General features: G+C 44.9%; 2 protein-coding genes across 2 annotated transcripts; both read right to left on the bottom strand.

Annotated features, from left to right (window-relative positions):
• Window positions 1-13,458: 13,458 nt before the first annotated feature.
• LOC112556065 (spore coat protein SP96-like) lies at window positions 13,459-14,373 on the bottom strand. The gene has a single exon (XM_025224679.1). It carries the CDS (start codon window positions 14,371-14,373, stop codon window positions 13,459-13,461), a length of 915 nt encoding a protein of 304 aa, XP_025080464.1.
• A 9-nt stretch (window positions 14,374-14,382) lies between these two features.
• LOC112557372 (homeobox protein Hox-A2-like) lies at window positions 14,383-43,268 on the bottom strand. Its single transcript, XM_025227176.1, has 3 exons — window positions 42,522-43,268; window positions 41,428-42,150; window positions 14,383-14,839 (listed from the first exon to the last, which is right to left on the bottom strand). The coding sequence occupies exons 2-3, from the start codon at window positions 41,765-41,767 to the stop codon at window positions 14,415-14,417; spliced, it is 765 nt and encodes a 254-aa protein (XP_025082961.1). The 5' UTR covers window positions 41,768-42,150; window positions 42,522-43,268; the 3' UTR covers window positions 14,383-14,414.
• Window positions 43,269-72,089: the final 28,821 nt, after the last annotated feature.

Raw genomic sequence — 72,089 nt, 5'->3', positions numbered from 1 at the left:
TGCTGTGTGGCTGTGAATGGTTTGTTCTGGTGGGAGCTGGACTGTGAAGGTGGTTCATGTTTCGACCCCACTCCTGACGTCCATTATAAATGTATTATCGGCCATAACTTGCTCTCAGCTGACAGTTGGCGGAGCGAAGAATGTCCACGTTTTAACCGTGTGACCTCAGATCCCCCCTCCCTCTGTATCAAATAACCTATCATTCTGCTCGTATCAGGTCGCTTCGTCGACATACATGTGGGATCAGCTATCATCATCTCTCTGCGGCACCACCCAGGGTAAAACTGCGGAAAGTGTTCTGGGTATCATGTTGCACCCTCGTGCCCCACCCTCCGGTCTTACTGTTAGCGAGGTGTACAACACGTAAGGCTTGAAACCATTTACTCAAACTGTTTTGCCTACATGATGACTGTTATTGGAACTTTTCGTCTTGTCAGCAACACAGGACACAATACAGGGGAGGATAACACGTGTTAAGGTGAGCAACTTGCCATTGACAGAAATTTTTCTGGTTTCAAGCGCCTGTGGGTGTGCGCCATAATGGAAAACAATAAACTCGTGAAGTACTCTCCCTGTTGAATTTAAACATGAGATGATGGTGATGTTGATGATGATGATGATGATGAGTAGGAGGAAGAGGAGGCGGAGGAGGAGGAGGAAGAAAAAGACGACAGCAACGACGACGACGATGATGATACTTTAATAACATCCTCAAAAGACACTCAAAGCTGGATGTCTTTATCTAAATATAAAAATCCACCCCACCTCCACACACACGCACTTATTTATGCTGACACTGTTGTGCCATGGGCAGGCCACACCTACGAGAGTTTATGAGGTTTGGTGCCGCTTGCTATTGTGACAAGTGCAATAACTCCTTGCCGTTGTCGCCCCTTGTCCCGCAAGTAGAACTGCAGGGGAGAGGGGGTAAAACATTAACCCAGGGGTTAGGACTCCGTAATCTGTGGTAGGAGCCTCCGCCTTCCCTTGTAGGAGTAAGCTTGGCAGATCTCGGGTATGGGTACCCGTCTTGTATGTGACAGAGAAACGCACTGCCGCAGCTCCTCCAACTGATGATTTTGTTTGGTGGCAAAGTGTGTAAAGTGTGAGGTACTCGTGTGTGTGGGACTGTGTCAGGAATACTGTTTTCAAACTGTATATTGAGAAAATAACAGATACAATTATAAAAATAGTTTAGATGGGTAGCTTTCGTTCAGAGGTGTGTTTTTTTTTAAACTACTGAGCGATGTCAATAGACCTTGTCCAGTTTGGCTGTTGCACGACTTGACTAATAAATATTTAGTGCCTTCTGAATGTTTCCTTAGCAGCATTCAGCTTTCGGTTCAGTTGTCAACCCAGCTGCTCGTCCAGTCCACGAAGACTACCTGCACCCGAGCAACTATTTCAGTATTTTCATCGTGAGTAACCGTGTTAGGAACGGTGACACCTGCAGTGTCCACACAATGGCTGATAGTAACTGTTGTTCATGTTGTTCAGTGTTTACAGCTGAGGTTCTGATTAATTTCTTTTAGTAACAAAGATTAATCCGATCCTGAACTGTTCATCAACTCAAGTGCACCTTGGCTAGTGTGAACTTCGACCTCTCCGCGATGTAATTAACAGTAATGCTACAGGAATTATTGACGGTAATTATCCATGTTTATACAGCATCTGCATGAAAGATTTGTGATGTTTACATTGATGGAATTAGCGATGTAGTCTGCAGGCTACAATTATTATGCCATGTTAATTAATTAAGAGCTGTGTTTGCAGTGTTCGAGAAAGGAAATCCTTATTTTCTACAGATGCATTTTCTTGTTGGTCCTGTTCGACTTCCACAATATAAGTTTAACATTTATTTAACATTTGACTTATTTCACTACTCATTTGTTTTTTCAACACATTTTTTTGTTTTGATATAGTATACACTGGTACAGTGTCTTCATTAAAAACAAAAAAATCTCTTCCCTAATTACAAGAACATAAAAGTCACTCATCGTTTGGCATCTTCGTGTGGTAGTTTCAGCTTTTCCCGAGGAAAACGGTTTAGTCTTGGCCCAGAACTACAAACCTGTGGAAAAACTGTTTTTGTTCATCGGTTTTTTCATGACCTTTTCTCTTACATTGCTCAACATGTATATTTACACAAATTATTGGCATGAGTAACTATTGTCAAAGAAAGTTTAACATGCCAGCCACTCACTTTCTCTCTCAAACACACTCTCCTCCCCATGAACATTATAGGAACTATTATTTATTGATATTGTTCATTGACAGAAAAATGTTAACCACGGCAAGAATTCATAATTTCATTTTGAACTTGTAATTTACATATAAATTAATAAATAGTTGTGTGATCCATGTCACGATCTTGTTCAGAAAGAATTCTGCTTTCTTTCAGTTCATGCAGAAAGTTCTCTAATGTCACCACTGCTGTTGTCGCTGTTGTTGGTATTACTCAGTTGATGTCTCACCACTTCTAGACTTATTTCTGCATCACTCGTGTTCTATCTACAGATTATTAAATGTCCATCGTGTAACTAGGATCTTTATTCAGAGCAGTCAGGTCTTCTTTTATTTTCTTCATACAAAGATTGTTTTCTTTGCTGTCCTATTTGAAATCGTAATTCTGGCAACTTTCTCTGTGTATATACATGTTTTAAGCATTATATAGCTAAATTTTTCCGCAATAAACCCAACCTGAATATTTTTGCTCTTGATGAACATTCATAGCTTTATCACAAACAATGGATGTCAGCGCTACACCGATGTATATAATTTTTGCCTATCATTAATAATTTCTAATTACACTTGCTTATTTACTTTAAACAGTTTTATGACTGCCAGAAGTCTGACATAAAAACAGCACAATACTGCTGAGCCTAGAAAACTACTGTAACTACAATCAGTAAATGGCACCCAGGTACCTTAGTGGCATCTGTCAAGGGAAAAAAAAAACCCTATGGCATTGCGGCCCCCTTAAGCAAATTCAATGAGGCATGACGAGATGATGTGAAGTCTTCAAGATGGAAATGATCAGAAGGAATTACTCCGCCTTCGCTGTACCCAGGACCAATCCTGTTTATAGCTCTTGGCCACAAAGGTCTCCTTGAGGGATCTGATGGTAACCTCAAAATATAAACACACATTTAAATATGGAAAATTTACCTTGAATTAATGCACCTTGAAGTAGACATCATTCATAACACTAATTTATAATTAATTTATGTGCGTTAACTCGTGAAGCTTTTGCTATGGAAATATTCAATGATTTATTGTGTTGTTAATTGTATCACTTAGCAGAAACATCTCCATCACATGTTAACATATTGTAATGCAAAGTCAATAATTTTTATGCTTTTGTATTGAATTTAATTAATATATTTTTACTTTACCAGATTTAAATAAATATCATATCTTCATAAAATATCTTCAAATGTAACTTTCTGTGGCGGAGGTTGGCAAACCACCAGACTTCATCCTTTGTATAATTATGACAGTGTTAAATACCTCTTTGTAGGCTGTGAGCGGTGGTTAATAACAAGGTGAGATAAAGTGTAAATAATAAAATGATACATAGTAATAATACATGGTCTGTGTGATACCATGTGTGAGGTACATAGTGCCAGATCATATGAAAGTGTGCGACACTCAAGCACAAGACAAATTAGTCACGTGTGTGATGCTAATGACTGCATCAACCAATGCAACTCTTCATCGGCTCAGCAGTTACAGAAACGTCCAATCAGATGACAATGTGACGTCAGACCACACCACCAAAACGCTCGCGACTGCTATTTCTTTTGCATCATTTATTTCCTTCAAAACTTTTCATCAAAGCCACCCGGGGTTAATTTCGTCGACTTTATGTCTGCATACCGGATGGCGTTGCTATTGTCCCCCATTGTTGAGGTTTTCTCCTTAATTAAATCTGAAGAACAGCGGTCTTTAGTCCTGATGGACAAAGGGACCTGCTTCCGGTACATCTGTCTCAGCGCCTTGCCGGCCATCGTCTCCTCCACCCCGTACCCACCCGCCCACCCTTTCCTTCTTCACTTTTCTCGTGCGGTGTGCGCGCGGGCTTGCTGGGTATGATGATTAGGAATATCTCGCTCCCTCCTCCCGTTTATTTCTCCCACCCCTCGTCTCTCCCCAACACACACTATTCTTCTTCCATCTTTTCACCACCACTTCCAGTAAAAAAGATGGCGTGTAAAACATTGACCCTTGCATGTTTGATTAGTGGTCGGGATTTAATTGGATGCGGCTTCAAGTGAGCAAATGTCACAATGACCCATCTTCCCTCCCCTTCCCACAGTCCCCCCTTCAATTCCCACAATCCCCAGGAGGAAGGCAGCAAAGTGTCAGTGCTCACATCTACACAATAGTGCCATTGCGTAACAGTCGTCAGTGGAGTGGTCCACCGGCACCGCCGACCGCAGGGGAGACAATTGTCATTACTCACAGCTATAAAGTCCATTCGTCATGTTGGTCCCAGGAAATGAAGCATCGCCAACGAGCCGGCTTCATAAAGGGCTTCCCGCGGAATATCCATGATTTATTTTTAGGCGGAGCAGATGTCCAGGCGAGAAGTAATTGGAAAAATTTAAATTACATCAAATCACCGAGCTTTTTCGCTCGTATATTTCTTCCTCGGCTTCTTAATTTGTCTGAGAGCTCTGTCGCAGGGGGGCGGGGTGAGGGGGTCGGACAAAGTCAACATCTTCACGGTGTAGCTCGTTCGTTTGATTTCCTGACCCAGTGCTGCCACCTCGACCATCAGCCGCCTCGCTGCTTCCATCAGCCGCGCGATTTCAATTTGTGTTTATTGCTGTGTGCGGCGTGAGGAGTGTGTGTGTGTGTGAGTGTGTGTGTGAGTGTGTACGTGTGTGTGTGTGTGTATGTATGTGTGTGTGTGTGCAGGGAAGAGGGCTGTGACAGAGAGACAAATGAAACAGCTCATATTAAATATACTGTGTGGAAATAAAGTACGAAGTTTTTGACAATAATTAGTTAAAAATACAAACAAAGTCAAGCAAACAACAACAACAACAACAACAACAACAACAACAACAATAATAATAAAGTACAAATCTCTTGCCTTGTCCCTTGTGTTAGTGATCAAAAAAATGCTAGCTGTGATGTGTAAGTTGATTACTATCTATCACACATTAAGCCAGGAAGATGCCAGCAAATGAAAACAAATCGTCCAACACTGTCTTCGTGACAAGTACACGTGACTGAGTTTTTTTGGCATCTAGACAGGTACCATGGTACACATTGCTTGATGTCGCGATAGGACATCATGAATCAGAGTTAAATAAAAAATTCAATGAAAATGATTGCTGCAGTCCCGACAGTCTACATATAATAATAATAATAACAATAATAATAATAATAATAACAACAACAATAACAATAACAATAACAATTATATGTAATTACATTAGATTATACGCGAATAATTAGTAAGTTGTTTTTCGTCTCATTTCTTCTTACACACCGTGTCCTCTCAAGAAATCAGTCGTTCTCAGCACAGGAGGAGGGAGGGGAGGTAGTGGGGATGGTCTGTACGGTCGGTTGTCTGCTGTGGACATGTTGCAGTGAACAAGTGTCATCAGGTGTCCATGAGAGATATGCGGGTGTTCACAGCTGTAATTACTGGAGTATTTTACAGATATTCCTGCTATCTGAAAGTCTGTAAAAGCTTCTCTGTGCCTGCTGAGTGAAAGTCTGTCAAGTCTGACATTTTGACGACCACATCTTTGCGCGCATGCGCGTGAGGGACCAACGAGCAGACGACAGCAGCCAATGGCCGACAATAGTCATGTCTACTGTCTGGCAGCGAGGTAGACACTCCGGCACTGAAGATAATGTCATTGTGGTGTATGGGACTTGATATTCTACTGACATATCATGCAGTGGGTGTCAGACAACAGATGATATTATGAGTTGTGGTGGACGTGGTATTTCCGTGACACCTCATGTGTCGGCTGTCAGAAGTCGGATACTACAGAGAGCAGTTTTACATATCACATTTTATTGGCTGAGCATGTTAGGGCCATAATAAACCTCAGAACATATTAGTATCAGCCCAATTAGTCACTACAGTTTCAATGAAGAAGCTTATTTTCTTTTCTAGAAGAATCCCTTCTCAGACAAAAATTGACATTGCTATTCTTTGTAAAATATTGATACTCTGCTAAAGTGTATTTATTTTACTAACTTTATTATGCGATGATTATAATACAACAGATATTCTTATTCTCAGCTAAAGTTATTACTTTTATATAGATTCTTCTATTATCTGTGTCTATGCGAGAAATTACGACTGGATGCTATTGTCGGCTCGTGACATTGCTGTTGGATGCTAAAGGAATGATAATCTGTGCTAAAAACATTCCTTTCCCGTTGACCAGTTGTTATTTGGCTGATGCCTTGACCACACTGCTCTACATCAGAAGGACAATTGTGTCATGAGGTCATAACCTCTCCTTAGACTGACCTTGATAGTGACCTCACTTGACCCCGGCTACAACCACCCGGTGAAGACGTCAAACCGTCAGATGTGAATCAGGATTCGTTGCCAGTTAATAAATACTTTGTGGATTGATTCAGTATTTAGAAAGGTAGAATTTCTGTTTTCTGCAACATTACTAGGTGTAGAGGCCGGTGTTATCCTCGCCCTTTAACCTGTCTGACTCCTGATACAATGTGGCTGACAGAGACCGGCCAGCTGTCAGGAGGGACTCCACCAATCCAGGGTACATGGTTTTAACAATTGTAAACCTTGTAGACACTCTTCAGGGAGAGGTCGTCAAGTGATGAACTGTTTTAGGTGGAAAGTTAATCGATGGACTTCTAAGAATTCTTTCAGACACAATCTTTTTTTTTATCAAATTAAAATGTGGACAAAGGCACTGAGACGATTTGCAGTTTATTCATAAACCATCAAGACCTAACACGATAAACAATAACGAACATCACGTGCAGTAATTGTTGGCACAGACTAACATACACACTAACATACACACAGACGTACGTACGTGTAATATTCTATCTCACACTACGTGTGCAGCAAGCAAACACTTCCACACACACCATCGCCAACACTCGCCACAACTGCTCCAAGCACGGACAAGGGAGACAACATTCAGTGGGAGGAGAATATTCACAGAACACCAACGTGGGAATCAACGGACAAAGAAAACACGTGCTCCATCCTTCCTGTGCACTGAGCATGCGTGTGTATAGACTTCCGCTTCCTTTATTCCGATACAACATAAGAAATGCATGGAGATTCTGCTGCTCAAAACATGAAAGTGAGAATATGAACAGTTCACAAACACAAGTAACTACAACAGCACAGTGTGAGTTTGCAAATGATATCTTGTCCAAATAATACACACACTCCGACACTCCGACTGTACCTGCTGGATAGTTTGAGATTCATAAAGCCACACTAGGAGAAAAATGAACTTGAATAGTAAAAGTGAAATCCGACTACAGTGTATATAGTTTGGCTGTAGAATGCTGCACACAGACACACAGACACACAGACACACAGACAATCAAAGCTGTTTTGCCTCTAATAACCACGTGACCGACAACCTCACAGACCACTCTCCAGTTTTCCCATGTATCTTCCCAGTATCAAGTCTGTTCATAGTGTGCTCACAGTGTTCACATTGTGTTGATATTGGTGACCAGCAGCTCTGCCCTCCATTACAAGGGTGGCCAGCGATTTAGGCAAAACAAAGAAAAAAAAGCAACTTTCACGAGACCAACAGCTTGGTGATAATATGAATAATAATCAAGTCATTGGACATTCACACACTTTAGCCAAGAAATGATACAACTTTCTTTATGTACATCCTTAGCTACAACAATTGCAAATTATTTTAAATTCCTGTTTAAATAATTGTTCTTGTACAGTTCACAGTTCATTATTGCCAGAGAAGTCAGACATGTTCATTGAAATAGAATTATAAACAAACATTTCTTGCTCCAGTTCACTTACTGAAGTAATAAGTAACAACCGCTGAAAATAATTGTGAGGGAGACTTGCTTCAACAAAGGCTTGGCTTTAGTCAAATGTTTTAGAATGGAGAATATCAGAGCACAAACAACAATGACAAGTTGCAAGATAATGTTTTCTATTGCAGTGATCTCTCCAATGCTGCAAACATTTGTCAAACATTTTGTGGAAAGCCGATCAAATAAACTCACATTGCAGTCCTGCAGAAATTTTAAGAGAAAGAAAGAAGTCCTTCAGCATGCCAGAAAAATAAATCATGCTTTTAAAAAAAAACCAGAAACATTAAATAAAATCAGAGAAAATACCAAAATTGTTCACAAACGAAATAAAAAAAGTAGATTGAATGTGAACAAAGACAAGAAATGTGTGGTACATAGACAGTAGATAACTGCTAGCAATGTACACACAATAATGTCTGAAGTAAAAATATGAAATCACTTGTTATCACTATAACAGACACAAACACACATCTGTAATAAATTCTGAAAGTTCGGACACTGTGATGACACCTGTTACCTGTGTCCACACCTTCCTACACTACACCTGGCCAGACAGCGGGCCCTGTGCTCACCTGTACCCGGGGGTTTCTGTACCTTGGGTTCTTTTTGCCGTGAGAGGATTCATTTATTTACAGTTTGGGTAAAGTTTAGTAACATGTTTTGGTTGCTGACAATGTTTTCTCTTCATCATAAAATAAATTAACAAATTATTCTTAGAAATATGTCACTAACATTTTTTCTTTATTTATTTATTTGCTTTGTACTGCTGTTCTAACTCAACTAAATATTGGTTTTAAAACTGGATTTTTATTCTGTCATTGTCGTATTCGATTTCTTTCTGCATTGTCGGAATTTTTTCTAGAAAGTTCGCAATTGTCACTACGCTTTTATGTTCACATCAAAACGATTATAATTTAAAAAAAATGAAATATCGACACAAAAGTAGGAGGGTAAGTGGGGAAAAGTGCGGGGAAGGGGGGAAGAAAAAAAAAAAAAAAAGAGAGGAAGACAAAAAGACAGAGATCCGATAGTCTAGATGTGATCATGAGGAGAAATGTAAGAAGATGTTTTGTTGGCGAGACTGACTTCTCCTCGTCTCTCCGTCGCCAGGGTTAGGGTTTGTGCAAAAAGAAATATAAATATATTTATGCACAGTCGTTGTGGTTGGTGTTGTTTACACAAACAGATGTTCTTATTTTCTTTCTTTTTTTTTTATTTTGAGAGGTAGAGGATTAAGTTTTGGGCGCAACAATGACTTGTATAAGCTCTCTCCTGTCAGGACAATTGCTTTCAAAATCTTTCTCTTATTTCTTTCTGTGAATTAATGTCGCGAATGTTCTAGACTTTCCACAAGGAATATTTAGCTGAACGGAATCATTGTACGAGTGACCATGAAATGGAAAAAAAAAGAAAAAAAGAAAAAGAAAGAAAGAAGAAAAAAACAGATAAAAAGGAAATAATGTCAGGTCTAGAGTAACTCTATACATCACCGGGAGGATGTAAGGGGAACTTCGTATAATCTCTAGTAAATATTTCTGAATGTAAACCATGTTACGGCGTGATAAACACATTTTGTTTGTAACTAAAGTTTGCTATTCCTTCGTCAAATAAATTAGGTAGTTGTTTCCTTTTATTTTACATTAATTTCATAGAAATCTATGCAAAGGAATTTTGTAAATTAAAATTAATATTGGTTTTGAAACTCGACAGCAATTTTCTTCGTTTGAAAAACAGAAAAACTACAAAAAAATTTTACTTGATGTATTAGGTGTGCAGATACAATATATATATAAATATATAAAATTAATAAAAAGCCTCAGCCTGACATGAGATACCTTTGGCAAATAAAAATTCGGATTGTCTTCCTCCCTCTCACCTTCCCTTCCTCTCCCTGTCTCACCCACACACCACCTCCCCTTGTGTCTTCTCGTCCCTCGTCTTCTCTTCCACCTGACATTTTTTTTTTTTTTTATTATTTCGGGTTTTTAAAGAATGAACAAAGAGATTTTTAGCAGATGAATAAATCTCTAACTATAACTAATCTTAGTGCATCATGAAGAAATGGAAGTGCGGTGAAATTGTGGTGACCATCACAGGACCGACAACGACTACATCACGTGGTACATCGCCTGTTGTTGGATGTACAAGAACAAGGCAAGCCAGGGAGGGAGTCAATAGAAGGCAGAAGGTAGGAGGGAAGAAGGGGAAGAAAAGAGAAAGAGAAGAAAGAAACCCAGGCGACGAGTGTGATGGTGGGTGAAAAAAAAATTGAAGGGGGAAGGGACGGAATCCCCCCAAAAATTTAAAAAAACCCAAAACAAACAAGCAAGCAAACAAACAAACCCACAAAGGAATTCTCAACATGCTCATCGACTTTAAAAAAATTGATTTCATCATAGCTTGAAAATAAATTCTTTTTCTTCGAATAAACGGACTATGTGTATAATATTTAGAATCAATTCACTATTTGCATGATTCTGATCGAAAATTCAAACCTATGCGCATGTGTGTGTGTGTTTTGTGTGTGTGTTGTTGTTGTTTGTGTGTGCGGACATCGATGTTCAGTAAGTAAATCTCTCCCCTTCCCACCCACAAAAGAAACTCAAACTTACCTGCGTTCACCTTTGTACAACATGTGTAACATTTCTGTAAAACATTTGCCGAGGCCGGGGTAGAGGAGGAAAGTTTTGGCGAGCAACTTGGTATTTACGGGTGTGATAACCGTGTACACAGTGTTAGCTAGTGTGTACACATGTCGGCTTTGTGTGTTACTATTGAAACTGAGTGACAGAACTTTTAAATCTTGTTTTGTAAACTGAGATACAGGTACACAGAGCTGTCGTCTGTCGGACTACTCCGGACCACAGATATTCACAGATAAAAGGTTCTACAGGTGAAAGCTTTACTCAGGTGAGTCTACAGGTGTGAGTAACCTGAGACAAGGACACATCAAACAGTTTTTTATTGTGTCTTGCACGGCAAACAGAGAGAAGAACTTTTGTTATTAATTGTCGTCTGCACAACAACCTCTCCCACAGGTTGCCACGAAGACAACTTGTTCCTTAGTCTTTGACTTTGTCAGGAATTACAAGATAAAATATTTACAGTGGAGAAATATCGGCGATACATGAGTGATAAGATTGCATTCTAAATGTAAATCACAAGAATTGTGGGAGGTTTGTTTCCATCATGAGGAACACATCCACCCGAATATCTGATTCTCAAAATGTTGAATAGAGAACCTGATCTTTGTTTTCTCTGGCGCCAATATACTATTCTTTGTGGGAAGGGCGGAGAAAACAAATAATATAAGTATTAAAATAATTACTCTAAACAGTTTCTAGCCTGTGATTTTCTACTTCCACAGCTCTGATAAAGTATAAAATCCAAGTTTCCTTTTTGCGATTGGTCAAGGTTATCACTCCATAGTATCGAAAACGAAAGTTGAACATCCAGGTAAAATTTAAGTCTCCGAATAAAATCAACATCTGTTACGAAAGTGAAATAGTTAAATAAATAACTAAATAAATAAATGTAAACGAGGAATGAATTCATTTGCTGCATGACTGACAAGAAGCGATCTGATGTAAGATGGTTTTACCTCTCGTCATTCTAAGACAAATGTCCAAACGCCAGTCGCCACCCGGAGTTGTGATCGTTCTGCCATCACCGAGAGATATCCGAGGTATTATACAGCTATAAACAACAACAATGTCAGATAACCTGGAATAGATTATTTGCTTTCGGGGGAAACGATTTGCTTCCTCCACAAACACACACCGTGGCGGCCTCCGTGGCGATGGTAGCGGGGCGTGGATGTCGCTGCACTGCTGGCTGTTGTCTTCATTGTGAGTTTGTTTATTTGTTTGTTTAGCTTGCGTGCTGGGGGGTAGGAGAAACCTTTTCACCATTCCCACCTCCCCGCCGCTTGGCATTGTGAGAAGGAACAAAGTGCGTCGCCATATTTCCCATTCTCCTTTTCGCCGGCTTCCAGTTCTCGTCCCTTCCGTGCTCAGCCTCGGCGACCATTTGCACGCGCAAATAATTCAAAAGTTCGTTTGTATTTCAGGAAAGCGTGGGGAGGGCAAACAGCTAACTTCACGGCATGTTAATCAAGGTCAGATTCTCTGGGTGCGGGGGGAGGCTGGAGGAAGAGAGCAGGGACCACGAAGACTGCGCGCGCAGACTGCGAGATGGCAGACGTCCAATCAGAAAGCAGATCGTTTCATCCGGGTAGTTCACATGCCCACCATTTGAAAATCGGCCGCGTAGTTGTACAGGTCACCGGGGCCAGCAAACATCATGGCGTCGTTGGGCCCGTACGCTTCGCCGAGTCCATAGTTCCCACAAGCCACTCCGGGCTGCGCGTGATTGTAGGACGCGTAAGGGGCATGCGTGGCCGGAGGTGACGTCATCCTCTGATTTGCATGCTGCCCGAAGAACGTGGCGTGAGGATTGGACGCCATGATGGAAATAGACGGGTTAACGAACTGCGATGTGACGTCACGGTGGTACGACGGGAAAGCCTCGCCCTTAGACGAGTCGTACGGGAGGTTCTCTGGCGGAAACTGCTGGAGGATGTTGGAGAAGTTGTTGAGGGAGTTGTTACTGGTGTCAGAAAAGAAAACATTGTTGGTGTTGCCACTGCCTGACTGGCTTATGACGTTCTGACTTACGGTCTCAAACCCACTTCCGCATGGGGTCATAACTCTGCGAAGCTGCTTCCGGTTTGCAAGGGTTGAGAGCGCCCTTACTGTTATTACTGGGGAGACTTTCACTAGTGTCCAGCCTGCCGGTCGTGAACAGAACGAGTCTGTGTGCTCAGGTGCGACAGGTGAGCGGCAGTCAGTAGACGACGACTTGAGGTGAACTGACTGACTGCCAGGGGAGACCATCGAATGCTTGTCGCTAGTTCCATCCCCTCGAACGGACCTTGCACCCGTGTCGCCTGTGGTAGGGGTGGAGCCCAAAAACTTCCCCGCCTCACTGCACACGGACGTGCTTGGGAGACCAGAGCTGTCGGGCGTGTCAGATCGTTGCCTTCTGTCAACTGTCCTTCGAAACCGCTTCCCAGCTCAGCATGACCTTGCGTTAGATTTCCTTGCTGCGTGTACCCGGGGTAGTCGTGTCTAAAGCCACCGTCTGTCTCATAAATACCGGCTCCCAGAACACCGGGACTTCTGACAGCCATGTCTCTACTGTTGCTGAATGTCTTACCACTGCAGAAAGGCTTCTCTGTCCTGAGCAGAGTGATACCCGGGGTATCCCCCGTAAGAGTGCGGGTGGTGGGGTCCTGGGGGGAAGTCTACGTTTTGTCTATGAAAGTAGCCGTTCTGACCATGTGGAAACGTGTTGTAGGACTGATAGTAAACATCCGGCTGGCGTTGAAATTGCGGGAGGTTAGGAGGTCGTTCGTATCGGTTATGATGATGGTGTGACGGTTGCTGCTGTTGCTGCTGTTGTTGCTGAAGATAGTAAGGATTCTGGTGTGAATATACATGCTGCTGATGCTGCTGCTGATGTTGTTGCTGGCTGTACTCGTGTTGTGCCGACCCTGATGTCATCGACATGCACGGAGTCCGCCTGGAACGTGTCCGCCAGGCTGTGGGCACTGCATTCGTGGTGTGTATCGTGAGCAGTTGTGTCCCCATAACTAATGCCGCATTGCGTCTGCAGCGACGAAGATGGGGTCTCGAAAGGGGAGACAACCGCTGGAGGAAGGGGCGCAACTCTTCTACCGTGACCTTGACCGTGAAAGATGTGCTGAACCGTTGCTCCAGGACTCGGGGAAATCCCTCTGTTGTGGACGAGAGTGGAAGCCGAGTTCCCTCTTTTCCTAGGCTGCTGGAAAGTGCCCAGAGAAGCATCCTTAGGCGAGTTGCCTCCCGCCGGCACGAAAGAAGCGCTGTTGGCAGCACCTGCAGCGTTGACGGAAGTCTCAGGACTTCCGGAGCTGTGCAGACTGTCGGGAGAACAAAGGCCAGAGTCAGTGGAGGAACTGGCGACACTTTTGGTGGAAAGCTGCGGACTAGTCGTGCTGCCAGCCTCGCCATTGGCTCCTGGCACTTGCACGTGCAGAATGCTGCCTGCCGACGCCGACGACACTGACGTGGATGTCAAGGACGAGGATGCCTTCGAAGCAGCACACGTCGTCCCGGGCAAGGACGACGCCGTGGACATCACCCGTAACTCCGTTGACATCTCCTCTTCGGCGGAAGCTGAATCTGCCTCCTTGACCTCCACTTTGCGACTAGCGCCCTCTGGTGGCAGCTCGTGATCACGCGGTGACAGCGCCTCTCTCTTGACATCTTTGCGCTTCTCTCCTTCGTCGTCCATGGTGTCCTCCTCGTTGTCTTGCTCGTCCTTCACTTTCGTCTTCACCCTCCGTCCCCTCCCTTTCCAGCCGGGCTCATCGCCTCGTCTTCGCCAGTCTCGTTCTCGTCGCCGTCGTCTAGCAACGCCTGCTCGTCCTTGGCCAGCTTGCCGTGTCTCCCGGACTGCGTCTGCCGCTTGTACTTCATGCGGCGGTTCTGGAACCAGACCTTGACCTGTCTCTCGGTGAGGTCAAGTGACGCGGCGATCTCGATGCGGCGAGGGCGACACAAGTACTTGTTGAAGTGGAACTCCTTCTCCAGCTCCAGCAGCTGGGTGTTGGTGTAGGCTGTGCGCAGGCGCCGGCTGCTGGCACTTCCGGTTCCCGTAGTCCCGGTGGCACCAGGAACTGCATTCATGGGGGAGACCGCTGGCCCCGCGCCCGTCCCCAGAACGGGGCTGGAACTGCCGTCAGGAGGACCGAACATGGCTGGAAAACAAACGAAAGGAAATTTAAAGTCTTAAATGTTAAAAGGACAACCACACACTCACTTCTCTCTTCTCCATCTCTTCTTTCATGTGTTATTCCTTAGTTTTAGCTGCTCGCCGTGGATTATAATTAAACCTAAGCGTGAACTTGAGATAAGCTGACACAATCATCAGGAACACTTTTTAACAGAATTTAAATCGCTTTATTTCTTGGCAATATGAGACGGGTATTCCTTGCTACTTGTTTTATAAACATTGGTAAAATCTTACAAACGGATTTTTTTCACCGACCTCACGCCGTGTTTATCGCTGAATGAAACACACACAATACACAAGGACCCGTTACTCCAGTTTCGCCTAAGAACCGAAGAAATAAAACTAATTTTGGTTCTACATGCGGAGCAAAAATAAAAATTAAAAAAAGGAAAGTAAATGCCGCGAAGCAGCAGGAGACACGCAAGTGCGAAGTAACTCCACCATAGCGACCTTCATTAATGCCCCTGACTCTAGAAGCTTCCACTGACAGCCATGGACGGCTTGAGCCAAGAGGACCTGCGCAGTTGAGTGCACAGCCTGACACACTTCAGTTATGAATGGCCGATGGATGCAAAAAAGGAAACATAAAAGTATTTACAGCCATAAGTGTAGAATGAACGAGACTGTCGTGTAAGCTACAGTGACTAACAAAATTAATAAATAAATAAAATCAACACCAACAGCTGAGAAAAAGGCCAAGAAATGAAAGTTGCAGAGTGGTCTGTCGTAGAAATATCTCGCTCGTGCACAATGCACGTGACTTATGGCGTCTGTCTTCCCTGAGCTTTGTGACCACGTGACCCAGTGCGCAGTAAGCACCCCTCCATCAGTTTGACAGGTGCGCCAGACACAAGAAGGGTTACCTGGATGTCGAGGGCTAAGACTGCTTGATCCACAGACAACCTGCTGCAGGCTTGCCTCGAGGACACACGGAGGTCACAGAATGGCGCACACGTCACCCACCCGCCACCCGCCACCCGCCAGCCCCGACAGTCACCCGCTTCTCTTGTGCTTCAAGCGCAACCTACCTTTGCCATGTACGAGAAGAAACTGCTTCAAGTTGGCACCACACCATCTTCTCTTTACACCATCTCGGTGACGTGTTTGGCCCTGGGTTGTGTCCCTTTACATGGTCACATGGTTGGTTTATTTTTGTTTTTGTTTTTTGTTTGTTTGTTTTTGCGCGCGTATTGGCAAAAGTGGCAAAAACACTTCAGCGAAAAACAGAGGAAGTTGATTCACAAATATTACTAACCCTTCAAATCGTCGCTTTTTGTAGAATGGACAGTAACTCCTCCCATGTCTCTTAGTCTAAATGACCGCCTGTTACTCGGCATACCTTGTCTGTCTATCTGTCTGTCCGTCCGTCCGTCTGATCCTGATCGTGTGTCACGCTAACTCTTGTTTTCTCTCCATCTTTTCCTCGTTATTATAGCGGGAGGAGCGCTACAGCTCGTCTGCAGCACATTTGGTTATTTCCCCTGAGCACTGTGTTCCAGTTTAATCAACGCTTAGTTCCAGCGCCATTCTCTCCCTTTGTGCGCCTGACTTCATCGCACGCGCTGGCGAATAAATTGCGTTAAACTGCGCACCAACACACACGCATGTGATGCAAGCCTCATCGTGTATGTGTGTGCACGAGGATACCCATGAAGACCAGGAAAAAAAACACACAGAATCACGGACGGACGAACAAAGAAAAGGACTTGCGAATAGAAAAAAGTTGAAGGTAGTCACATGACTTAATAGCATAAAAATTCGAAGAGTTTTCAATCAGGTGAAGTCTTGGCACAGAAGTAGTTCGTTTAATGTACCCAGTCCTTGTGTTTCCGCTCTGATGTCCTTGCCCTTGCCCTTGCCCTTCTACGCTCACCCATACAAAGGTCAGTCTGTGAGCTTGACCCTGGTGGAGGGTCCGATGTTTTGCTGTTTAGTGGATGCTGATTGTTCCTTGCAAACCTTGACAAGAGTGTTTCGTGCTTACCTGTGTTTTTATCGCAAGCTACCTAAAACGCCGGGTACATGGCCGCGAAATGTGAAAACAAGCTGCCATCATCTGCCACCCGCATCCTAAAAGCCTTCTGTGGCTTTCTGCATAGTCAGGAGGAGCTCACGGGTGGAAGCTGCTGGCCACACAGGCACAGCGAGCTCGCAGGTTAAAAAAGCGGAATAATGTTAAACCGAGAGCTGATGATGACCGTATCCACGTTTCCTCGCTGGCAACATGCAAGTTCCTCCGCACAGGATGGAATAAGTAGGTGATAATATGCCACTACTTGTCACGTGATGGAGAGTGGATAATTCGTGACGTCTGCACGTACAAGCGAAGACTACTATTATCTCTGACATGTGTTATCTCCTCTTGACAGCTGCATCATTACCATTGCGTGGCCTCCCCTGAACACTGGCATTTCCATGCACGTCTGAGAGTAGGAACAGAAATTGTGACTCTTTGGTTCTAAACTACAAACAAAATATATTCCGGTGGGATATTCGGACTGATGACCTTAGTAAGAAAATCTTTGGCGCTCTCACAGGTAAAGACAGGCAATGAGGGGCGACATCTTGTATCAACGATTTAGGTTCTAACAAAACCCAGACCGATTCTGAGTGAAGTTTACTATGGAATCAACAGTACAAAGTTTAAAAGAATGACACAAAACCTGCTTAATATAGTCTAGGCAGGAATTAATTCTTATGGTTCTATAATATAGTTAACTCAGTGGTAGTTGTTTTTCTAATTAATGACTGAGTAAAGCTCAAGACACTCTTTCCCTAAATCGTAGTGATACATCTTCGAGAGACAGCCCTATCAACATCCTGTGGAGAGATGAAGGTCCACTTTACAGACGAGGGGATTGTACAGGGGTACGCTCAGAGTTGTCAAGACCTCAAGAGAGAGCTGGAAACATGTGTTAATAAGGCTAGCATGTGTACAAGCGTGACGACACGACTTCATCACTTTTATGAGTTTATGTGAACGTGTGTCGAGATCGGAAGAGTGAAACCAGATTGTGAGAAATAGTATCGCGCTGAGCCTTACTAGTCATCAGAAAAAATACCCCGCACCCTACTCGGCAATTCGTGGTATTTCTTTTTCTGGAAAATGTAGTTGCTTCGCCTTCCTCATTCTGCCTTGCCCACATATTCATCATATTTTCCATATACGCGCGCGCGCACACACACACACACACACGGATGTGCTACCTACTGGAGTCGCTTACCGTGTCCCCCTGCCCCTCCCCCTACCCCACGGCTGCAGGAAAGAGAAGCTGTGTGACAGTAGTGCGATCAGTCACAAAGGAAACCGTCTGTCAACGGTACAAAACTGCGGCTCGGATTTCAAAGCCAACGCGGCTGCGAGTAAAGTCCGCACTTCTTAGTCTTGCCGGCCGCCATTGTAACCTCCGCCTCGGTGGAAGTCACGTGGACAAGAGAGGTTGCAATCGACACTCTGGTGTCAGCCAGCCGTGACCACGACGCTGCCAGCCAGTCAACCGTGTCAAACAGGGTATCCGCTTCTTCGTCCGTGACAATGGGGCGCTGGGCTCAGTGGCGGAGGACATGCGAGTCGTTCACAAAGCCTCGGAAATCAACAAACTCTTCCACACTGTACTCATTACCATGAACTCTTCCACACTGTACTCATTACCACCACCTCTTCCACACTGTACTCATTACCACAGCCTCTTCCACACTATACTCATTACCACCAACTCTTCCACATTGTACTCATTACCACAAACCCTTCCACACTGTACTCATTACCACCGAACTCTTCCACACTTTACTCATTACCACCACCTCTTCCACACTGTACTCATTACCACCACCTCTTCCACACTGTACTCATTACCACAAACTCTTCCACACAGTGCTCATTACCACCACCTCTTCCACACTGTACTCATTACCACCAACTCTTCCACACTGTACTCATTACCACAAACTCTTCCACACAGTGCTCATTACCACCACCTCTTCCACACTGTACTCATTACCACCACCTCTTCCACACTGTACTCATTACCACAACTCTTCCACACAGTGCTCATTACCACCACCTCTTCCACACTGTACTCATTACCACCAACTCTTCCACACTGTACTCATTACCACCAACTCTTCCACACTACTCATTGCCATGAACTCTTCCATACTGCTCATTACCAATAATTTTTCTACACGCTACACGGCATTCCTAGTTCCGTAATTGCTTCACTTGAAAAAAAAATACTGCTATTAGCAATGTATAATCAAATTACTGCTACTAGCAATGTATAAACAAAATTACTGCTACTACCTGTGTATAAACAAATTACTGCTACTACCTGTGTATAAACAAATTACTGCTACTAGCTGTGTATAAACAAATTACTGCTACTAGCTGTGTATAAACAAATTACTAGTACTACCTGGTGTATAAACGAAGCAAACAAAAAGCTATCGCCAGAGAGTTGAGTTTGTTCCTTTAACTTTAAAGAATCAAAACAGGAAGTCGGATCAGAAACGTTTGTGATGGATTCTGCCATTTGAAAGGGACAACAAGAAATGCATTGGGAATGACTTGTAATTCAGTCAGCTCTGCCACTCGCACACCCTGGGTACATTAGCTCCACGTGATGTTGTCGAGAGAATTAGCAAAACAAAAAGTTTGGTGTGTGTACAAACAAACACACATCAACGGCGTATCAAGACAAACATTATTACAGGAGGAGGGCTGCTGGGGGAGGAAAAGCTAGAAAGTCGACAGATTGACAAACTGGGGTTGATGTTTGTAATACAGTGAGAACAGTGCAAACAGCATCACTCGCTACGGGGAAATCCATCTGGAGTCTGAAATAACAACATCATCACTAGTCGAAAACAAACACGAAGAAGACAAAAATGGATGGAAACATCAGAGTATAGAAAACCTGAAAGAAGTGAAAGATGGGCAAAAAGAAGAAACAGTTGTGTACAAATGTGATGCCAGACACCAACAACCGCCAGAAGCGACACAATCAGCGGGGTAGAAAATGCCGATGTTGTTATTGTTGCTGTTGTTGCAAGTCATCCCAAGAAAATTAAAAAGAAAGTGTGTTTAAGTTGAGGTGTCTGCTCGCTGTAGCGTGTGTTGATGGCACACCGATAGACGCCGCCACCATTTCACGTGCCACAACTCGCGCAGCAAACCACGCGTGGATGAGGTTTGTCGCGAGATTGGTCATAAAGATATCAACTTCATTCGCCCTTTCACCCTCAGCTAATTTGTAGAAGGCGCGCACTGCAGCCGGCCGACTGAAAAAAAAGGAACATGTAATTTCTTCCTTTTCTCTTCCCGCACTCGGCACCGGAAAATTAAACTCCGCGGCGCGCGCTGCCAAGATGGTCCTCCAGGGTTGTTTACGCAGCCTCGGTCTCAGAAACAGAGTGGAAACTCTTGTACACAGCTGGCCGCAAACAAAACAGAGACCAAACCTCGAAACTATCATCGATTAGTGTCCGCGAAGTAGTGACCACAGTGACCACAGTCACCACACCAGCGACCACACCAACCACACACCAGTGAAGGATGAGGAGGGCGGTGAGCGGGTGTCCAGCAGGGTGTGCAGGTCGCCCCCCAGCAATATTGCGGAGGCTGCTTTGCACAAGAGATGAAGGCTTGCGGCGGCGATATTTCACGGGTGATATTCTCACAACCGTCGTCTGCTTAATTTCGCGTTAGTCGCGGCGATAAAAATGATTTGCGTCTGGACCTCGCGACAGTTGGACCTTCCGTTATTTCTGGTACTGCCTCTCTCCTCCCTCCGTTTACAGGCACACTCCGAGAACAAAGTTAATATGAACTGTGTGCTGCTTGTAACAATGTATCAGATGTTCACAGCAGTGAACCTACAGCAACCATTCACAAGACACCGGGTGCTGTCCCTTTTATATCTTTGTTGGCATATAGCGACGACGTCGGTGACGATGACGATGACGATGACGATGATGTCATCTGAATACTTCGAAATGGCGTTCCTTTATTTAATTATTAATTAATTTATTTATTCTACAGTCGGCTTGCTGGCCTATAATATTATGTTCTTCATTTGGTATTAGCACCTATTCTCCATGTTGCCTCTTGTTGAAAAGTCGCACAAGAAAGCAGCGAACCGATAGCTTTTAAAGTTGTAAATGAAACAGTTTATTGAACACTAAGAGGACCTTTGAGCCCCGAGAAGAAAGAGGCGACAGCTGGGGCTCTACATGGTGAGGGTGGGGGTTGGGTGTGGGTGGGGACTGCAGGGTCAAAGGGCAAGCGGAGGAAACTCGCTGTTCTGCCGGCAACAATAATCAGCGAAGGGAAGTCAGGCGACTGTTACATGTGTAGACCCAAGGCAACAACAAATATTTCTTGTATGGCGCAAAATTATTTCATCAGTCACCATAAAAATCTATGAAAGGATAATTTAAATAAAGTCTTTGTGAGAAGGAATTTGCTTCAAAACGAGAATGGAAGAAGGAAAAAGTCGAAAACAGACAAAATATAATAGAAACAGTTTCGTTTAATTTTTTTCAAAATGAAATATAAGCAATTAATAAGCAAAGGGACAAACTGCATAAGAAAAGGACATTTTAAAATAAATAGAATACATGAAGCTTACAGCGACAGATGATAGGAAGAAATATTTCGAAGAATAAAAGAAGCAAGCCCTCGGCTGATGTGTTTGTGTGTTCGCCTGCGTGTCTGTCTGCACGGCTGCCCGCATGGCTGAGTGAGGAAGAGAGAGTATGCACGTGCGTGCCTGCACGCGAGAAACCTTTTATTCAGCGAGAAAGGAGGCAGCGCTGGAATAACCTGCTGACAGATCAGGGTTGTGGGAGTGAAGGAGAAATAAAGAAGTCACACAGTTTGCCAACAGGACCAAACCGTCCCCTCAGTAGCAATTACAAAGTTGTGCCGGGGCCCAGTGAATGCTCATTGTGAGGCTGGCACAGCGCGTGAATGGCTACAAATATTCGCCATTACCAAGTCAACACCCGACTGGGCCAAAATGCTAATGTGCACCGGCCGTGGGAGGAGTCCATTTGTACCTGACAGGCTCCCCCCGCCACACGTCAAAACTAGGTTTCCGATGAGAGAATCGCCATGCTGGTCGAGCTGAATACAGGTGCCTCGGGTGGGGTGGGGAGGATACAGGGAGGGGTGTCAAATGGGGGGAAGAGGGTGGGGTGGCGGAACTGGTATTGGTGATAAATAATGAAGAGGCGAGATATTGAGTGATGAGAAGATGGTGGGGGTAGAGAATGAGTGAAGGGGAAGGGAAGAAGAAATATGTAGGCAGGGTATCACTTGCCATGTTATATACAAATGTAGAATTTCTCCTGTAGGATGTGCCGACAGATAACAATGAGAGGCAAGGGTTGATGTCTCATACATAAACACACATACACACACACGGGGGACAAGTCTCAGACATGCGTATGTAGACCGGTAAGAATGCACGTGTGTCCTGATGACGGCACCTTTCTGTGAGATAAAGTGCCTCTCAGGTGTGTCTATAGGGTGTGGGAGGGCTGAGGGAGGGGTGAACGAAGTGCTAAAGATAAAAAACGAGGCTGGTTTCTTTGTGCGGATGATGACAAGAGTGGAAGGGTAGCAAGGAGGGAGAGAAATCGGAGAGGCCGTGAGGTTACCGGGGAACTTCTGCTGAATGGCTCAGCGCGCCGCCGTGCTGCCAGTCTTTGACAAGCGATGCGAGCAACAGATAACGGACAGGTGGTTGTTTGAAGCTGCCCGCCAGGCGTGTCACAACATCTCACACAGGTACGAGCAGACGAGAGTGAGGGAAGGACAGACAGACAGACAGACAGACAGCAGTATGAAAACCATGATCGTTGATTGAGCTGCTGACCAACTCGGCCACACCGACTTCAACGTCGACGGCTACAACTCAGACGCCTGGTGTTCAAATCCCAGCGTGGGGTCCTGTGACGTCAGCGACAGTGTACTGAGAGACACGACAGGCTCTAGTAGACACAACTGTGCTAATGCACTCATTCGGCTTGTTCACAATCAAACAGGATATAAATTAATTTTTCTTACCAGGAGACATAAACGGGATCAAAGGAGTGCTGCAGTAAGAGGAGGTCAGCAGGTCAGGGTAGTGCCTGTGAATCACTGCATTCCTGTAGATACGCTCCTAGGAGGAGCTGGGGAGGTTCTGGAAGTCTCCTTGACCTCCAAGATGGCGTACGAGCCAGCGCGGAACGTGAACAGATGAGAGGAGAGAAGGACGAGTATTGACATTTACAACAATATTTTCTATTGGTATCCGCCAGCAAGGACAAGAACTCTCCCCCTTCTCTGCATTCAGGTACCCCTCCCTCTCTCTCTCTCGGCTGACCGCGCTTTGCACTAACCAATGGACTGACTCAGACCCCCATACACATAAATCGGGAAAAAACTCACAAAAATGTACCCGTATCAAATACCTGGCAAAATCATTTAAGCGGAATTTCTTCCACGCAAAAGGATTTGAAAGGAACGTGTAAGCGAGTTGCGTGCTCCTGATCCGCTTGATTGAGCACGAATGACTATTACGACACGAGACGGCAAGGGGGTTACACAAAGAGCCGGCCAGCCAATGCCGATGAGAGAAAGAGAAAAAGAAAAAAAAAGTGTGCGTGTGTGGGAGAGAGAGAGAGAGAGCGACAAAGCGCGTGGAAAAAAGTAAGAGAAGGGAAGAAAACGAAGATAAAACTCTAGAAAAAGAGCGATTGAATAAGAAAGAGAGAGAGACGGACAGACAAAGAGAGACTTTTAGTTCCGAAGGTAATAGGATCCTAGTTCGAAGCTCCCCCCTCTCCCCACTAGACTCACTTCTCTTTCACTGACTCCTGTCCACCCGCCCAGTGAAGGCAAGTCACGTTCGCGCCATTAGTGGTCGAGTTGTCCCAATTTCCGAGTACGTCTCTTGGCACTCAACGATCAAACCACCCGGGCAGGAGGCTGCCTTCTCTCCCTTGTTGCTGCCACATCGTCAGCCCCAGCAGCAGGCCCATGGCGGAGATGGTGCAGATGAGAGCGCCAACAAACACCGCTCGCATTTTGTCAACCGCCACTATCCCTCCCCCTTCTACATTTCACTGTTCTGTCTTTCTCTCTGTTCCTACAGAGGGTGGTGCGGGGCTTTTGGCGGCATTCTCAAACCTCGCGGACAGTGTTGGGTTTCGGCTCCGGGATTGCATTTAAGATAGGAGGAATGTAATCCCACGGGGGTCGCTAACAGGGGTCGCCAACAGGGGCTGCTACCCTGTTTCCTCGTGTCATTGCTATCTCGGAAATGAAGCAGTGTACGGGCGGTGTGTTTGATCTTAGTCAGGCGTGAAAGCTCCTCCAACATTTAACCCTTGTTTCACTCGTCAACGACTGCAATGGAAAGAAACAAACTACAGGTGATCGATAGTCTGCGATCGACACAACTCTCTCATTAGCCATTTATTATCTGTGGGCGATGCAGCGTTGAGTCATCTGACAAATGGCGAAAGTTCTTTGACAAATGGAGCTGACTTGGTGTGGAGTCGTTTGACAAAGGTAGGTAGCACCTACCTATCTTAGTTCTTTAAAGGAATTCGGGATTCAGCGAATGTTTTCAATGGAAGGTGTTCTACCATTGATTCTGTCGGCAAGTGCAGGCGGCTTAGCCACGATGTAGATAAACATGGACGATTTAGTATCTTGACAAATGCTGACAACCATAGCTTTTGTGTCAAAAGTGGCAGACATATTTATAAAGTACTTTCAAACTCAAAGAAAATTTTTTTTAAATCGGTCCTTTGGACAGAGGACAAGCTGGAATTGTGGTGAATGAGGTTTGGTCCAATCAAAAGACATGGCAGTCAACCAATCACACTTCAAGTTACAGGCTACTCGGCCAGTCCTACCCAAAGGTCCAATCGACACGAAGTCAACTGTTGTCAGGGGCTACACCATCCTGTCCAGGTGACAGTCATGGCCGCTTACGTGTTCATCCACACTGTCAGGTACAACTGCGTCTCCTAGACAACACACGTGGACTGTGTGGAGATAGCATCACTTCCATATCAGCCCCATCAGCCCCATCAGCCCCATCAGCAAGGCGTATTCGTGGCTGAGGTCTCGTTCCATCGATTGACTGGGAAGCGAATCAGACCGCAAAGTGCGGAGAGGAGCGATGAGCCGACAGTTGACACAGGCGCCAACAGAAAGTGATAGTCACGTACACACCACGATCACTTGTCACAATGCTACGGACTGCCAGTGAGGAGGAGAACTAAGATGTCCAAATAGTCTGTCACCTTTGGAAGGTCTGTCTTCAGGCTGCCGGTTTGCCAAGAGGTTTGCAGACATTCCGTGAACAGCGAGGGCGACATCTTGGGACACATGTTCCCAACGAGTAAGCTGGAATTTTGTGCTTTACACAAGTTTCTCGACAAGACGAGCGCAGGAAGTCAGGGGCCGTCACAACCTGTTCTCACTGCTCTCCCTCCTCACCTAGCCCCCCACCCCAGCCCCATCCTCGTCTAGCCTCCCACGAGTTTAGAAAGTGACTGTGGCCTGCCCCTCCCCCTGTCACCCCCTGTACCTGGACTGGCTTCTCACAGTTGTGCACCCTGCTATTTCCTGTCGACGGTTTGTGTCCGGGTGAAGACTTTGTCTAACGGTTGGTGAGCCAGTGACAGTTGATGTCGGCTGCTTCACCGGTCTTTCCCAACTGTTCACTTGTTTTCATGTTCACATGTTGACGCCTCCAGTGTGACCGTAGTCAGGGGTGAGTAAGAACAAAACAAAAGCGGAAAAACTGTTCTTTAGGTTTCTAATAAAATATTTTACTCAACTTATTTTCTGATGCAGATGTGTCCTGCGTGGGGACTACAAACCTCGTGTGCTGCTGCTACCCAGTGTTACACAATATACACATCCTCCCCATCATGTCCAGCAGCAGTCATCTTCACGGCAACTCGAAGCTCGGAGTAGAAATAAACATGCAACATCAGACACAACAAGCTGTGCCACACTTCATTTGTTGACGTGGAGCAAAAAACAATATCCTGTGACCTTGACATCTACAAGGCGTTGACCGCCAGAGGGCAGGGCAGGGGGGCCGGGTGACCAGATTAACCCCCGGGGCATGCCACTGTCCCCCACCGAGGGATTTCCCGGAGGATGAGGCGCTGACCGCGGTGCCCTCCGTGTGGTGACGAGTGCACGCAGGCTAAACCCCGCCACCAGGGGTACGAGGGTGGGGCACAGTCTCTGACCCCACGTCAGCACAGGGCAGGTCCTGTCTTGTAGTCACGTGGTTTGATCTTCATTTAGCATCCACTTTACAGTCATCCACTCTTCTGTTCTTCTGTCCGTCCATTGATCTGTACAGACAGCGTGTACATGCGTGTGTGTGTGTATGTGTGCGCGCGCTTGTGTGTACGTGTGTGTGTGGTGTGTGTGTGTGTGTGTGTGTGTGTGTACATGTGTGTGTGTGTGTGACTAGCGGCAACATCCGGGTGGTTCACACGGACTCTGTGGGATGAGAAGTCACAAACAGCGGGACTGGTTTTCCGGCTGTTGCCGTGTTCAATACATCGCTCTTCAGACTTCCGGCTCCTTCTCCCTCCCTCTCTCTCCCTCCTACTCCTCTATCTTCTTCGTCTTCTTCACTTGACGTGAAAACAAATCACAAGTACACACAAATAAGTTTGCATACATTGTATAGACTACATATCCTACATACGCTGGCCATATTCACTGTCTACATTGTCTATATACACTACATTGCCTCTCTCTCTCTCTCCGTGTATCCATTGTTGCTTATTCACAGTATTTTCTTGTCAAACCGATGTTTGTAACAGCAGGCTCCTGTAGACAAGCAGAAAGTGTTACCTGACGTCTGTCACAGCTGTGGAGGTATGGCACCAGGTGAGGTTCTACACTGATGTCACACTGTGTGTTGGACTTACAGACATCACAAGACTTGGTGCCAGACTTTGGTTCAAATGGCAGCAGTAAACAGACCGGCCATCTTGGAATACGAGCCCCGCACCTTTCCATGCTGTCATATCGCACTTCGTATTTTCAAAATGTCACTTCAAGCGATAGTGGTGGAAGGGAATGGAAAATAATTGCAAATAATCTCCAGAACATCCCCCTCCACAAGAAATTAGTCTCTATTCTATAAAATAAAGCACGTGCTTCTCCCACTGCAGCCTGGTCACCTCAAGTCAAAAGTCAAAGGTGATAGTACTTCGTTGTAGAAGTCAAAGATATTAATTCTTGTTTTCCAATCTGTTCCTTGAAGTAGAAAAAATAAATTCGTCCGCCTTCCGAATTCGACAGTCAACCGTTCCATCCTCAGGGGCAGGTAACCACAGTCACTTGTTTGTAAGTCTTGTCTGGGGCGTCTTGTGTGTGTGTGTGAGAGAGAGATGTGTGTGTGTTGGTGTGTATGTGTGCGTGCGTGTGTGTGAGAGAAAGATGTGTGTTGGTGTGTGTGTGCGTGACGCAGCCTCTGTTATCTCCTAGGATTCATATTATCAAAGTTTGTACCCGCCACCAAACTTGCGGGTGGAGACTACTGGAGTACAAATGTAAAAACTCAAGACCTGAAGGCCGACTGTCGTTTGTGTTGTGTTGCAAGCATGGCTGACACAAACCTGTTGTCTGCTCACATTACACCTCCCTCACACACAAAGAGAGTGGTATCTCAAGTTTCCGCGACATTTTGTCCCAAACAACACGAGAGTGTTCTTACAGACAACAAGCAGGTATCGGGTAGCCAACCGCCATGTACACGTCAGCAAAAATCACACAAAACAAACAAAAACAGTCGATCAGATCCTCATCTTCCTCAGTCCATGCTCCTTCCCTCCAATCTTTCCCCTTTGCTCCCTGTCACCCGGTGGGTGTGTGGGAGGGTGTGTGACTGGGTACGTGCGTGTGAGAGCGAGAGAGAGAGAGGGCGAGTGAGAGAGGAAAGTAGCAGCGAGGGAAGGAGGTGAAGAGGGGTATAGGGAAAGGTTTTCTCCAGGTATTTTAGTTTTCCCATCCTATTCATATGTGTGGTGTGTATGTGTATCGTGCTGGGTGGATGCATATTTGTGCATGGGTGTACTTGTGCTATGTGCGTTGTGCTATGTGTGCTATGTGTAGATGTGTTATGTGTATGTTTATTTGTGTTGTGTATGTCGCACTCCTGTCTGTTTTGTTTGTATGTTGGTTGTGCCGGCGTTGTACAACAGAACATGTTAAGAGACGGACAGGGTGGAGAAAGAGGGAGGTGGGGGTACACGTGTACTAGTGCACTCCCCTGATCACCCCCTGACCCACACAACCATCTCCCTTGGTCAGCACTCAGAGAAACACGTTAGTAAGTAACAGTAGCTACAGGTTTCCGGTTTCAAAGTTACGTCACCGGAAGTTACGCACATACGCGCAACACTCGATCTGTCAACCATCCAATACGATCCCCGAGGTTCTACACCGACATCACAAGATACCTGGCCAGGTCAGGACAGAGAGAGACGAGTGCTGGCTAACCCGGGTAGGTTCTAAACACCACGTGGACTTGAGGTTTGTCCACGGTCCTCCAGTTACCCGGCATTGACACCGGATGCTGGGGTGGATATTGGGTGCAGGGATTGAAGCACGCAGGCCAGGACAGGGAGGATGTATCACAGAGCGATACACCTTTATAGCAACACCTGATCCGCCCTCAGTCTCTTTGAATCGTCAGCTTGGATCTTTGGTGAGTTCACTCACTCGGCTCCACATCCTCGTCAGACAAATGGCGATATGTTCTAGAAAAAACTACAATAATCCGGTGCTTTTAACGGTCTGAGCCCTTGGTGTAGTCCACACAAACTATATCCCGAAAAAGCATTGTGAACATATTGACTATGCGAGTGAAATATGATGATGCTGATGGATGATGATGGTGATAACAATAATAATGTGTGATTTATATAGCGCATATTCACGCTCACGAAGGAAAGAGCTCTCAACACTTTACACAAGTAGGAGGCATGGACAGAGTTCAAAGGATGAACAAGGAATAAAAGATAAACACAGAAGACACAAAGAAGCAGGTGACAAGCAAAAGGATGGAGTGTGTCATAAACCTGTTGAGGAGGACAAGCAGGCCGACTAGTCACGTGTTTAGTCACAACATTGACAACGATGTTGATTGGTGTAAGGAGTAATGCTGTAAATGTTTTCTTCTTATTATTGGCTTTTCTAAACAAAATTCAAAGCTACTTTCCATTGTAACATCTCTCTCTTTCTCTTCGCTGATGACACCAGTGTCCTGATGTGACAGGACAGTTCAGTGAAAACACAAACGCAATAATCAGGTCTTCAAGATCATCGAGACACTAGTTCGCTCAGGGTTGGTTTGCACTCTGGCATTAACAGTAATCTCCAGCTTCAGGTGTCGTTAATCTCACATCTTGCGACAAGCACGCAGTTACTGCAAGCCCCAATGGGGGAAAGCACACACACACGGACGCACGCACGGACTGACTGCTAACAGTCGACACGAAGACAGGGACAGGACAGATGTCGGACATGGGGAGCTACCCTTGTACACTCAATGTACAGCATGCACACGGACTGAGGACATGGCAGTACCTGCCGTTGACACGTTTGTCCTCCGTCCTACGGGGGCCAGTGGGGTTCAAATCCCACCCTCCCTCTGGCGGAAATACCGGGCGAGCTCTAGCCACAGACTTTACTTGTTTGTGTGTGTGTGTGAACGCAAGAAAGAAAGAGTTTTCAGACAAGATGTAAAAAATAAGGTGTGGGTGTGGGGGGATACACAAGCAGTCAGCGGGGAGGTGGCCCCCAGAGAGAGAGAGCATCATGTCTACACGGTGTCCCCAGTATTTCTCTCACCTGTCATCTGACGCCGGTCGCGGCCCAGTGTCACCTTTTGTGTCCGGTGGTTTATGAGTGTCTCAAACAAACTGTTTCCTCCCTTAACAGCCAACAATTGACCATAAGTATCGACATTATCGCACATACCTACAGTGTATGCCCACCTACCCACCCACCGAACCCTCCCCACCCGCCTACCCGTGTCCGCCTATAATTATGCTAGACAAGTCCTCTCTCTCACTCTGTGTGTGAGTGAGTGTGAGTGATATAATTAAGCACACATAATGCACACACAAATAGCGATTTTCACGTAAAGTATTAAATACGCATAATTATCTAATAATTAAGTTTTTGTGACATGACTGCTTGTCGTGACTAAGAGGTTCACTAGGCGAACACTGTTTTTTAAATAATAATAATAATAATAATAATAATAATAATAATAATAATAATAATAATAATAATAATAATTTCAAAGCACATTTTCCGTGTGAAGACAAGCTCAGTGCGCTGTATATTGTTTGTTACTTTGCTGTATTACAATCATCTTGAGTAACATCGGATTCTGATTAATTTTTGTATTTATATGTATCTACAATTATAAGGCTGAAGGAAGGAATCCCAGGAAACATTTTAGGAAACTGTGTGTGTGTGTGTACGATAATGATGAGGTTACCTGTAAATTTTAAGTAAACTTGACTTACATGGACGACTGGGCCCTTAGTGAACAATGTTTGTGTATCTGATGAAAAACTTATCTGTCAAATGTAATTGAAACAAAATATTTGTAACGAGCAACAGCTGCAGGAAAGTTTCTTGAACTTTTGTCATTCAGAAATTTCTTCATTTAAAATTATATTTGCAAGTATTTTAATGATCTTTATTTTTATATTGGACTCCTAAAGCAGTAATTCAGTCTCGTGTCAAAGTGTTTTAAATTTTGTGATAATAGTTTGTCTGACATGCCTTTTATAAAATAATTTGTTTTGTTTCCGAAGAAAGAAAATATTTGATACAGCCAGAAACTACGACGGGGAAAAAAAAATCAACAACAAAAAGCTGACACACATAACCAACAAGCCTGCCGGCCAGCCAGCCAGCCAGCCAGCCAGCCAGCCAGCCAGGTACTCGTGGGAAAACAGGAAAGGCCATTGATTTTATTGACTTTCTTTGAGCCGATAAAGACGAAGGTTCCAATGCGAGCATGGTGTTGCTCGCGCGGCTGTTGATGTTTTTGCGGCTTATTGACACTCTGTCACATCAGACAGAAACAGTAACAACATGTGCACAGCGGACAACATGAAGGAGCACAGCGGCAGGTGTGTAGCGCCGCTTTATAGAGAAGTACAAAGTCCCTGCTACACCCGGTCTCGAACCTCCGGACCTGAGGCTCGCCACCCGCACTGAGACTGGAAATAGGTTTGTAGTGGTTACAGTGAAGTGACTGGTGACATGCTGTGACACACACCTACAGGTGACATGACACGTTACACCACGGACACACTGACTGACGGAGCTGGACTACACCGCGGCTTGTTGGTAACCTAGTGACGTCACATCCGGCGTGTCGGCTGCGCTGCTTCATCGCCTCTTACGCACATCTAACTGTTGTTGTTTACAATTAACGGTGCTGCTGACATATTGTACCTGACATAGTGTTGCTGACATAGTGCTGGTGTGGGAGGGGGAGTAAGGTGATTGTTAAAAAGTTGCATTTAGCCACCGGAAGTGAGGTTCTACCACCACCACTAACATACACAACGACATCAAACTTCTACATCAACGGCCATGACCTAATGAGTGATGAGCAGTGGCGTAGGAACCAGGGGGGCAGCGGGGGCAGCCGCCCCTCCAAGGAAAATACAGGGGGGGCAGGAATATCCTTTTGCCCCCCCAATATTTGAGACGTAATTCTCACAAAGAGCAAAGAACTGAAGAAAGGTAGGGGGACGTAGAGAGGAGACGGTCATCACCGTCACAAAAGCGGGCCCTGAGGCAAGTGGAGGCTCTAACACCTCTGACGATCAGATCGGGGACAGTCCGTTGGTATTGTTTGCCATGCTAATTGCAGGCTGTGTTGAAGCCTGAGCGAAGAAAGCAGCCGGACAGTACATCGGTACATCGAGTGTGGTCTCCCTCCCCCTCCCCCATAATGCGACGCCTTTTCTTGGCGGTTTTCCTTTGACCAACATCAAACATCCCCACCCACTCGCTGTCACCCTAAATTTATCTGCTATCGCTTACAACCATAGGGCCGCACTGGTCATGGGGAACACAGAAAGCCAGTAACGAATTAGTTGCATACCAATACAAATTACCCAGTCTTGCAATCAGACAGGAACCCTTACACTTTGTGAAAAGCTAGCGAAGCACGAGGACTTCCATCTTACTAGACACCAACGGTTTAGTGCGAATTGACGGCTTTGACTTCACCTAAGTAAGGCAAAGACTCTGAGTCCCTATATTGGTAGTTTTCTTTAGAGACAGAGAGACTGGTATTATTGCAATCTACGACTCAGGGGAAGTGCATAAGTAACATTTCTAAAACTACACAAGGGCACTCACTCTTTTATCATCAACGACTGTGGCTGGTACTCAACATAAGTTATCTGTGTTATACTGTTTGGTTTGTATATATGTGTCCGTGTTTTGGTAGATGGCCATAGAACGTGTCGCATCGCTGGCTCAGCACCGTCGGGTAGCGGAGCGAGGAAGGGGTGGCCCTGCGGCCATTCCCACCCTAGTTTCGTCCCCTGGCCACGGTGGTCTGGCCAGTTTATGGCCCTTAATTATACGGTAGCCTTGCGTCCCTTCCTCTCTGGTCTCTTTGATTCTCTTTGGGGTGGATGGGGCTATTTTCCCAGGGTGTGCGGACACCAAGTTCAGGTATAGGGCTGTGTCTCTTTGTAACGTGGATTATCTCGCGGACGCTGGTCCCTGTGGGTAGGGAAAGGTTCTGGAGGTTTCTCGAAGCCTATAGAAACCTGCCACACAGGACTGGGGAGACGGCGGGGCGGAAGAGGAGTTTTTGCGGTGGTGGAGAGACCTGTGCCCGTCTCTGGGAGTAGTCGGGGGTTTGCCACGTGCTGTGTGGACTGTCGCTGGAACTGGCGTGGTGTCTAGAAGAGGGTTCCAGCAACCAGCGTATTTTCCCCGCGTTTGTTGTGAGATAGAACAAAGCGTGTCACGAGCCGTTGGGTGAGTAGGCTTAATTAATCTTTACCTTTGTCTTTCCACCCGATGGCTACCCTGGCCAGTATGCAGAACGCAGTTTTTTCTGCCTTAAAACGAACAAAAACATACCTGAGAAGTTCCATGACACAAACGCGCTTGAATAACTGTCTCATTATGCATGTATTTAAAGAGAGGGTTGATCTGCTTAATCTGGACGAGATTGCAATGGAGTTCATTAATAGAAATCACCGAAGACGCAGTTTTTTTGGCACACTGACTTGCCAACCTTGATTAATATGATTTATATGATTATAACGTTTATCACATTTCTTGTGAATGCGTTAGCCGGGGAGTCATTCTTTAATTTGTTTTTTCTTATTTAATGCTGCTTTGCCTTTTAACAATAAAGCAGCGTGTTGTGATGCTACCACTGTGTACGTGCGTGCGTGCAGTCCCCCCCCCCATCCTTTTTTACGTAATGTGCGAGTGCGAACGCCGTTCACTGTCAGCAGGGTGTTGCCCCCCCAACGCCGAACATCTTCCTACGCCACTGATGAGCTGCCACTACAGGTCATCAAGTCCTTCTTGACTTCAGGCAGTAACTAGCTTCATTTGTTGTTAACACTGTTGTCACCTTGGAGGCCGTTACAAACGATGGAGGTAGTCGCAGTGTGGAGGGAAACTGTTGATAGACTGTGGAGGACTGTGAAAGGCTAGTGAGAACTTCTTTAACGGTTAGTAAGTAGTTAAAGGTTACCGAGAACTTATTTCAAAGCATAGTAGTTGTACACAGCTATCATAGTTTCTGAACATGTTTCCGTTGTTGTTCCCGAACTATTCCTGTAAGCAGGAAACTGAACGAACGACGAACGTGGGGCATTAAATGTGAAGGTGGGTGTAACGGCTACACAAGCTAGTCTCAGGTTTGTAACAGGTATCTTGCAATTTTTCAGAAATACAGGTTGTCCCCAGATTACGAGACATGCACCTTCCTTAGACCCTCTAACTCACATTCTTACTGTGAGTAAATGAATAAACCTTGTGGCACCTCAGTCGCTAGTACAGATGTCTGCGACTCAGAAGTTGGTTAGCCGGTGGGTGTCTGTAAAATAAATATGATTGTTTGTTGTCACTGTGAGTTTCCAAACATGTTCAGATAGTTAATAAATGTGATTTTGAGCACGGACCGTTTGCCATAACGGCGCTCATGCCCTTTTCTCACTCGCCGACTGTCGAGTGCCGCTAACCTCGGGTATTGACACCCGACTGTTTGTCATACGTACCCGTGCGCGACACTGTGGCATGATATTTCAGAAGACCGTCAACGTTGTACCTTTTCCTTCAACGATTTCAATGGGAAGCAATGTAAACAATGCCACACTAAAAAATATTTGTCATATATATCCGTGAGCGACACTGCGGCCTGATATTCTAGAGGACCGCCGACATTCGTACTTTTCGCTGAATGCGACTTGAATGGGAAGTGAACCTGACGATGTCAGGCGGAAAGTCAAGCCGTTCTCTCCAGTGTTCATTAGTCAGGTGAAGACACTCCTGCATGTCAAGCCTTTCACAGTCCAGAGGCTGTCAGACCGCTTTTCTCCCCCAACAATGACTGAGACTCATGGAAATGCTCCAGACCTAACGGATGTGCTGCCACCTACAAGCTGCGAAAAAAGAAGAAAAAAAAAACTGTGGTGTGGCAGTTGGCACACATGAGTGAATGTAGGACACTAACACCACGAGCTCCAGATGCAGGCTTGTCTCGTCTCTACACCCTGCCCTTGTCAGACCGGGGTAGGACGGTGGGTACACGGGTTGCTGGCGTGCACGGGAGGAGGAGGACGTAGTGCGCAGTTGACGTTGATGCGCAAAACGGCCTCCGTGACGTCACAACACTGCAGGTCTCGCGTCACGGCGCATTGCACGGCTCACCTCACCTGTGGTAAGGTGGGAAGGTACACCTTGGGACCCTGTATGTCGATGAATGTTCGAGGAAAGTGAAAATAAACGCCGTTTTTAATTTCCCAGTACACTACACCTATCAACCATCCACCAACCGCATTAAACGGCCACAAAATGCGCGGGTACATTACCGACAACGTCACGCGAGAACCTTGTAGAAGTAACGTGCACCCGCTTCATGGCGCCAATTTTTCGCTCGTTTCCTGTGGCCAGATGGCGTGGCTGGCTCTGTGGCTGGCTCTGTGGCTGGCTCGGTGGCTGGCCACGTAAATGGCGCATCTTACTTTATTTTATGTTACTCGCAGTGATGTGACAGGTGTGACGGCAAAATGAGATAAGTGAACAGTTGAAAATATGGTAACATAAGCCAACTGGCAGAAGACATAAACTGTGGGTTGTTGGAGGCTTGTCGTCAGGTCTCAGACCTCAGATGTACCCGGCAGCTGTCTCTCTGTTACACTATCCCAGAAACAGTCGCGATTGCGATGCTGTAGTTCATGCAGACATCGGCTCCTCGTCGCCGAATACTTGAGGAAACAAAGGACACACACAGGTGAATAGTAGCACTGTTCACACACGCACGCAGACAGCCACACCTTTCACACACAGGTGACGAGAGATGAACTAGATGTACTTGTGTGCAAGGTGCTAATTACCTGAGGTGGAAGTGTTTAGAACTGGTGACGATGTCTTCAAGTTTCACGAAGACGCCATTGTAATGCACAAAGGGTTTTCTGGAGTCAGTCTCGTGCACCATAAACACCGACACATGGATGACAGAGAAGTCTGCATCGCCCGCCATCGCCATCCTCGTCACCATCGCTGCCCTTCACCCTCCCCAAGTCCTGTGGAGACCACAACAGCTCCAGACCCCATCCTCCCTTCACTATAGCAACCAAGGTGAGTTCCCTTGATGGTTTGTACACCAGCCCCTGCCTCCACCCGCCCTACCCCCATCTTCCCTGCGTCCTCCATGTCAGTCTACAATAACACTGACAGCCTTCCCTCCTGACTTCTCGTGTACTACGTCTACCTACCCGCACCCCGCACACCCACACGCACGTATGTGGCCCCCCACCCGTGAAACTACGACCTGTGGGCAGGCTGATATTTCAGAAGACAGCACAAGAAATAATCTTTCTTTTCATCGGCCAAGAAAAATAAAAAGAAGGGGATATAAACAATGCCAGCATGCGGGAAAGTGCAAGCCTGTTGTTGACAGTGTCGGTGGTGTGGAAGACAAACAACTTTAGAAGCTGATGATCCAGGCCACCAGGCCAGCAAGCCACGAGCGAACATTCACTGACCGCGAGACGAGGGCCTCGTGACAAGCACACCCACACACCTACCCGGGATGGAACATGGTCAGGACAAGGAGAGCTTCCAAATAAATAAATAAAGGGATTCTGTCAGGACCGTATCAATGTTAGGCATTGGCGATAGTAATGCCAGCTTCAGATTCCAGAGGTGTACACAATTGGCCATCGACATTGTTTACTTCTGTTTAAATCTGTAAACAACTTACATTTACACAGTACACACAAGCGAAACGTCAGGGTTCAACTCCGACGTGTCAAAGCAGCAACTACTATCAGAAATGTTCTTTTTTTATCTGCCTGTTGAAGGACTTTATTTATTTTCAGTGTGTTGTTTTTCTGGAGGGAATGTGTCCAGTGACGTTCAGAATGCTAGCACTGAAGATGCCTGACATCACACACACACACACAAACACACACAAACAAACACACACAAACAAACACACAAACAAACACACACACAAACACACACAAACAAACACACACAAACACACACACACACACACACACAAACACACACAAACAAACACACACACACACTGTTCACTGTTTCTTATCGTGGTGAGCGGTGTAGTTGAACTGTCCAGTAGTCGCAGTCGGCGCTGATGTAACCGTTACACATGCTGTAAGGTCTTTGAAGATAAGGTTTACTGTCGCGACTGTAAAATAAACAGCACCCAGGGCCAATCCCCTCACTTTAGTGCACCTACCCGTTACAAGTACCCAGCAAGCCGACTTTCTGCACTCATGCCGACACTGAAAACACCTCCTCTCTCTCTCTCACACAACACACACAGTCATATATATTTATACAGTATCTGATGACAAAATCTCTTGTAGTATTAACGACAGTATGAAGACCACGTATGTAGACTGCTAAACACCCGTATGTAACTGTGACGTGGCCACACTCAGCTCAGGAGGCAGCGGCCAGATGCTCTGGGGGACCTGTCAGGACAAACCGTCTAGCGCCCACTTGCAGAAGATGTCGGATGCCAGAGTTTCGATCTGCCAGTAACACAATCTGCACGTGGTGCCAATAAATTAACGGACTTGCCCTCACATGCCCTCGGGTTCGTCCTCTTATCGCCGGCGATGACTGTCGGTGCCAGTCGTGATGACCGGGAAACATTGTCTGCTTGAGTGGACTGTGGGCTGTGGACTGTGGACTGTGGACTGTGGACTGTAGACTGTAGACCGTGGACCGTGGGTTGTTCTACAGAAGTCTTGTGCACAACATGCTTACTTTTTTTTTTTTTTTGCTGGATTTGTTTTCAGGCATTTTACTATTTGTATGTTCAAGAGTATATTTGAAATTTTGAATTTTTTTTGCTTGAGGTTTACTGTATATAAAACGCTCGTTCGTTGTTTAAAATTAACAACGTCAATAAACTTTTAATGAATAGAAGTCTTGTTTCATGCTGCTTTGTTAAATTTTCCTGAGATGCACAGTGCACAAGACACAACATTCCGGGTATGTCAGGGTGGGTTGTGTGGGTGATTCCCTAATCTTCTTGTGGCAGTAATCCAATGTCCTTAACTGGTCGGGTGTAATAGACTTTTTGTTTGCTGCGGATTTTCATCATCAACAAATCACTGAACACATTACAAAAAAAAGAAAACAAACAAAAAAACCAAAAGTAAATAACTTTCTATCGTCCACAGAAACACAGCATAAGTCAGCACGAGTCCAGGTCCAGCAGCTTTTGTGGACATCAACAATTTACCCTGAGTAAAACTGTCCTCAGGTGTGTAGGGAACAACCTAACCTGGGTTAGTTAATCTGAGAGACAAAGTAATTCCTGATTCATAAACCGCTCAGTCCCTGAAAGTACCTAACCCACCGGCATACCTGGAATTCCGAACCAAAAAAACGATCCTAAACTATAACCAACAGCGAAAACAAGAAATTACAAAACGTCGAATAAGTAAGATGGAGTCTGCGGCAAGTTACATTTCTTCATTTTCACCAAGTGATGGACTTTCACACACTTTGCCACCTCAACTGCTAGTCGCGGATTTCTCCTCGAGAACTGAGAACACACAATTACTAAACTATTTTAATTTGGAGACAAAATGACCGACAGGTAAACCAAAGTCTTTCACGCTGAATACGATGTTTTATTTTAGTTGATTGCTTCTACTTCTGTCAGATTATTAATTCGATGTACCAACAGTTCTGCTCTATTTTCTCTGTCAGTTTATTTGTAAAATCCAAATACTTCCATGTTCGCTTGTCTGGAATTGAATTCATAACTTTCTCCGCCGTCTGGCAGAAAAATATCAGCAGGGTCCGACTTTGATAAATGTTGGGCATGTAAAATAATTTGAATTCCCTCACCCTATGATTACAGGGTGTCAGCAGCTATATGCGGTATCCTACCCACCCAGGGTAGAGTAAAAGGTTGGGTACACTTGCTTCATGGATACGAACCCGAACTGTTAATTTGTGAAATGACAGGACTAGTTTCATATCATTCTGAGTACTTAAATGAAAGGCGAAAAGAATTAAAATATAAATATTTTTGTCACTCTATGTTACACACTTCCTGAGTTATGAGCTGCTGTTCTTTAAATCGCTTTTATATTCGTTGTTTGAAATGTTCCAGTCGGTTATGAATAAACTTTCTGAATGTTAGACCTTGTTTAGACATTTTCTCTCTGTCGTGTCAGACAGACAGACAGAAAGAGAAAGGCGGATGAAAGGAGGAGGAGGAGGAGGAGAGAAAAGTTATACTAACGGCCACAGATGACCCACGACCCGGGTGCCCGTGAAGGGGAGACAAACAGAAAGCAACTTGTAGCGGATTTTAAAGAACACGGGTATCTGCTGGCGATGAAGGGCGGGATTACCCCAGCCACCCTACACAAGCAAGTTCCTCCGGGTTTGGTTGCCAACTGATAAGCCGATCTTTTGGAGGAGACGGCAGTAATGTGTAAAACTAGCCTTATAAACATTTTGAAATGAGCTGCGCCAGACAAATAGACGCCTTGTTTCTAGCTGCCCACCAAAACAACTTCTCGGGTATCGGTAAACGCTGTTACATCACACCAGCCTCCAGCTACTCCCCCTCCCCGGCTGTTCTCAGTGCGTGTGTCCTCCCCCTGAACACAAACCTCGTCATTGTCCTTCTGTGGATCACAAATCACGAAGTCGATGACAACAGTGAAACATGTGGATATGAATGACTGAACTGGATGACACACGTTTCATCGACTCAGGAAGATGTCTTGTCACCGACTGATGTGTGCATGGCTGTGGTGATGGATGTGTTTATAATTGCAATAACTACAACGACTGCAGTGGGTGACGCATGCGTGACGACTCGCCCTGAGCGCTGTTTGCACGCGCAGTCACCCGCGACAGTTGGAGTCGCCATGGTTGACAACATGCCGCAGCAGCTAACATTTAAAAAAAAATTGTAAACGGGGAGAAAAATCCTCAAAATGAAGCCGACCTTTTCACAAATATATAGAAGTCAAGCGACTACTGCTCAAGAAACCGTCTCTACCATTTACAGAGATTTATAAAACATGAAATTAACTAATGGCAAGCATCTGTCGACAAGCATTTAAATATTTATTATAACAAGTAAATAAGATTGATTGATCCTTTCAGCGTGTGTACAGGTTTGTATTCAATTAATTCCGCTGCTAGCGTTTGGAAACATATTTTATTCTCTTCCACAGCCAAGTAATTAATTTTCGGAAACGTCCATGTACGAAGGTGAATACCTACTGATGTGCATTTCTGTTACATCAGCGACAGTCGCAAACGTAGTTCAAGAACCACTCGGGCGTCGACATTTCATGACATAAAAACTTGGATGGACACTTCGGAAAAAATTTTTTAAACTAATTTCTTTAAATAACGAGAGACGTTTCGTGGACGACAGATATTTTACGAATGGCAATGGTCCGAGTGTGGATGTTTACTTCCCAAAAGTCATGAGCGATGTAAATCAGTTGCCAACAAGAAATTATGAAAGAAACTATGGCATTAGAAACAGTCTAATGATTTATCACCTTTATTTATTTTATTTCAAAATTAGGCGATAATAAGGCATCTTGTGATTAAGTGTCTCGCGGTGTATTTTGCATGAGAACAAAATTATTTTGGATTCAAGGGCCGCCGACAGACCGTCCACCTGACTGACCGCACACTTTGAATACTTTGAATGAAAATTCATTTTCTTCTCTGCGTGAATGTCAGGGATCTTATCTCGGTGTGATGAAACACCAAGATGACTGAGTCAGACATTGCTGACATGTCATTTGGCAGAAGTCATCAAATGGAGTTTTACTTGCTGTATATACATCATCAATATACTTAATGAATATACATCATTGTACTGCAAGCAGCAAATGATACACTGTTGACATCAAGCAGGTGACTGCAGGTGTAACATTCTATATCTATACACATTGATATTGCTCGTCAAGCCCCCAAATCCCGAAAGAAGTGGAAACAGTTGACTGCATTTGTCACATATAAACTTGCCATCACACATATTGTCACAGGACTGACACACTGACACACCTCATTACAGTTCCTAGTCAACATTGTTTGTTGATCACGTGGTGTGTCCTGTACACCAAGAGGTGAAACATGTTACAACACATTCTCACCTTTGACTGTAACACCTACATTGCCGGACAGTGCTGGACAATAAGACAATGTGACACATGTAAACAGACAAGACAATACGTGGACATTATTATTAGTATTATGAGCAACAAAGTGTCTGTCTGTGTGTCTGTCTGTGTGTTGGAAGACACGAATACTGTCATGTTAACTTTGCCATGTTTGTTAATGAGAAATCCTGAACCCTGAACGGATTACCTGGCTAAGATTTTACATTTTAACTCAGTGCTTGATATTTATATAAAGTCCACTCTCTATGATGTTTCCTTTTTTTATTCTATGCGAGTGTTTGTCACACTGTTTATATTTTTACTTTAACAGTTTTCTTCATAATCTTTTAGCGCGTGCTGACACGAGGAACATTCATTACTTCATAGCAAAACCATAACATGAACTCACAGCTTTCTTCTGAAACTCAGTTTCGTAAACAAAAAAACCTGCACTGTAAACAATAAACCCCACACTGTCAACCATCAGGAGGTTCATACTGTCGGACAAGGCAAAGCTGGAGAAAAACAAAACATAGAATCCAGCAGAAGACTCATCCAAACGAGAGATGAAGAAGTAGACAGACTTACCGTGGTTGGCAGGTCCCAGCCCCGCCTGGTCCTTTCGAGAAGCTTTCTTGTCCTTCATCCACGGGAACTCTGGCACCGTCTTGCATCCTGCAGGACTGAGGTCGTTGCCAGCAGAACTCGCGGGTAAACACATGGGGTCAGAGGGCGGGATGACGTAGCGTTGGAACACGGGCCCTCGTGGGCCGCCTGGCCCAGGTGACGTCATGCCCTGCATGACGGATGGCGACTTGTACCCTTCGGTCATCATCGACACTCCTCCACTCAGATACCCTCCTCCTCCCCCGGCATCCGCCCCGCCAGCCCCGCCGGCTATTCCACCTGGATCCATGAACATGTACATGGCGATGTCAGACAGTGCACACACACAACATGCGGACCTGGTGTAGTTGTCGAGGTTGTAGAGGTGGCAGAGGTGGTTGAGATGTCATCTGATGTGTCCGGAAACCCCGGCTTGTTCCCTCCCCTCTTTGCCTCCCTTGCCTGAAGGGCTGGGGGTCGCGGTGGAGGTGAAGGGACGCACTTGCCGTGGAATTGATGAGGTGGGTCAAGCGGCAGCACTGGTCACTCTCAATCCATTTCCTGTTTATCTTGCTCACTGTCACTAGTCTTCAAGCGATCATCTGTGAGCACGGCTGGGAGAAAGTGTTCACACAGGGGACAGTCGGAAAGTCATCCATCACAAATTGTTTGCTGGAAAGTTTTGTGGTTCGTCTGGAAGCGATCCTGGTATCAGAAAAAGTAAGAATACTTCATCAGAAAGTCCGTCTACAAAGTCACACAACACCCACACATGGATAGTAAGTATCTCCAGGCACTAAACATTTAAATGATTTATTTGATGTTTCACTGTAACTGTAGCATGTATCAGGCTCCCATGAGTTACAACTGTCTGCATCAAGGTGTGCCTGCTACAAGTGCAGTCGTCTGTTCTTTCACTTATTCAAAATGTCGGAGGATTATTTGATGTTCGCCGTTTTCCATTGCACTCGATCCTAGTATAATAACTATCCAGGACGAATGACTCAGAGTGCAGTGGTAGCGTTTGCAATAAACCACAAGGAGTTTAATAAACCAACAATAAAGCTGCACTCTACCTGCAGTACCCGGACAACTGCCGGTGACGAAGTAGCAGGTGTGGCGGGTGGTGTAGCAGAAAATAACAGGTGTGACGTGTCGTGTATCACAGGCTCGCTGCCGACAGACTTGTTGTTACTCCGGGATTAACCAGGCGGAACAAGTTCACTCCGTGTGAACAAGCACCGTGGTCAGCAGCACGGCCCGGGGAGTGAAGGTGATGGCAGGTAATGTCATGATGCGCACCTCCGGGTGGGATCTGCGGCCAACTGGTGGTCAGTACCCGCGCCTGTGTCACCTCCTCACCCTGTGGAGAGGCCAGTAGCACCGCTAACCTCTGGCAACCCGGCCTGGGCCCAGTGGCAGGCCATCAACTGACTGACAGATGTCTGCCACACCGTTCATTCACAAGCGGCGCGAGGGAGCGTGCGCGTGCGTCTCGCCGTGCCACGGATGCTGTCGTGCGGGTGCGCTGTCCGCGCCTCGTCATGTTTGGTTACGATCCTGTCACTCCACAGCCACCCCGCGCCGCCACTACCCGTCTCCCGGCCTCCCAGTCCGCCATGCAGCGCCCTCCCGCGCCACGTGACCCGCGGCGACCAATCAACACCTGCCGTCACAACGTGGCCGTGCGCCGTGTGGAGAAAGGGGGCGGAGCTCGCAACGTCGTGCGGTGGAAGCTGTGGAGGGAGGGGTCAGGTGGGGTTGGGGGGGAGTGTGAGAACAGACGGATGTGAGACGCGAGGGCTGGGCCGGTGGGCGCTGGAGCGAGAAGCGTGTAACTGTTGTGTGGGCATGAAAAGACGTGAAGGTGGGTAAGTCTGCCTGACAGCCCGTGACGGAAAGGTGGACAGGAGAGACAGAGAGACAGAGAAAGGTGGACAGGAGAGACAGAGAAAGGTGGACAGGAGAGAGACAGAGACACTGACAGACAGTGAGAGAGAGAGACGGTGAGAAAGAAACAGAGAAACAATAGTAAAATACATCAAAAGATCCTAATCAGCAACTGTAGGTTGTGACTGTATAACATAAACACAGGTAAACACACGACACCATAGTCGCAGGTTGAAGGTGTCCACCATGTCTCACTGTTCGCCTGCTTGTGACTGTCGGTGTAGGTGTCTTCCACACCATCTTGTCCTTATCCTCTTGCAGATGAAGCAGGTCGAGTCAAAAAGACATTTTCAGACTTTTGGATGAACAAACATTACCTGTAAAGAGACGGACATCAGGACTGGACTTAACTAATATTGAAAACGTTTGCAGTATACTTTCCACACACTTATTTCTACGAATTGTGGAAAAACAACTCGGCATCTCTTAGGTCAATGTTTGTAATTAGTTCGCTAATGCCTTCAGCCTCTTGGAATGCCAATGGAGCGAATCCCACGTCAAGCATGTCATGTGCTGGTCAGTATACATAAATATCAACAAAACAATGAGACTTGGATACTTGAGTGTCTAACATTTGTTATCTAGTGTTTACATGGAGAAATGTTTGGAGACCGAAACAAGTCAGAGAGAGAAAGAGAAGGAGAAAAAGAAAGAGAAGGTGAAAAAGAAACAGTAGGAGAAAGAGAAAGAGAAAGAGATGTAAGCAAAGCAAGACTTCCTGCCTCAGTTTACCGATATTTGAAGAGTTAGCAACAGACTGTGCTATTCTCATTCTCCTCATTTTACACATGTAAATTTTCTTTTACCTTATATACATCGTTTGTACATAAAAAAGACATCTCAAAATGACAACTTCTTTTGTTTTCACTTCGGACAGACACATACTCTTACAATACAGAGCACAAATATCTGTTATTCTAGAGACGACACGCTCACAGTTGCAGTGTACATAGTTGTGTGTTCTCACAGCGGACCAACTGATATTTGGATGTCAAACATTTTGCCGACCACCAGATACTGGGGGTGGGGGGGATACCAGAGACTAGATGCCAGTCCTCCAGGACTACAGTAGGGGGACATGTCGCTGGTTCTCTCCAACCTAACCAACTCCTGGAGCGACTGCAAGCTCCGTGGATTGTGTTGCTTGCCCATCATGCATCTGGAATCCACATCAGGCTGACAAAGCTCACTCGAGCTCCTCGTTGTATAAATTTCCATTAGTCTGGACTCTAGTACACTTCCGGCACGGGGAGGTCGTGTGTGAGGTAGATGGTGTACCTGTGTGTCTAACTGTCAATGGTTTGTTGTTTACTTGTTACTCTTAGTTGTCTTTGTTCTCGCTTGTGAATGTTGTAGTCAGCAAATTCCTTTGGTACCGCGAGCTTTACATATCTCTATTTATCTATGTATGCTCTTCCCATGATGCACCAGGTACTGATCAGTCTATGTCTTTCTGTCACTCTGTCTGCCTATTTCTGTCTTCTTTGTTTGAGAGAGATCTGTTGACCATCACACCAATGTTCCCACCAATCAAAGTCAGTTCCACCCTAATGTACCCTGTTCTGGAAGTCTCTCTGGCGTCAGACGCTGTGACAATATACACAACAACAAATCTATCATCAACCAAGGATGAATATGCCGATGAAATACACTTGCGGAAACTCTCGAATATAAATCTTTAAAAAGAAATATTCTACAGAAAACCTCTCTCATGAAAGTCGACGAAAAAATACAACCGCAAAAATGTTTAACAAAATCGGGGAGGCAACTCCGCCAGGAGAAAGCTCTCACAAGGAACTTGAGATACAAAACTTTTTTGGCAGGAAACCTCTCCTAGAAGTCGAGGGCGAAATACAGTGGCCAAGACCTCCTGTATGCAACCCAACAGAAAAATTCTTGGGAGAAAACCTCTCCTGGGTGAGGACTAATAAGGCGGATGAAGAACATCAGCAGGAAAAGACAACTCTCAGACAGTCCAGACCTATCGTTTTCCCCACACTTTCTTTTTTATCCTCCCATGTGTTCTCGTCTAGGAGCACTTGCAGCAGGGAGGGTTCATTAGAAGGCGAGTGGCCACAATTACACACAATGATTCGCATATTTCTCATCCCTTGTCACGGCGAGTAATGGGCTGTTGGAACCGTTGGTCCTCCCTCCGCCGCAATCTCCCTGGCACGCCCTCCTCTTTAGTCGGGTCCGTGTGAACGTTCAGTTCCAATGTTTTGTTCACTTTGTTCTTTTTAAGGAACGTGTGTATTTATTCAGTGATCAGAAGTATAAAACATAATATTGCAGCAACCTTATTAGTTCCAATGGAAAAGAGATAAAAGTGTTAGTTGGCAAGAAATAGTGTTTTCACTTTTAACTGCGCTCGTCTTTTTCAATCATCATGTATTTGCTTTACAAGTCGGTCTGTTGATCGGTCGGTCTGTCGGTCAAAACCGTCGACAAATTTTATGAAATTGCATTGTCATTAATTTGTTGTAATAATAACTTGTAGTTCAGTGTGTGTGTTTGTTCGCGCGCGCTAATAAAAAGTAAAGATTTCACCTGGCAATGAAGTTGTGTCATTAAGTGAAACATACTTGTAGATATGTAAACTATCAAGTAAGGAAGGTGACGTGTTGAAACACAAAGTTATCAGTAAACAAAGCTGGGGAACACGGTCCTACCCTGTAAACAAACAAAATTACCCAAATAGGGCCCCGTCACTGCCCGCCAGGGCCCACCGCGGGAGCGAGCTGAACATTTCGGGATTACGCACGAGAGGGACAGAATAAATGAGGGGGGAAAAACGATCAGAAAGTTTTCCTCTCCCCTCCCCCCACTCACTTTTTGTGCCTCCTCCCCACTCTCCACTACCAACACCCCCACCCACCTCGCTAGTTCCGTCTTTGGTCGATGTGAAGACTTGGCTCTCGCCTCACCACCAGAAGTCGTCCGCTGTCTTGGAGGAAGATGAAGCCTGAGCTTGGGTGGGGATGGAGATGAGGGGGTGGGGGGGTGCCGCACGCCGAGGCTGGACACGTATCATGTACCATCTACAACCCGCTCGGCCGTCGACGCCAGCATCATCATCTCCAGCAGCAAGACGACGACTCGCGCCGCCACGACGACGACGACGACTCTGAGCTGTAGTCGTGTCGCCAACTTTTCGGCTTAAGACCTCCCTCCCCTCCCTCTCCTTACTCCCCCTCCCTTCCTCACTGTATCGCAAGCGTCAACCTTCCCCCTTCCTCCACCCAGCGCCCCCTCGTCTTGCTCGCACCCCTAGCAACTGGTCTTCACACTGTACCCCGGCCCCCCTTTGTGTCCACCCTCCCCGTCTAGTCATCTTTGCTCCATCAAGGGCTCGTTTCCGTTCGGAATCGCATTTGGGTCTCCCTCTGTGGGCAGATGTTCTCATTTGGAGAGACGGCGTTTCTAGATACGGGTGGGCCAGCGTTTCTGAAGCTATCCTGGAAAGAGTTCGGGAACTTTGGTGCAGAGAAGAACTTGGGGCTCGTGCTGAAAGTCGAACCGGCGGCCATGCTTGCCACGGACCCTATGACAAGGAAAGAGAGAAAGAGAGAGAGAAAAAAAGGCATCGAAACTGGATGACGTGGTGACCTTGTGTGACATGTGATACCTGCAATCTGTGATTTCCCAGGGTCACGTGACTGTCAGGTTTATTTCCCTTCCCTACTCTCAGGCGTTTCCATCATCGCCGTCTGCATAGGAAAAGACAGAAGGTATGATTTATGTCGTCACCTAGGTCTCTCCTTTGTCTCAGTTATGCGTCCGCCATCTTTTTGTGCGTTTGGCTTGATAGGGTATGTCAGTCAGTCAGTCAGTCAGTCAGTCAGTCAGTCAGTCAGTCAGTCAGTCAGTCGATCGGTCAATCAGTTACAAGATTTTATGCACAGTCTACCCGACTAACCCTATACCCCTTTTGGAAAAACAAAGCACGCCCGTGAAATATTGTTAGTTAATTTCAAGCTGTTTATAGAAGTGTTTAATAATGTGTGATATTAAATAAACTGTGGAGAACAAGGGAGAGTTTTAGAGTCTGGGAATATATTAACAGTGTGCGCATTGATTGCTGTCCCCTGCTTCCCTAGAGTACAAAGGTGAAGATGCAACCCTGACCTTTATAAGGTCGCTGGGGAGTGAGGGGCCAGCTATTTCTGTGAAAGCGATGTCTACCCCCTCTCCTCCTTGTCTTACCTTGTCCAAGCCTCTGTGCAGTCAGATATGAAATGTTCCCACAAGCCGGGTGGACTGGGGCTATACGGGTATCAAACCGCCGCGCCTGTCGTACCCGCTTGCTAGAGACCTCGTGGTACCAAGACTAGCACAGACGGGATGTGGTGTAGGATGCTGACTTTAGTGATTCTGGTCTTCAGTTAGGGCTCTCACCAACATTAGAAATGTAACCGATATATGATGACATCATGACTTGAGCCGTAGTCAACAAAAACAAAAATAAACAAAGCGCGTAAACACACAGACTCACTCGTGCATATCCACAGTCAGAGACAAAACCGTATGTTTACAGTTAAACTTCAATGCCTACTCAGAACTACTGCTACTACTGCTAATAATAATAAATAATCTACTGAAAACGATGAGTTATTTGCAAACTGTAGGGGAGTGGTCGTTTGGTTTACGAGATGCCTGTACTTGTTGTTGCCAATCATCCCCAGTGCAACACAGACCGCAACTACTGTCAGTCACAGGCTCATGTCTGCTGGCTGGAAAAATATTTAAAATCCAAATCCTGTGACATCACTAGTGTATGATCACAGTAGCCTGTATCAGTGATTTGCTTCCTTTGCGATTTTAAACTTCAGTCAATCCAAATATAATTAAAACAACAGCAACAACCACCTTTGATTTCTCGGCCTATTCCATTCTTGACCCAGACTTCATCTGCAAGTTAAATTATCGTCTAGTATGTTTACAGTAATTAGCTAATATTTGATAATTTACTGAGAAGTTGTAACTGCTGTTGAGTTAGCGTGGATTGAGTAAAGTTGGTGTGACGACCACAGGAGCACTCAGGACCCGGAGTATTAGTTAACTCAAACTCAAAAGCCAGTCAACCCTCCCCTCAATCAAACGTTCACTGCAAAACCAAACTCAGTACAACTCTCTGACATCTTTTACAAGGCATAAGTTAATCTGACTGAGTTTTTTGTTTGTTTGTTTGGGGTTTTTTTTTTTTCAAAGTTTCGAGATTTTTTCTGACTGAGTCCGTCTCAGTGCGAATGTACAGAATGTACAGAATGTACACAATGTACACGAGACTCAGGAAAGGTCAACAGTCAGTCCTGTCCTCCCCACACACTCAACCCACCCGCTCAACCGCTCCCCTCGGTCTGAACACACTGATATACACCGAAACTTTTTTGCAGGCTTTTTGTGAACTGACTGACCTGCTGGCATCTTGTCATGCTCCCTCCTTGTTTTGTTTACTTTGTGTTGCTTGTCTTCGCTGTTTACCGTAAGGACAACGTTTGGATGCTCAATGTAGATATGACAAGAATGGGATCAGTACTAACCGTTTTCTTATCAACATCATCGTCCTCAGCAGCAACCTTGAGGCTGGATCGAGGAAGTCGTCTTGCTGTGTTTTGCGAGAATGGTTTCTGCTTGATTGTGGATCCTCCGGATGTTGGCGGGGTGGTGGTAGGTGTGGTGCCTATCATTATTTTTTGTTTCTTTGTTGTTTTTTGTTTGTTTTGTTTTGTTTTGTTTTTTTTGTCTCATCGGCGACAGTTTTGTTTTCCCGCCGCTACAGGTTTGAGATTTATTTTACGGTTTCTTTCCACAATACTTTGGGCGACTGTCGCGGCCAGCACACATCCGGGCTCTAGGCGCACATCATTCACCTTTAATCGAGGGGCTTTTAAAGGATCACTTCAACTTAATTTCCTTTGAAACGTTAGCCTTGATAGAAGATCTGCAAGAACTTCATAACAAAGGACACTTCTGTTTGGCTTTTCCAACAGAATTTTCATGAGAACTCTTTGATATTGCAAGGTATCAACTATCTCGAGAGGTATTTTATACGTAAAACAAAAATTATAAAAATTATTTATCATTTGGCTCTTATTTATCAATTTATTTAGCAATTTTCGTTTCATATTTATTCTCGTAATTCTTTTCTCGGTGATCGAAAGACGAAAACTAAGATCGCCATCTTCATCAGGAGCCAACCACCGTTCAAAGATAAAGATTCCCCAAGATGGCGGCCAAGTGAACCTTTGAGTGAAACAAAGGTCGGCCTCCAAGTGCTGTCATTAGTATGGAATGTCATGAGGGGAATTCATCTCATACTGAATCCCGCATTATTCTATTATTTGTTTAATGTTAGCTCTGTCTGCTTTGTTTTATTTGTCATTTATATCTTGGAGTAAACTCCCCTCTTGGCGCCCTGTGCATTAGGGTTAGTCTTGAAACCTCTGTGAACACTGCTTCATTCAAAACGCTTCGGTCGTGTCACGTGACAAGCTCTCCTTCTTCCTCCTCATCTCCACAGTCATGGTTCGCCGCCATGACATGGTCGCCGAGTTGCCCGGATGTAGCGCCAGGCTTGGCTGAACTTTCTCGATGAGACTGTCGATATCCATCTGCAGACTTGCACAAAGCTACAGAAATTGTTCACCCTGATTACAAGCCTGTAACTGCTGCGGCGAGTAATAATACCCCTTTAAAACTCCGACACCCGTTTGAAGGTATTTTTCTTAGTCTCGCGCATGCTCCAAGGACAAGACCGGAAATGCGAAGGTAACACAGATCACTGAGAACGAACAGAGGCTATTTTATAGGGGATTGAGGGTGGACAATAAAACCAGCTACGTCCACATCAAACCTTTACACCCAGGTTGTTACGGGTAGTGGTTCGCGACAGAAGAGCCGGGTGACTTTGCCGAGCTGAAGGTCTCAGTGAAGACGGGTAGCAATGAAAACAAAGCTGCATTCGACGGCTGGAGCAGAATCCCGGGTGTCGCACGGCGCACCCGTTTCTACGCCGCCCTGCATAAAGAAGTTTACAAGACTGCTTAGAAAAGAAAAGACGGGGGAGCACGAGCACATGAAAGTGTCTCTTGACCGGCCTGCAGCCTTTAGTTTGTTTTCTTTCTTTTTTTATTTTGCTTTCTATTTTCTTCCTTCATGCGCTCACTAAGATATCAAAGTTAAATTTTCAAATATTTTGTGAAGATGCACTCATGAGCGTTAGTCATTCGGGTTTCGTTTCCCTTTATGTTAGTGATTCTGTGTTTGTTGTTACAAAATAATCGGGAAACAAACATCCACACCCGCCTGTTCTTGTTGCTGTGTGAAATGTTGAATAACCACACGCTCCACCGATCGAAATGTTGCAGTTGTAAAGATTCCTTTCAACCGAGCCACCCGCTTCTTATCCGCGGCCGCTGATATAGATGGCGCTGCTGTCACCTCAGCTTTGTAGCTGTATAATAGTATTGGTGGCAGATAACTACGCCACCTGCTGTCAGAGGAAAAAAAAAGTCCACTGAAAACAGTTTTTTTGTGATGGGGACTAGCGAAGCACTGAATAACAATGAACCTGCAGGTCACGTTTGTGACGTCACTAAGGTCATGTTTATGGCAGTTTGAATGTGTTTACAGACGACTGTACAGTGTGTACAACTTTGAATTGAATATTTAGTAACAGTTCTCTCTAGCGGCTGGCCATGCTCGTTCTGCAATCATTTCACGTTTGATGATGACAGGTGTGTTGTTCCTCCGGTGTCCATGCTGTGTACCTTACCTCCACACAGCCACTCACCTGTAGCCAAAGTAAAACAAGGAGAAAAGCAGTTGTGACCGCTTTGTTAGCTGCTCACGTGATCTGTTTGCTGCTCGAACGTCTCCTAGTGTCTTAGTGAAGGAGACTGAACGTCTCCTAGAGTCAGCGAAGACATAACGGTGAGACATCCATACCGCTCCTTGCCGCTTGCACCATGGGAAGTGGTTCCACGCATGGTTCCACGCTCCAGCTCCCAGGGGGACGTTTGACGCCCAACAAAGCGTTTCTCGCCTTCCTTTGAGCAAGGCTGACTTTTCACCCGACTACACCTGACTACACCTGAAAACCATGATGGGGGCAGGGAGGGAGGCCAGGCAACTGCGGATCACACAGCTGTTTCCTCAAACGAGCGGGAGTCTGACCAACAAGGATCGTTCCTCTTGACAAGAGTCCAACTGGCGTTGAGAAACGAGTGGATCTGGGTCCGGTCACCGAGGTGTGAAAAGTCGACTGGCGAGAAGAGTAGGAAGCTGTTCCTTGTGCCACGTCAAACAGAGACGTCACACAGAGACGTCACGCAGACGTCACACAGAGGTGAGAGGAGCTCGCCACACGCTTGACAACCCACCCTCGGCGGCTCAACAGCACAGTGGAGGACAGGCTTCGCGACAACAAGGGACTTACACGAGATTTCAACGAGACGAGACTTACACGAGATTTCAGTCCAGCAGTTGACACGACTTCGAGAAGGCTGAAGACTGTGTTAGTGTGTGTCCAGCATCCATGTTGATTAGAAGTAGCCTTGACTTTTTATTAAGTTATTCTCTCTCTCTCTACTGCACTCACATATTTTAATTTGTCGTAGAAGACGTACGGAAATTCTCGTGTTATAAGGACTTTCCCTTAAATGTTCATGGGTGTCGCTATATTTCTGCTATTCCTCTCTTCTCCCCCCACCGCCCCCACACCACCGCCCCACACGATTATCTATTCTTTCTAATTGAAAACTGCTTAACTGCTTTTAGGAAGGGTCATGGAATTGTGACAACTTGTGTACTCTGTATTTCGCACACCTTTCAAAGAAAGAGAAGTATCTTAATGGTGACGCTAGATGACAAATGGGGTACAGTACGACTACGTAGCTTCAACAACCACCCCTTGGTCATGATGTCAGGGTTGTGGCTTTTTTAAAACCGCTAGCACCAATCGTTTTCCAAATCTTTTATGTTTATGTTTATTACAAACAAACAAACAAACAAACAAAAAAAAACCAAACAGCAGATCGCTAAATCTTTGCTGACCAAGAAAAGGAGCTAAGTCGACAGTTACGTCAGTTATGATAATACACTACGTCATTACGTCATTTTGTGTTGTTTCGTCGGCTTGTGAGTTCTTTCATGTGTCGCCATCAAATTACCAGTATATCGTCGTCGTCAAATTACCAGTATATCGTCGTCAAATTACCAGTGTGTCGCATCATCAATGTATAAAGTCCCAATGTCCACTCTGTGCACCACGACTAGAGGCCCTGTCTGACAAGTTTTATTGACTGTGACGCAGCATGCAAAACACAAATACTTACGTTTGATAAAACACAAACATAACAATTATCTGTGAGCTTTATTAGAGTATTATAGGTAATTTCTACAGAAGACAACTGTGATACAAAAACAAACTAAATTATGGCTTATATAACCATACGTTTCCTTGCGATGAAGAATGCACGAGTGGTCTTTGTGTAATGAAATATATTTTTCTGTGGAAATAAAACAAGTTATAGCTCCGTGTGACAGCCCTACAGAAGGCAGAGTGTCGCAGTAGAATAAACTGCTCACAGATCACATGGTTTTCACGTTATTACCCGTCTACCCGAGTCCCGCCTGCCCCTCCTCCTCTCGCTCGGCACGGACATCTCACGTGCGGGCGGCGGGCGCGTGTGATGCGCGGGATGCTGGGTGCAGCAGCTCACGTCCATCAGGGATCGATGCAGCGACCGTGCCAGTGGCGAGGTGGCATTGAGCGGCCAGCTGATTGTCAGGGGACAGGAGGAGAAAAGAAAACCTGTGTGCGTGTCCAACCGTGTTATTGTCATGGAAATAAGCATGACGCCATCCGCTGAGAGCTGTCCCCAGTAGTTAACGGCCTGGATCATCTGGCGAGTGGCATTCTGGGAACTGCCAGGCAATAACACGGTGTGGGTCACGTGGAATTGGTGGTTGCCGCACTCCGACTATAGGGCCTTCGCGATAAGGGAGATAATGTCGGGTTTTGATGCCTAACTTCATGGTCCGTAATGTGCAGAAATATAAATTTTGCTCTCCTTATAATTTCCAGAGAATAATTGTAATGGTGGGTTATTCCTTATACACACCTCATATACTTCAGTCGCTCACTCTTTCTCCCTTTCTTGTGTTGAATCACAGAAAATGTCATACTTTGCCAAATTTTCTCAGCTTGCAAGAGTATTGTTGAGAGTCTGGCATCTCATAAAGCAAGAATCTTTGCCAAATATTTTTATATCTAGATTTAGACAGAAGCTATGAATCAACACACTAAATTATGTCTCATTTCTGCACAAAAAGACAAAAAGAATGGAGTAAAATGGTGATGTTGCAGGGGGAGGCCATGGGGAAGCCATGAAGACTTCATCCTTTTCTCTTCGTCCTCATCTATTCCGCGCAATGCTCATTTTATTTTTTAACGAAGGTGTGGAGCAGACAAGGTTTCATTTGCTGTTACAAGATCAGGACCTCCCCCTCGCCCACTTCTCGTTTTGCTGACGTCCTGTCCGTCATGTGACACGAAGCGTCAGATGTGTCAGTCAGCGCGTCCCGTCTGGACTCAGTAGCTTCAGCGGTGACGTCAGAAGGTCACAAGCTGACGGCTGTCGCTGACCTCTTGGCTAACGGCCAGTCCAGCCATGCTGGGAGACGTCACCCTGAGGTGGATGCCCTTTCCCTCTGAATCATTAATATCTACATGGACTACGTGGCCTGCAGGCCGCTAGGAGTATGGACACACGTGACACAAACACGTGACGTCACTGATGAGGCGACCTGGTACCTGCAGGCGATTCCGTGGAATTTTTTTTTTTATTTTGTCATTTTACTCACTACTCTCTCTATATTTGATGCTCAGTTCGCCAGATAATCTGTGACATTGTTTATTGTGTGTTGCATTATTGTGTACAATACAATTTGTCTACTGCAGTGTGAGTTCTATTAATACTTGTTTGGACTTCAGACCTTTACTGTAGTAGATAAATATATATTTTGCAGTGTACCTGTTGTGTTGAAGTCACTGAGTGCAGTTTTCTCACACCGGACTGCACAATGTTTTTACAGCAGGCAGATGCTCTATGTGTTCTCCATGTTTGAGTTCTTGTTCTTATTCTCTCCAGTTTTATCGGTTTATTTGGTAACTCCTTTTGTGTCATATTTATTTTACTTATTTATTCTTGCATTTGCTTTACTTGTGCCTAAAATTAACTGAAGTTCTAAGGTCGTTTTAACTGTCCAAAGTGGTACATAAAAAGTATAAATAAATGGGTATTCCGATATTTCATGTAATTACAGTGCAAGACTAGAAACCCGATTGGAAAATAAATTATTATAACCAGAAGACGGCTTACAGAAATAAAGTTGTGAATGTGTGGATGTGATCTCCTGTGAATTGTGTATGTATGTGTGTGTGTGTGTGTCACAGCTTAAAACTAGTTTATGTCAGTCCATGAGAACGAGAGAACATTAACCTTTCAGAAAGTAGTTTTCGGTCGAACATTCAATATCTGAGTTCAGCTGGCTGGAAAAGACACCTGACCATTCACTAGTCTTGGAGTTTGCCTACAGTGGTACTCTTTCAAGAATTAAATTAATTAATTTGTTTATATTTATTTCTCTAAACACGATGTATTTCTGTATTAAACTATTTGTAATGATGTCGATTGTCAATTCATATGATTCTGTAGTTAGATCTTCAATAAATGTTTGACTGGTCGTCACGATGTTCAACTCCATTAAAATAGTTATAGTTGTACCACTGACCTTGGTGTTGCTGGTTTTAAATACCTGCACAGTTTACAGTGTGGAAAACATCTTCCACACACTGAAATACTGTCCAATGTGCTGTCAGTGCTAAGGGTTATATTGCATATATTACAAATCAAATAATCTATTGAAACGAGCCCATTCAGTGCATTCACTTCAACCATGGACGTGTACAGGTGGGCTGTCTGTCTGCCGAGACCAACGTTTAGTCTCTTGTGAAGTTCTCCGCTGGTAGTCTCGGCGAGCCTAAACAAAGAATGTGAACAAACCGGAAGCTTTGTTGCCTAATGCCTCGTTTTAGCAGTTAAGTGGAAAAAAAAACGTCTGCCAGCCGTCCAGTAATACAAGTTCGTGCTTCAATTGTTACTTCCATTCCCGAAAAAACAATAGAACAGACGGTGACGAAAGATACGACGACTGGTTACTGACAGCAGCGTGGACGACAAGAAAGATAAGGAATTGACGACCTTTTAGATGGTGGAAGTGGCGGATCAACCAGCTGTGTCACACCTAAAGTCACACACAGAAGTCACACCTAACACGTGACACTGTGTGACGAGAAGTCACACCTAACACGTGACACTGTGTGACGAGAAGTCACACCTAACACGTGACACCGGCAACAACGGAGGCTCTGACAGCAGGAGGGAGGCGATTGGCTGAAACTGTGCTGAACTGAAGACAATTAACCCTTCCCGTGGTTCAGCGAGAAAGCCTGCCATTAAAAACAATCAGAGTCAGGGACCAATTACTGATTCCGATCGAGCAAACAGAGGCTCAAATTGCTGGCTCCTCCTGTCCTGGTCTCTGCCCTCAAGGATTCGCTCGTCCTCTGTCAAGTTTGCAGGCGGCTCCTGGGTGGACAGAGACGAGCAGACGGAGCATCTTCCACTCGGCTAGACAATCATCCGCTGAATCCGTGTTCCTCAAGCAAATGGTCCGTTAAAAGTGTTGCTGTTAGTAATAAAATGGTCAAGCGTGACGAGGTTACAAATAGGTCACGTGACCACGGTAAAGCAGATGAAAATGTAAGATTCCTGCAGGTTCCGTGAAATGGGAGCCCTGTATATATGAGAGGTGGAGCCACGAACTCTTTTCTCTGGTTTATACTCACCCATGTTCCACTTCTACTGAATGGACAGGACATTTTCCAGTCAGAGCCTTGTCCATAGGCATTCGCGATTTTTTTCTTCAAAAATTCAAACTGGCAAAAAAGACCAAAGAAAGTATAAGCTACACCTTCTGTAACTGAAGGGGGAAAAATATCATAGAACAAAGCAAGCAAACATGAAATCGTCACCTAAGGTATAAAAATACGAAGACAACAAAATAATCAAACAAAGTGAGCAAGAAAACACGTAAGCAGTAGAAAAGACTAGATGCTAGTAGAAAGTAAAATCAAATACCCATAGTACTTCAAAAATGGATTTTACAAAATTTTATCTTCGCTGTTTCGCCCCAGTGTAGGCAAAGTGTGTAGTTTCGTGAAAACCTGAAGTTACTGGCAAACATCACTTTCACATCAAACCTCTTTTAAAGCTGCAAGAGAACGAGGTAGATGACAACTTTCAACATTTAATTACACTCACTGGGACAGTGGTGGCTGGGGAGGGTGTTGTGGGCAATCGTGAGAAGTGTCACAGTCGTGACCCCTCAAGTGTCAAGCACAAGCACAAGATGTCTCTTCATCGGACTGTGAAGTCCTCAAAAAATTAATTAGACCAATAAAATAATGATCGACGCACTAGTTTTCGCAATACAAAGTTTAGTTAAATTGTTGTTGCACAGATTATGTTATAACTGGCGCGCATGCGTACACGAGCCAGGAGATCCTCAGATGTTAAAGTGCAAGAAGCCAGGACAACTTTGTGTGTGTGTGGGTGACTGGTGAGATGAGAGAGAAGTGAAAGAAAGAAAAAAAAAAGGAGCGAGAGAACAAAAAGAAAGAGTGAGGGAGAGCTGCTCAAATCTTGACTGGTCTTGAACAAGTAATTCGGAGAACAAACTGCGCCATGTCCAGGTGTTGAGGCTATGGAGGACTGTCAGCAGGTTTGTTTTGAGAGTTGTCCTCTCGCTCGCGACTGGCGGCGACATTTGCATGAGAGTGACAAGCAATATTGGAGGAGGGTTTTGCCTGCAATTGTTGTCAGTCTGCAGTCTGTTTACTCGCCTCTTTGCCTGTGTGGCAGTCACTGGCCGCATCACGCCACGTGGAGATACCCGGACAGGGGACGTTATTACAAGCTGCGCTTCTCTCCCCTGTCACTTTATTTCGCCTGGTGCCGGTGATTGCCGCTGGCACCAATATTGGTCGCGCTTTCAGCTCTTTTCGGAGCCGTGTTGACACATTAATGTTGCTGCCAAGCAGTTTTACACACGTGGCTTTTATCGTTATGACTTTCATTTTGTTTTCCATCTTCACTCCAGAGTTTTGTTTGAGATTCAACATGGCGATGTGGCCGGATCAGTGGGGAAACAAGATTTGCAAAAACAACTTGCTATGAATCATAAATAAAGAAAGAAAAAGTGTGGCTAATACATAATAGTGTTATTTTGATATTTGGTTTCGTTTGTGACTCACTGGAGCTTTTGACAAAGTTCAAAATTTTATGTTAATTTTTTTTTTATCATTAACTAAGAAGTTCTTCATTTATTCTGCCAGGAGGAAATCTTAAACAAATATTGATAATACTTGTAGTACGAAATACAAGTCTGTTCATATATCAAAAGCGTTCTAAATTGCAACATTTCGACAGCGGTAATAAGCAACAATAAAATTCTTTTAATCATATTCAGAATGTACATCTAGTCACAAACACAAGCAAGGCGTGTTGGTAAAAAAGTTGCAAGATGAAGTTGTATGTGAAAAGATGAGTTTGTTTTACACAACACCAAGAAATTATTTGGCATTGAGCTTGAAGTGGAGAGTAGCCTGATTCATTCGTACAAGAAATGAGAGAAAAAATGTGTTTGGAGGGTTTTGAGGAGAGATATTCCAGAATAACCAGCGACATCGACGACAGTCGACAGCAGCAGTCGTTACAGTGCACCCACAATCTTTCTTTCAATCTGAAGGTATGATGAGAACCCTGGGTTTATTTCTATGTCCATTGTAAGGACAGGAGAAAATGTCCAAAAGGTTGTGACCGCACGGAAGGCAACAAGTTGTGGCTGGTAGCCTGATAAGCGAGCTTCTCATGTCCCTCTGGTTTCCTGAGCTGATCGGAGAAAGAGAAGACAGACCAGTATTCTTCCATCTAAGCTGGCGAGTAGAAGGGGGAATTGTTACCAGTAGCAAATGGTGTTGCCTTGAGGACGTGTCTGTCTTCATGTCTGTGGTCAGTTTGACTCATGACCTGCAGTCTTCAGGTCACAACAAGAAACTCATTGTCCACAACCTTGCCTCCCAGGTGTCGGGCAGCTTTGCAGAACAGAAAATGGAGTGGTGCGGCACAGAGAAAACGATTTTTGTTGCATTGTTTTTTTATTATTAATTTACATTCCTAACAGCTTAGTTTCTACATTTCAATATTTGTGTTTCTTATTACATTTGCTGCTGTTCCGTGAATATAATTTTGCTAATGAAACATATTTTAAAAATATATTTGCAAATAGTTTCACATCCATTGATGTTCACTTATTATTTGTTGAGATTTGATATGAGTACAATACCAAAGACACATACACACACACATTTAATTTCTTCCCAAATGGGCTTTGTTAACTTCAAATATTTCGCATTGAACACCCTTAGTTAAAACAAACAAATATAATTCAAAAATAATTATCCGTCTTTAAAAGTGTTTCTACCGATCTGTCTGATAAATATTACTAATATAAACATTAAGGCGATAAAGGAAGAAGATGAGAAGGAACAGTTGCCATTAAAAGAAAGAAAACTAAATAAATGCCATTAATTCTATACTTTTGTCCTTTTGTTTCCAAAAAATTAAAATAAAAAAAAATAAAAAAAAAATTGCGAAGCATATATTCGTCTTGCTGTTCGCATCTAGCAAGTGAGTAAGCGAGTTGTTTTCTGTCTTAGTTGTTGTCTGAGCTTCTAGTCCATCGTTATGGCTCTCTCTCTCTCAGTGTCCGTGCGTGAGTGCGTGTGTGAGTGTGTGTGTGATAGAGAGTGCATGTTTCCTTTTCATTCATTACCCAACTGTTTATTTGCTCGACAGAGTCTGAACTTATTGATTTTGAGTTCTTTGTGCTCAGGCAGCAAGCGCGCATGCATGCGTGTGAAAGAGTAATTATGCATCTTTGCCTCCAAATGCGATAAGAAGAAATATCCGTAAAATGGAATCAGCCCTGAATGCACAGTGCTACATGCGGGAAAGGCTGCTTCAAAAGACATTTGCATAAATATTAATGTGAGGGAAAAACAGAAAAAAACAATGGATTGGCTGCGTGCTGCTTCCGTGCCCGCCCCGCCCCCTGGACACAGATGAAGATTATCAGTCCTAGAGTTACACCTCATGTTTGCCTGTAAACAATTGTTTACTACCTATCTCCTCTAAAAACAGTGTCTTCATTTGGTTATAATATCCCGCTCTTTGAAGAGACAAATAGTTAAACAACGAATAAGCAATCGGAAAAAAGAAAATGAACAGAAACGGAAATATATGAACATACAAACAAAAACAAAAACAAACAAAAAAAAAACAAACCAAACCCAAAAACAAGAACAAAACATAAACAAAAAAAACAACCAACAACAAACTTGAAACAAATGGACATGCACACACAGGTAATATAGGCAAACATAAAAAATACATAAGGACAAATACGACAGACAACCAAACAACCAAACAACCAACCAAACAAGCATGCTTGAAAGTACAAACACAGAGCGATCTCCATGGACGTTCCAAATGACCTCTCGAGGGCCAAGACATGCAAAGACAAGAAAGAAGAAGTAAAACTCTGGGGATAAGGTGTCTGGAGAATGTAACTGGTTATTCTGTGAATTGTTAATGGCCAGTCCTCAGTAAAATATGCACGACAACCAAGGTACATCACAGCTCTCGTGTGCGCCTCATCTCAATCATGCATACAGCCTGGTGGTCCTTGTTCCTTGGCACAACACGGCGACAACTACATCTGCTCTGCTGCCTCCGTCTGCTCTATAATACATACAACAATAACCGTCACTTACATTGTTCTCTGAATTATCTAACCAATAGTTCCATTTCGAATTAATTTCAGCAGAGGCACACAAACTGCGAGCGAATAAAAAAGAAATAAAAAAATCTTTCCCAAAGTTCAGTTCTTGTTTGGACATCGCCGGCCGCGGGCTCGCAGTCGGGTTGTGAGGAGGTGGAGTAACATTATATGTGAATTTTCTGACCAGTAAAAGACTTGCTTCATTACCGGTGCTCCAACTGTGTCAGCGTGTAGTTCTAAAGTAAATGTAAACTTTGTTAAGATGTCGAAGTATATTGAACAAGCCTTCTAGAACATTCTCTACACTTTAACAACAATGACATGTTCGCCCTTTTCATCTCGCTTCGCACGTGCGGCCTAACATGTCTGTAGTCAAATATGTTCACCCCGACATGCACACCTTTCCCTCAACAAACAGTCTCTCCGTGACAATACATGTACACACATTTATTTAAAAGTAAAAAAATTGCAATAAACAAGAAAACAGACTTTGTGAATGAAATAATAATAATAATAATAATAATAATAATAATAATAATAATAATAATAATAATAATAATAATAATAATAATAAATAATAATAATAATAATAATAATATACCTTTTTAACCCACCAAGCAAAAGCGGCGGAAGTAAATTTTACGAACCGAGAGACAGAAAGAGACAGCAGTTGTGATTTGAATGATGATGATGATGATGATTATTGAATTTGTAGGACACATTTGATCCATTGACCGTCGGTCAGCCCTGTAAAGAGGTGTCACTTTCAGAGAGAGAAATATGTCGAAGCCGAATACAAACCCGCGAAGTTCGATTCTCACTGTTGCGGTGACAAGGACTTTACCACTGCGCCACCAAGTGCACTTCTCAGGGTGACGTCAGTGGGAGGCGAGCACGTGGTCAACAGTTCTTACACGCGGAGGGCCATACGACTACATCTTTCCTCCAACACTAAGACAATTTTTTTTTTATTGAGACCGAAAGGTGAGCCAGGTGGACAAAGACTTGGCAAAAAAATCGGAAGACTTGGGATGGAGAACGATGGACGGTCGGGACAGCCACCTGTCGTCGTGAAAACTCACTTCATGACCAGAACTGAACCCGTGAGAGGTAGAAGTCCGTCGGTCTTGAAAAGAAAAAGGAAAAGGAAAAAGAAAAAATCCAAAGCAGCTTCCAAATTAAAAAAAGTGAATTGTGCCAGCAAGAAATGGACGAAGGCGGCTAGGGACAACTGGATGGAGGGCAAGATGCTGGGTCATGTGCAGGGAATGTGACAGGGTGGCAGCGAACACGCCACCAACTAGTCATGGTAGCCATCCAAGCAGGTCAACACAAGATCCCAGTCATCGAAGACATCAATGTCCACCTTCTCAATAGCAGAGCTCCTGTGATAAACCGCCGGAGTACATATTTCAAAGACCCATACAACTCCCAGATGAAGACCTACGCTAACCTGCTTCACAACAACTAAACTAGAACCAGTGAACCTGTCGACCTTCCAGTCTGTGGGAAGAGGTCCAAAGAGCGCTACGCCGTCTGAAGGGAGGAGAGTGGTCTGGCATTGTATTGTCTCAGCTCCTCTGTTCCGAAGAGTCTGAGAAAGCAAAGGGTGGACGCAGTGATTAGCCACATGTTTCCAATAAAGTGGAACAGCAAGCAGTGCCAGAACTACTGAACCATAAGCCTTGTTATTCACCCAAGACATGATGAAAGTCAGACCAGACAGGAGTACAGCAGACTACATCCGTCGCACTATCACAGAGAAGCATTTCAGCAAGACTTCTATCACAAGTTTCATGTACTTTACAATGGCTTCCAGATTCTGGAACAAGTGGCTCTGGCATGTGATGTCGAAATCTTTGCCAAAAATTTGCTCTCAGATTTTTATTTGGAACCACCACTAACGGTTGTTAGAATGCCCCCCCCCATCCCCCACTACCAACACCATACACACACACACAGACACACAGACATCAGAAGAAAGAAACTAAGAAAAGGTACAGAATGGGAGGTGAACTGCACTTCAATCCTCGCCAGACCGCAGGACCAGCGCGAGGTGGGTGACGAGCCCGTTTGACACGTCGACTGATCCAATGGGAGACGAAGAGACAAACACACAGGTGAGCAGACTTCTCTATCAACATGTACTCGAAAACATTCGTATTCTTCTTCAACTTCTTTCGTAGGTCACATGGAAGCACGATGTATTGGAGAGAGTTTGGTGTCTGTGGGCTGTGAGCTGATGTGAACACAAAATACAGGGTTAGCTGGCAGGTCGCTAGTCTTCTGCTTTCAACAACAACACAATAATATTCTCAACTCTTGCATTTTCGATATCTGACATTTTTTAGCTCCTTTGTCAAGCGGACTCAGCCTCACTACAGCAAGCGACTGACTTGCTCACCGACCTCAGTGGCGGCTTTGAACAGGTCAACGAACCGTGGCGAGTTTTTTTTTCTCGAAAACCGTTTTTCTTCCTGTGATTTTGAGTTCCAGGCGTTGATCAGTCCTACTAATAGAATCTTTAGAGCAAACATGCCTTTGGCTGGGTTTGGTCTCCAGGCAGCGACCTCTACAGGCAACTGGACTCTCACACCAAACATGGCGGCTACATGCAGCCTCGCACTACAGACGTGCACGCATGCAAACACGCAAACACACCTTGAGTCTCGCTCGCTGATTGGCTTATTTCTCCTCCTCCACTACAGTCAGGCTGGGGAGACACGGCTCAACATGACAAGACCCACAAAAGCCCACAAAAGCCCACAAAGGGCCTCGGCGTGCAGGCCGGCACTCTGTTCACTCACCTTGCTGCGTTGCTAAGGGAGCCCAGGGCAAAGAAAGGCAGGAATGATGGGATAGGAGGGTTCACGCCCAAAGACGTCGATGAGGGACAAGGACAACCACGGCAATCTTTAGTTGGCTTCCCTCCCTTGCTGCCATCAAAAAACTACAGTCGTAAACGGTCTGATGGGCGGCTGGTGGTGGCAGCACAGACGATGGTTACACAAGAGCAACTGCTCGCCACTAGACACAGACACCAGGTGAGATGACAGAGAGCGATGACAACAGAACCTGACAGAAACTATGATAACAGTCGACGGTTATTTTCCGCATCACAGGACAGTTGACTTTTTATTTTCTATCCACAATTTGCAAACATGAAAAATTAATATAACACAGACATCTTAAAGAAATAAAACCATAATTTAATGTTTATCATATCAAAACTTGTTAATAGCTTATGAAGGTCTTAAGAACTCATAATTATTTTGTCAGTCCATCATATGCTTACTTTTGAAGGAGCTTACGGCTGTAAGCCGAGTACGTGTGTGCGTGTGTGTGTGTGTTTGTCAAAATTTGTGTTTTGTCACTGAGAGAGGAAGTGTATGTGTGTTGGTGCGCGTGTGTACGGAGTGTTGTATGTATACAGATAGATGTTTTGTGTGCCTGTGTCCGTGCGCTACAATGGAGCGAGAAAGGGAGCGCACTTTGTGCTGAATTATCTCCCCCTTGTGCCCGCCAGGCGGAAACCACTATTTGACTTAGAAATAAAGCCACAGGTGTAATAACCAGTATTCCTTACCTCTTATTTGCCATCGGGATTACTCGCGGGTTATTGAAAAAAAATCGACAGGTGTATTTTATTCTTCCATTCAGGAAGCCGTCATTCTACGTGGCCCACAGAGGCAACACTTGTTAATTCATACCTGTGAATGTCTGACCACGGCGCAGACACAGCCTTTCTCTGCACCCGGCATAAAGGTAAACGATATGAGACCCGCTAATATCTTTTCTATTAACAAACGTGTATACGAAACAAGCAAGCGATAAATAATTTTGCAGACGACGAGTGTGCAACCTGTGTAATGCACGGTCCTGTTAGCGCGTGCAATCGACCGGAACTGTCACAATAGCAGACGCGTTCGCCAGCACCTTCATTTGGTGACTAACTCGCCCAAATTAGAGAAGGATTTTTTTTTCTATTTCTTCTCTTCTTCATATCTCCGTTTACAAATGTCCACCGAGGTTGGCGCAGGCCGGCGTGCATCGCGCGGCCCTGATGTAGGCGTGGACTTGTTGCTATGACAACGGGATGGTGCACACGGGATGATTAACGAGATTTTACGCTCGAGTGGAGAAAGGTAATGCCCTTGTCGCATATGGTTTTACCGACTGAACTAAAATATGAAACCTTGATACAGGCATTTACCATCTTTATTTGTCCTAATGTCTGAGTGAAAAAGATATCTCGCCAGTCGCCTGCTCCATGGCTCTCAAGAATACAACATACTGACAATGTAGGCATTGTGGGGAAAACTAATTATGTCTAGATATCTACAAATAGATTGAATGCATTGATAAATTATTGTAGAGAACATTTAATTGTATTTCCTACCCAGTCTGTCAGACATGTATAGCTGGAATGTAATCAAGTGTAAAGCAAATCTTTATCACAAACATGTTATGGAGTTTCGTCACGCGGACATGTCTGCTTAACTCAGTCAACTAACTATTATAATTATTTGTTGCGTGGTTTGTCAGACTGACAGACTGTATTTTGTTGTTTTTGTGAAGCTGAAACTCTACATTTTATTACTGAATTAAAGACTAACTCCCAATATTGCATTCATTTTTTTCCTAAGCACTGTACGCTTTCAATGCTGCATTTGGATGAATTTTTTAAAATGTAAATAATAAACATTTGCGATACTCTACGTATTATGACTAAAAAATGTTTAAATGACAACATAAATTGATAAAAATATATCCATGAACATATTAATTTTTTTTAATTTAATATTTTTATTATGAAATATATTAAAACAATTGGACACTGCATATTTAAACACTCATTTGATCTCTGTATAGAGATATCTATGTATATATTGTTAAATGATAGTTATATATTTATATTATTTAAAATATTAATGCTTGTATAAAATGTATCCACGTGTGTGTGTGTGTTGTACAAGACCACGTGACAAGATGAGGTGAAATCACTGTGGAGGACCAGACTGCACTGACACCGTTGACCTGACAACCACTTTGACTACAACGACGTCTACAGACTTTGGTGACAGTGTGTTGCAGCCGTGTTGTCACTGCTCTGACATTATCTAGCGGTCGTAGAAAATGTCTGAACGATTAAAAAAAAAAAAAAAAAAAAAATGGCGGTTCCGCTGGAGTGATACGAGTGAAGATAACAATCCACAGTGTGGCTGGACACCGTACCGTGGAGGACACAGTTGACACAAAGGACACAGTTGAACACCTGGACTTGCATTCACGAAGCACTTTAACCAGACCTTTTAACCTGCTCACCCCGGGTAGATGAGATAAAAGGTCTCCATTTCACGAAACAGTTTAACCAAACTGGGTAAACCTTTACTCGCAGGTAGCGTGTAAACTTCTTTGTTTACAGTTCTGTGTAAACATCCTTAGACAGAGAGAAAAAAGTGCTTTTGCCGATGTTTGTTTCTGGGTCGTAATTATTATTTTCCAGAAAATAATTAAGTTCATAAAAAGACTAAATCAAGACCATCAACGTGATTTAAAATTACTATGTATATTATTTTTTTCAAGCAATATGAGTATATTCAGTATTTCCTATTTTTTGAATAATTTCTCACTTGATACGTTTTTCTTCCTTCGACCTGGTAACTTGTGCTATTATATTCAACCTACGTTTTCTTATCTTTACATATTTATTGCATATATGATAAAGTTTATTGAGAATATTTTTTCATATACCAAAAAAGTTTATAATGATTTGTATCACATTATTATTATCATCATTATTTTTTTTAATCATCTTTTATAATAAAATAATTTTGGGATCAACAGTCAAGTAAAATAAATATTCTTTAATATCTTTTATTTAGATGATCAAACAACCCATCCACTAATTCAATGCTCTGTCACACTTAATATGAGACCATAAGATCGAGACTATGAGGACAAGGTGTTCCCAAGTCAAAAGCATCATTTTACACAACAACAACAACAACAATAACAACAAAGAGGATCGCAAAAATTATTATTATCAGTGAGTCAGCTGTCAAGGTGAAGAGAGATTCTTTCTCTAAGTGCGCGAGCGACTAATACACAGCAATGGATGGTAAGGAACTCTGGAAACATCGGACTGGCAACGTGTGTGTGTGTGTGTGTGTGTGTGTGTGTGTGTGTGTGTGTGTGTGTGTGTGTGTGTGTGTGTGTGTGTGTGTGTGTGTGTGTGTGTGTGCGTGTGTGTGCGTGTGTGTGTGTGTGTGTGCGTGTGCGTGTGCGTGTGCGTGTGTGTGTGCGTGTGTGTGTGTGTGTGTGTGTGTTTGTGTGTGTGTGTGTGTTTAAAAACAGTTTAGGGATCTAGCCGAAGATAATCGTCTCCCATTAAATAAATACTTGTATTTCTTGTGTTCGGTAACTGATCCCCGCAGGTTCACACCGACTCACTGCCGCTCAGTTCCATCGTAAACGTGGAGAGACTCACGAGGCGGAAAGACACGAACTCAGTTTGTATTGTGAACAGTGTAACCGGCGGACTGGCTTATAATTATGGGAAATGCCGTCTCTATCATAATAGTTCCTTCACGCCAGTCTCTCTTTAAACATATACACATGCATACACATACACGCACGTTTACTCTTTCTCTGTCATGCACGCATATTCTCCCAAAATAGAGTGAGCGAGCTGAAGAGTGAATGAATAAAGACAAAAACTACAAGTAATCAAAAATAGAGACAACGGAGGCACGAGTACAAGCACGAGTACAGATGTCTAGACAAGCCCTGGGACTGTGAAGACTGTTCACATGTTCACATGTTTGGTGTTCAGGGAAGTTTTTGATTGACAGTTGTACACAGTGAACACTCGCTGTCTCTACACTCAACACGTCCTTGTACACAACGAGGGCCAGGACTGGGTGTCCCCTCCGTTCATCGCATCGAAGGTTTTATTTATTTATTTGGTGCCTTCTGCAAGAGAATAAAAGTAGATTCTAGCTATTCTATCTTTCTGAAAATCTTGAGGCAGCCACAGACCTCAAGTGTAACGAATCATTGACAGTTCAAAAGTAGAATATATTTTACCACATCCAACCAGTATATTTAGAGGGGTTATTAAGACTCACTAAAATAAACAAACATAAAATCAGGAATGTACCCTTCTAAAGTAAATAAACCTCAGAAGCTTTGTTTAGATGAAAATAAATTTACAGTTGTCCATTTCCTCCGTTGCACGAAACACTGAAAAAGACAAACATTTCTTTGTTTACACAAAAAGCACATTGTTTAAGTCGAATGGAAAAAAAGAAGACAACGCATACATTTATATACATCCCTCCTTTACCCATCCTCTGTCTCCCTCAAAAATACTACAAAGAAACCAAAAAGGTGCAATCCTCCCACCTGCGTGAAGAGTTTGCCAGTTTATAAAAGTAGGTTTATTGCAGGTTAGCTCGGCGCTCTGACAGCAAAAGACTAACACAGGTAAATCGCGGGACACTTACAGGCTTACAAAAATTGTCCGAGAACTTTGCACACATGCGGAGGTGCCACGAGGTTTAATCTGGTGAATCAAGGTGTGCTCTGGTGTCACCGGCGACCCCCCAGCGCCACAGCCAGCCAGAAATCCCGGGTAGGTGGGTACCTGGGTAGGTGGGTGGGGAGTCGGGTGGGTGGGGGACTCGGCGCTGAAGGGCGAGGCAGGTGCGCAGGCGCGGTGTGCAAGGGGCCGCTGCTGTGAGATGGTCGCGCGAGCTCGCCCCGCCCACCCGCCTACCTGCGCGAGCCGAGTCCTGTGATGGCCTGATATCCGCGTACCCGCGCTCCCCAGCGGCACAGTTTGATGTAACCCACACCCTCCGGCCGCACTGTGTGTGTATGGGGGGAGACAGTGAGAAATGACAGGTTAGTTGGTCCCCAGCCACGGAGGTACTGTCGGCATGTCATTCTAGACCCTTGGTGGCGGGTGCGCCAATCGCCGGACAAGTTCACCTGAACGACGGGGGAATAAAGAGAGAAAAGACTGGGTGAAGGAAGTGCGATTGTTATCTACTCCTGACAGCACCCACCCGAAACACAACAGCAGCCAGCATCAGGCCAGCGGTGCTCGGGGCTTGAGTCCTGTGTGTCCTTACAATGCAGGGTATGTTGTCAGGGTCTTCCTAAAGCCTTCAGTACAAAAGACAACATACCACGAAAACGAGAACTGCAAAGGCTACAAGACAATGTAGATAAGTGTATATGTATATGAAGAACAAGCTGATGAACGAAAACCTTCAGTTACGATAATAAAATAAAAACTCGACTAACCGTAAGATAGCAAGTTTTGTACTAAAAACAGTTTTGCTGGTGTTTTGTAAAGAGAGATGGAGAGGGTTAGTCGTGTCTAGAGGAGGGCAATGTCCAGTACCTTCTCACCTTTTGAGAGTTTGCAGCAAAGGAGGTCAATGCGGAGAGAACCTTTCCAGCAAGTGGAGATGCACGAGGTATCACGGTGAGGTACTTAGCGTGTGCGTCAGGAGGTATTACGGGTATCACGGGTAGGCCCCATGAAGGCGTCATACGTCACAGAACGCGGTAAAGCTTTGAGGCGGTGTGCGTCACAAAAGTCTTTTCAAGCACGTCACCCTGTGCGTTTGCACCTGTGTTTCCACGCGGGAGAGCACCCGCCCACAAGTCACAAGGGTAGGCAGGGGAAGGGGAGTGGTCTCGACATGCCAGTGAGAGATGTGCACACAAAAGGGAAGGTGGGCTCGGGTAAGATCATCCCACTCGACCCTGACTCAACCTACCCGCCTGCGGCTTGCCTGGCACTAGGGATGAGAGGAGAGATGAAGGTTGAGCATGCGTGATTTCCAGGTGAGGTACAAGAACTGTCATCGTAGGTGACTTTGGGGGAAGACTTTCTCTTTGTGAAATAGGATAAATGGAATAAGAAAAAGGACGCTAGTCTAAAGATGCTGTGTCGGCTGCTAGTATCAAGCTCCCCTCCAAAACAAAACAAAACAAAACAAAACAAAACCCAGGGATTTAAAGGTTGATGGACGCTACGCCGAGGAACATTTGCATGCGATGTTGAGGAATCGTCAAGAGAGAAACACGAAGCAGGAGCAAGGTCTGTGGGCGGAGACTCGTAGATTGACAGTTGGAAACACCCAGGGTATAGTGTCGTGAGAGTGAGTCGGCGAAACCATAGTTACCTGCATTTAAGGTCACAACAAAGTTCTCCCCCCACCCTGTGACCCCAGCTCTCCCAAGCCATCCAACAGCTTTTGGCGTTAAAATTAGTAGGAACTGAGTAAAGTTAAAGGCGGAGAAATACATTAGACACGGTGAACCACTCGCGTTTACTGCACCTACTGCCACTAAGCTACGAGAATGCAAACCTTTTTTTTTACCTGGAGTTAACGAAGTGGGTATTTTAACCACTCTGTTTATTCATCTCCAGAACAGCCTATGCGTACTACCCGGGGTAGCTACCTCCCCTTCCCCCACCACCTCTACTCCAGTAGCTGTCACAATGCCCCCTTCACACCCTCCCTCCTCCCCGCCTTCAGTGCCACACCGTCATCCGGTTACTTGCCCTTAGAACCGCCTGTTGGCAGGGGGAATAAATCAAAGGGAGAGAAGCGAATGTAAAAGCGTGCGACCCCGTAAAATGGCGGGCAGCGAGACAAGTCCTAGCAGACACGGACTTCATCGAATTTGTGTCAGCCATGATGGATCTTCCCAGCAGCGCCGATCCACTCACAACCTAATCAAGCGCACGTGCCTTTCAGCGCGCGCTTCCACACGCGGCCGCCATGTTCAGCACCAGCTCCCCAACCCTCCTCACCATGGGGGCCGGGGGTCATCCCAGTTGGGGCTCAGCTGCCGAAATCCGTCGTCGTGTAGTCAGGATTATACCCTGTTTCTGGGGATTCGCTGATAAAAGATGATTTCGATAAAAGAATGCACGCACGGCAGCAACAGATGACCACGTGACCAGCCACATTCGTAATGGACTTCTAGCAGGATCCGTGCATGTCAAAGGGCATCAATGGAACACTCAGCACATTCACACAATGTAGACACAATGTAAGTCTCCTGTAGACAATGTAGTCACACCTAGACACACAATATACAGTCTACTGTAGACAGAATGCACACAGTCTCCTATAGACACACAATGTAAGTCACCTATAGACAAAGTTTTGTGAGAATCAAAGACAGTTACTCAGTGACAGATGACTGAGCTGACAGTCACACTTGTCTACAGTGGAGTTGCTGATCTTACATTTCTCGTGGTGGTCGCAATGATAAACTATTTGTTCTGTCATTCCGTCGTTACAATGGCTGACACCAGTCGAGCACAAAAGGAAAAGACCTTTCTCCAAGAATGTCAACGGAAAAATAAAATGCCAGACTTGAATATTGCTGAAACAACTAATCTCTAGTGACAGTTTCTCCAGACGTCAGTGACATGACAAGTACTTCAAGCCAGACTGTATTTATTATTATTCCATCATGATGAACAGGTGGGGCTCACTTGTGACATTAGTGTGTCTACCTGGCTGCTCCAGGTGAGTAGAAAGCTGCCGCTCCTTGCAGGACCGTCCCACGGTGTGAGCAGACACATGCAGGTACACAAGTGGCTTCACAGCGGCGTGATTAGTGTGAATAGCGTGATTAGTGTGATCAGTGTGATTAGAGTGATTAGCGTGATCAGAGTGATTAACATGATCAGCGTGATTAGTGTGATTAGTGTGAATAGCGTGATTAGCGTGATCAGTGTGATTAGCGTGATTAGAGTGATTAGCGTGATCAGTGTGATTAACATGATTAGCGTGATTAGAGTGATTAGTGTGATTAACGTGATCAGAGTGATCATTGTGATTAGTGTAATTAAATGTGATGAACGTAATATGTGATCGGCGTGATTAGCGTCATCCATGTACTTAACACAATCAGTGTAATGAGTGTGATAAGCGGGATTAGTGTGATTAGCGTGATCAGTGTGATCAGAACGTCCTCACACCAGTCGGCGCCCGACATCGGCTCTTGAGCAGAACCGCGCCGCCCTCGCCAACCGTCCAGCGAGTTAGCGCCACCTTTCAACACTTGCCAGACGTGCCCACCCGCCTCACCCCAGCAACCACCCGCCGCCCCCTGGCAACAGTGCGATGTAGCAGACTTCGGACAGACAAGCTGGATACCTGGGGGTGGTGGGGAGTGGGTGAGAGGAACATAACGTTGATGTAAATATTGCGTGGTGAGGGTGGGGTGGATGGCAGGGTGGGTAAGCGACGAATGGGATGTTTGGGTAGAGGGAGGCGGAGGAGAAGTGCAGAACATATAACCTCCCTAGCGACTCCAAAGTGCCACACGTCGCATCTGCGAAGTCGGAGGTAGCTGGCGAGGGCATTGTTGGCGAGGGTTCAATTCTCTTGATACAACAGTGTGAAACAAGTAAGTTCCTGTATATAAATCCATCGATGTAACAATTCCGCGCCGCGATGTTCTTTGTGCCGCTGATGCAAAGGCGGCGAAATAAAAACTGCCAACAATGAAGGCGGCCTGCACGATGGAGCATTGATCAAAGGGTGGCTGTCAGATTGTACGGAGGGAGGAGAGGGAGGGGGACTGAAGGTGGCAAGTGGTGTTGTTTCTGAGGCTATTAATCCCCTTTGATTCAGTCGCAGCGCCCTCCCAAGTGGAAATGATCGAGGGACTGCTGGACC

Source organism: Pomacea canaliculata, linkage group LG2 (assembly GCF_003073045.1).
Source record: "Pomacea canaliculata isolate SZHN2017 linkage group LG2, ASM307304v1, whole genome shotgun sequence".
Lineage (NCBI taxonomy): Eukaryota > Metazoa > Mollusca > Gastropoda > Architaenioglossa > Ampullariidae > Pomacea > Pomacea canaliculata.
Note: the sequence above shows the minus strand (reverse complement) of the source record. Positions and strands in the feature narration are given on the sequence as shown.

Bases quoted from the DNA above. Each gene is read 5' to 3' on its own strand.
- LOC112556065 (XM_025224679.1), bottom strand. From the start codon at position 14,373: ATGGACGACGAAGGAGAGAAGCGCAAAGATGTCAAGAGAGAGGCGCTG.
- LOC112557372 (XM_025227176.1), bottom strand. From the start codon at position 41,767: ATGTACATGTTCATGGATCCAGGTGGAATAGCCGGCGGGGCTGGCGGG. The intron at 14,840-41,427 runs GTAAGTCTGTCT...TTTGTTTTCCAG, and splicing joins GCTGGGACCTGCCAACCACG to CCATGTTCGGTCCTCCTGAC.